General features: G+C 32.8%; 8 protein-coding genes and 1 long non-coding RNA gene across 10 annotated transcripts; 7 read left to right on the top strand and 2 right to left on the bottom strand.

Annotated features, from left to right (window-relative positions):
* Nucleotides 1-2581: 2581 nt before the first annotated feature.
* On the top strand, nt 2582-3987 carry LOC105792817 (NAC domain-containing protein 90). Its single transcript, XM_012621620.2, has 3 exons — nt 2582-2983; nt 3080-3375; nt 3472-3987. The coding sequence occupies exons 1-3, from the start codon at nt 2833-2835 to the stop codon at nt 3763-3765; spliced, it is 741 nt and encodes a 246-aa protein (XP_012477074.1). The 5' UTR covers nt 2582-2832; the 3' UTR covers nt 3766-3987.
* Nucleotides 3988-4032: 45 nt separating this feature from the next.
* Nucleotides 4033-7581, bottom strand: LOC105792828 (uncharacterized). The gene is made up of 3 exons (XR_001133361.2): nt 7358-7581; nt 4975-5049; nt 4033-4076 (listed from the first exon to the last, which is right to left on the bottom strand). It is a non-coding gene; the product is annotated as an uncharacterized LOC105792828 (long non-coding RNA).
* Nucleotides 7582-22408: 14827 nt separating this feature from the next.
* Nucleotides 22409-26239, top strand: LOC105792833 (mitochondrial fission protein ELM1). The gene is made up of 10 exons (XM_012621639.2): nt 22409-22743; nt 22940-23163; nt 23456-23552; nt 24044-24193; nt 24314-24440; nt 24949-25061; nt 25153-25216; nt 25294-25387; nt 25492-25600; nt 25832-26239. The coding sequence occupies exons 1-10, from the start codon at nt 22561-22563 to the stop codon at nt 25931-25933; spliced, it is 1263 nt and encodes a 420-aa protein (XP_012477093.1). The 5' UTR covers nt 22409-22560; the 3' UTR covers nt 25934-26239.
* Nucleotides 26240-30611: 4372 nt separating this feature from the next.
* LOC128042416 (uncharacterized) lies at nt 30612-32389 on the top strand. Its single transcript, XM_052633403.1, has 4 exons — nt 30612-30710; nt 30803-30850; nt 30930-31608; nt 32121-32389. Exons 1-3 carry the CDS (start codon nt 30612-30614, stop codon nt 31215-31217), a joined length of 435 nt encoding a protein of 144 aa, XP_052489363.1. The 3' UTR covers nt 31218-31608; nt 32121-32389.
* Nucleotides 32256-35317, top strand: LOC105762038 (OVARIAN TUMOR DOMAIN-containing deubiquitinating enzyme 6). Its single transcript, XM_052633924.1, has 6 exons — nt 32256-32260; nt 32384-33086; nt 33443-33604; nt 34690-34767; nt 35005-35095; nt 35182-35317. The coding sequence occupies exons 1-6, from the start codon at nt 32256-32258 to the stop codon at nt 35220-35222; spliced, it is 1080 nt and encodes a 359-aa protein (XP_052489884.1). The 3' UTR covers nt 35223-35317.
* A 1369-nt stretch (nt 35318-36686) lies between these two features.
* Nucleotides 36687-38062, top strand: LOC105792841 (F-box protein At2g27310). Its single transcript, XM_012621651.2, has one exon. It carries the CDS (start codon nt 36927-36929, stop codon nt 37950-37952), a length of 1026 nt encoding a protein of 341 aa, XP_012477105.1. The 5' UTR covers nt 36687-36926; the 3' UTR covers nt 37953-38062.
* Nucleotides 38063-40099: 2037 nt separating this feature from the next.
* On the top strand, nt 40100-41673 carry LOC105792848 (photosystem I subunit O). Its single transcript, XM_012621664.2, has 4 exons — nt 40100-40314; nt 40582-40654; nt 40744-40923; nt 41446-41673. The coding sequence occupies exons 1-4, from the start codon at nt 40221-40223 to the stop codon at nt 41534-41536; spliced, it is 438 nt and encodes a 145-aa protein (XP_012477118.1). The 5' UTR covers nt 40100-40220; the 3' UTR covers nt 41537-41673.
* A 16248-nt stretch (nt 41674-57921) lies between these two features.
* Nucleotides 57922-61003, top strand: LOC105792861 (uncharacterized protein At5g41620). 2 transcript variants are annotated; one of them, XM_012621698.2, is made up of 3 exons: nt 57922-58783; nt 58882-59001; nt 59415-61003. In XM_012621698.2, exons 1-3 carry the CDS (start codon nt 58373-58375, stop codon nt 60792-60794), a joined length of 1911 nt encoding a protein of 636 aa, XP_012477152.1. In that variant the 5' UTR covers nt 57922-58372; the 3' UTR covers nt 60795-61003. The 2 variants fall into 2 exon arrangements, with proteins under 2 accessions (XP_012477152.1, XP_012477144.1); XM_012621690.2 differs by having other exon boundaries at nt 57924-58783; nt 58879-59001.
* Nucleotides 61004-61668: 665 nt separating this feature from the next.
* On the bottom strand, nt 61669-65107 carry LOC105792876 (bifunctional nitrilase/nitrile hydratase NIT4A). The gene is made up of 4 exons (XM_012621710.2): nt 64519-65107; nt 64117-64410; nt 63202-63483; nt 61669-62028 (listed from the first exon to the last, which is right to left on the bottom strand). Exons 1-4 carry the CDS (start codon nt 64835-64837, stop codon nt 61871-61873), a joined length of 1053 nt encoding a protein of 350 aa, XP_012477164.1. The 5' UTR covers nt 64838-65107; the 3' UTR covers nt 61669-61870.
* Between the last annotated feature and the right edge of the window lie 5884 nt (nt 65108-70991).

Raw genomic sequence — 70991 nt, 5'->3', positions numbered from 1 at the left:
CTCTTCTCCTAAACTGTTATAAAGTTCATTTTTTTACAATTGAGGGGACTATGACCCCTATTATAAAGTTCATTTTTTTTCACGTGTAAGGCCTAAATCGGCCAGTTCAGGCCGTCACACCCCGTGAGTGTGTGGTCACTTCCGCTGCAGAGAGGTGCTGTCAGGTGTTGCCTATCAAGTTCCCTCCTCTAGCCTTTAAAAATTATTTTTCCCAACTCGTATTTTCCCTATATTTTAACTGATATAAACTACATATAGGTTCCGCCTCTCCTACATCCTCCATCACTTAAATATATATATACATATATGCTTAATGATGGGGTTATGATTGCCAGCAAAAACAATGGTGGTGCCACCACCTTCAAACCATACCATTTTGGTAAACAATGGGGTGAAACATCATTCTTTGGTATTTAAATATTATTTTATTATTATCTAAGTAAAAGAAAAAAGTTATTTTTTAATTAAATTAATGTTATTTTTTAATAAAATAAATATATGCGGCATCCTTTTTTTGTATTTTAATGTTACATTTTTATTTTAAATCATATCAGGTTTACCATGTGATAAATCACATAATTTAGGAAAAGAAAGAAAAAGTTTGGATAAAAGAAGAAATGTCATAATTTGGGAACATCAAGTACAATTTATGGATTTATAAATTATATAGTTGTGTCATTTACACTAAAATATGCTAAGACTTGGTCCTCAACCAACCAACTTAATCCTCTCTTTTCAGCTTAGAAAATGACTCAACACAATGTCTTTTTGGCGCTTTATCTAAACATAAATAGACTGTTTTTAAGTAAATCACAAGTTTATCATATCTTTTTATGTCCTATCATATTTATTTATATTAAAAATAAGTATATCATTTTAAAAATTAAAAAAAATATAAGTGGTAGAGGTAATCTTTGTTTTCTATATTAATTTTTGGTTTTGGATTTTAGACTCATTTTGACAAAATGAACTTTGTTTTTAACTTTTATATATTATTAGACATTATCTCTAAGTCTTTTCATAAATATTTCTAAAAACAATATTTTAAGAACTTTTAAATTATTTCCACTATTTTAAATATAAAAAATTATTTTATATCATAAAAACAAATATAGAATTTGGTTCACTTTTGAGTAATCGCAATTTTTAAACTTGCATTCCCTAAACCATTTAAATACCTCAGTTCGAGTCAATTTTCAATTTTTTTACTCAGCTCTAATGAACAAGTCTAAACAAACTTGAGTTAATTATTTACAAATATAGACGAATTTAGACAAAATCTAAGCTTATACTTTAAGTCAAACTGGGCTTAAGCAGTTATATGTGATAATGATATCATGTATGAATTTAACTTGAACCCTAAATTTTAAACTTACTATCGCCTCAAACAATCAAGTGTTATCTTAAACCATGGGAAATTTCATGTGGAAATCTTTTTATCATGTGGAAATCTTTTTATCATCAAGGTGAAATTAACAATAATCAGTGTTATTTATTTAATCTTCGAATTAAAAGAACTGTTTCATCTTAAAATTATATTTCCCAGGTCTGACAAAAAAAAAACAGGCTGGAGGACTGAATTGAATAATAAAAAAAGTGAGATGCCTAATTCCCTGATTATCCCAGCACAAAGTAAAGCACTGCAGGTTAAGACAAGTTGACTTTGTCGTCCTCTCTAAACTACAATAAATACCGAATAGATGCGTAACAAATCAGATGGATACTGCAGATTCATTACCTCTACGGGAAAATACCACATCATCCGATGATATTTTTATTTTTAATTAGTAGGTACCGATATGATGAAAAGGGTTCATAAAATAATTTTTTTCTCTATAATGATGATTACGTGGTGTAAAAAATTAAGATTTTAAAATTAACGTGCAAATATCGAGTCTTTGACAAGCATTTTACAAATTCGGGTCAACTCAGTCCAACTTAAATTACTATTTAATAATAAAATTATTTTATTTAAATTTAATTATAGCTTTTTATAAAAGTTAACTGGATCAAACTTATTTAAATTATGAGTTGATCCTAAACTTCAAATTATTTTAATTACATCTTTCAACTATTGAGGTTATACCAATTAGATATTTTGTTATTAAAATCGTTAATTTAACTATTAAATGACACATTAAATCTTATATGATGAAGTTTAAAACGGAAAAAACTAAGAAAAATAAATTTGTAAAACTCCTAATTTTGAGGTTTTCAAATTCTTACAAAAGGTTTATCGTTGATTTTTTTCAAATCTACCTTTTGACTTTTAAAATTGATGCGATAATGTTCTATTTATTTAAAATTTTATTTAAAATTTAATTACATAAAAATGTGACATGTAATATTTAACGGTTTTAATAGCGAAAGAAACTAATTAAAATAATATCAATAGTTTAATGATGTAATTAGAAAACTTTAAAGTTGAAGGACTAATTTAAAATGAAGTAATAGTTTTTTTTTGTAAAGGGTAAAGGTGTGAGAGATAAATCCAAAATTAAAGTGAATCATGGGTAATTTAATCAACAATTTAATTAGAATGCGGAAATAAGTAGAGAGAGAGAAGAGGCTGACTGCTTCAACATGAGATTTGATTGGAAGAAAGCAATGAGGGAATCTACAGGGAGAAAAGAACATTATGTTTCATCATATAACCGCGTGGAAGTTTCTACCCAATCCTAAACATAACCCAATTTTCCAATTTCACTCGGCAATCCCTCTCCCTTCATCCATCCCCCCTATTTAACAGCCATTTCCACCCAAAAGAAAAAGCATAGCTCAGCAAAGGACATTATAAAAACAAAAAAACCCCCTAAGAACGACGTACTGCTAATGGAGATCCCAGCTGGTTTTCGGTTTTTTCCTACAGAAGAAGAGTTAGTTTCCTTCTACCTACGCAACCAGTTAGACGGCCGGAGACAAGAGATGCACAGTGTTATTCCTGTTCTCAACATTTACGATGTCGAGCCATGGGACCTTCCTCGTATTGCTTTCTTCACTCCTCATTACATTCTTCAATTTTAAACATGCTTAAAACTGACCGGTTTAGTAAGTTAACATGTTCCTTCTTTTGTCGCAGAGCTTGCGGGGGAGCGTTGTAGACGAGACACTGAGCAATGGTTTTACTTCACACCAAGACAAGAGAGGGAAGCTCGAGGTGGGAGAGCTAACCGAACTACTGCTTCTGGCTACTGGAAGGCAACAGGGTCTCCCAGCTATGTCTACTCCTCCGATGACCGAGTGATCGGAATGAAGAAAACAATGGTTTTCTATAAGGGGAAAGCTCCTTCTGGGAAGAAAACCAAATGGAAGATGAATGAGTATAGAGCTATAGAAGCTGTGCCCAACCCGACTGCTGTTACCACGACTCCGATGGTGAGCATTATATAGTTGCATACTGTTCTTCAGGCTCAAAAGCTCGATATGAACTTCTCCCATTTCTAATCATTTCTTGAACTATTCTTAATGCAGTTGAGACACGAATTCAGTTTGTGTCGAATCTACGTGGTATCAGGCAGCTTTCGAGCATTTGATAGACGCCCACTCGAACCTGTATCAAAAGCAACACAACTTCATGAGAATAGGACTGCAACATTTTCAGAGAGAGCCTCTATGATGGAGGTAACAAGCTCCTCAAGTACTTCACACACTGGAGGAGACCACTCTGATCAACCAGAGGCAAATGAAGATGATATTTGGGAGATGGTTAACGATCTCGAAGAACCTCCCTTAGGATGGGAACAAATGAACTGGACTGGAGTTTAGCAAACATTAATAAGTAACCACTCCTTGATGTGGTAGATAGGATAGTACCAAAAAGCACGAGTAAAATCTAACTTCAGTAAGTAGCAGTTTTTCATCTTCAACATGAAGGTTAATGTAGATGTAATAACAAATAATCAAAGATCTTAAGAGATCATTTTATGTAAAATAGGATTAATTTTTTTTCGAGAAATCGAAGTTAGGGAAAATCCCATTGTTTTTGTAGAGATATCTGTCACTGCTATTTAGGTCTATTCAATTTGAAGATGCACTTGCCGTTACTCTCTGCTGAATCCCATTGTAAAACTCAACACCTGAAGACAAGCAAACAAAATAACTCAAACAAAATGATGAAATAGGACAAGGTTAGAAGAAAGACTACCAGAACAACAGCGGATTCATAAAAGGTAATAACAATCATAAAGGACAAACAAGAAAAATTTGTAGTCAGCCCATCTGCTCGTTGACTCACTAAACATCTAAACCAGAGTTTTGTTGAGTCATAATCATGCATGCCTCTATGTCACCAAGGAGTTGGATTGCTCATAATCTAATATTTATGCAGACCTCGGTGATGGTGTTTTGTAGGGCTATATTACCCTTCATTTTTCTTGAAGTATGCGTGTTTGACACTTATATCCTGTGCGTATCCATAAATTAATGGGTATGGGGATATTGACCTTTCAAAAATCCTCCAAATACATGGAAAACCTTAGAAAAAGTGGGACATATCTGTACCTAACACTTGCACCAAGTTTGAGTAATATAGTTTTAAGCTAAACCGAACAAAGCTTGAGTGCTGACTCAACCAGAAGTATTCATGCTCCATCTTGTAACCAGAAGCCACCTCTACAACATAGTTCTAGTGTATCAATACAATAAAAATGCTTAGCTGGTAATCTTCAATTTTTTATTAGCACAATAGCAAAAGGAAGGCATAAAACAAAAATATAGCCTATTCCAACTCAAGTTTCATGGTTGATTTGTTCTACCAATTATGAGCATAAGATCATAGATAACTCAATCTAAAAATAAAGTCTTACAAAGGATATTACAGGATCAGAAAAGCATTTTGGATCATTCTAGGTTATAGATCTCAACCTTGAAAAATCTTTGCAAGTTCACTTGTCAATATAGAGTGATGACAGCTCATCGCCAACCCCGTTTCAAAAGTTTTAAACAAACCATCTCAAAATATCAATGGTTACTTACCTAACAAGCAATAATGGTCAATGCTGTAGTCAATCTTCGTCGAACTTGATAATGTTCCGTTGCCTATATAATATACTGGAGAGAACCAAAAATGAAATGTAAAAGTAGTTAAATGATTTAATAGATTTATGATGAAATAAAAAGTAAACAAGGAATTTCACTTGGTGAATGCACGTAGACCATGGTTCGTTGTATTGAATTCAACATGTTTGAAAATGGAACCTGCCAAATGTTTTATTCAAATTTTTTGACCTCTGCCCTGCATGGGACAACTACCAGCGTAGAAAGAAGTTTCAATCACAATCTGCCTAAAAATTGGTTATACATCATCATTACGCATTGCTCCTTCCATGGACAAAAAGATTAAATAAATAACTCCTAGGGAGCTTTGAAGAAATTATTGCTGCCTGTCGCCACCTGAGTGGGCTAGTTTTCTTCCCAACAGGACCTTTCCTAGAAATGTTTTTTTGACATCATACATATATTGATGCTATGTGTTCTTGGCACTTCAATTCATTGTAGGATCAAAGTTTTCCTTTAGTCTTTTCTTTTGTCCACAGAATGATTTGTTTTGCAACCAAACTACCGACTTGAACACTACATGTTCGTGCACAGCCCTGACTGATCCCTTTTCTTCTTCTTCGAGCAGCTCATGATCAAAGAATTGAGCAAATGATAGAAACTTAATGACATGTTTTTTGTACCCACCAAGTATGTTCCGAACCAAATAATTTTCACACCTAGGCCTCTCTTCATGCTCTTTTGACCTCATAAAACTCATAGCATTAATTAAGAAATTGTACCTCATTGACAGACTATAGCCAACATCTATAACTGAGGTAAACGTCACAACTTGCATAATTAGCAGACTTGACAATTGCTGCATCTCTATGTCTATACGTATACATCATCAACTCGTTCTCTCCACTTATATATGCTGAACAATCTGGAAAGCTTCTAAAACTACCAGAAAAGTTCTCAATATAACATGAAATCATATGGAAGTCTATCCTCATTTCCTACAAGCTCAGGTTTGAAGAGTCATCAACACTAAATTGGTCTGTCTGAAAAATGCCTAGTGATCTGGCTATAAATTCCAGTAATTGCGTGTTCCTTTAGTCATTACAAGATTCAAATAAGTACATTACATCTAATGCTTTAGCAGTCTATTATTAAAACCTTCGAGCTCATTGCTTCCTGTTTCTACTTTTCTCATGGAGAGCAAATAAGCAATAGTTTTGACTTTGTCCTAAAAACTACAAGCAAAAATAGTTTTTATTTCAGGAGAAAATTAGAGGTCAACTGTGTTCTGGCAGTTCTACTACTGTGTAAAAGTGTGTTGCATAACTTCTCCTAGACGACAGTGAATTAAATCGGAAATATATGAAAGATTGACAGATCCAAACTTTTGTTCTTTTCATTTCTTTTGTCCGAGAAGCTCAAGTGATTTAGCTTTAAACTCTCAACGACCCATTGCAGCTAGAAACTTTAAGACAAGTGATTAGTTCTTGTCTCATATAATTCAGTTTCAACCACAATACACACACTGACATCAGCTTATTGTTCAAAAGCAGTAGCTCCATAGGATGAAACAAATAACTTCCTCTTAGTCAATTAATACTTTAATTAGATATGGTCTTTAAGAAACTAAATACAACTTATTCAAGGGTATTTCCACTAGCCAACCACAGACCCTTAAATCCTTAAGGACTAGATATACTAAACTATTCTAAAAGGTTTAAAATATGTTAAAAGATAACACATGACTGGAAAGTTAACCCAATATGGAACTTTTGTCATCACTGAATTGAGAAAAAGTCAGCATCACATTTCACCGAAGTCCATTGTTTGACAAATTTGTGACATTTAAAACATGATGATGACCACATCAGTGTTCTTTCCCTTTTTTTTGCCATTTGTAAATATGAGAGAGATGGTTTCCCTTACTAACAATAAAGAATTCAAACAAAAAGTCAAAAATTCAAAGAAGAAACAACTATGTTTGCCAATATCCAACAATTAGTCCCCACAATTATCACACGAAGAACATATTCCTGCAATTTCTTTTTTGTCTTAAAATCTCAGCCTGATCAAGGGAAGAGATTATTAGCTTCTCATATACGTTCCTATCGTTCTTCTTCGCAACAATTTTACATTGAAAAGTAGAGCTCGGAGAAGTATGAAACACAAGCAATCAAACACTTAACACTCATTAAAGAACAGAAACCAAATGAGAGTGATATAAATTATAAAGCGCCCAATTTTTAACATTTTTAAACAACAAAGAACTCAGATTTATTCCATTCTAGACAAACCCAAACTATAACCAAAAAATGAAATTTCAGATTCCACTGGTAATGACAAAATTGAGTAAAAATCTCACCTTGGACTTGTTTTTGGTCCCTTTACTTTTGCCACCAACCTTGGTATAGCAGAACCTAAAGGCAATGAAAGGAGAAATATGGGTCATTGGGCAGCAAAGAGACAATTGTCTACTCTTTTTTTACATTGTTGGTTTAGCTAAACATATAAGGTGAGGTGGTTGGCAGCTTTCAGGCTCCTTTGCCCATGGTTAACTTCACGACTTTTGAACAGTCTATCTATTCCGTTCCCATCTAACTTTTGGATTTTTCATTTTGTCTTATTTTATTTATGTCTAAATCAAAAAAGCACGGAGTAAAAAATATAGATTATGCTAGATTAATTATTTTATTATATTTATAAAAATATATTCAAATAAATTGAAATAGGCAATTGAGTCTTAACTCGATTGAGATGTGTATTGTTGCCAATATAGGGAGACGTGAGTTTAAGTGCGCTGAAGTGCATTATCCTCGTATTTATAGGTTGGGAGGGGCTATGGATAGTTCTAAGTATTGTGTCAAAAAGAACAAATAGAATAAGAACCTATATTGAGATTGTTCAAAAATAAAAATAAATTAAGATAGTAAAATATTTTACATTTGTATTTTTGTTTTAAGTTGAAATTTATATTTTATATTAAATATAAAATGATAAAAATATCCTTATAATAATGTTTTTTATTTTGTAAAAGAACTGAGTTGAAACTCGGTTAAAGTGAATCAACCCTTTAAATAACAATATAAGTAAATAAAAAAGGAATAATGTCAAATTTAGTCATTAACGTTTACATGTTTTGTTGACCATCAATATTGAACAATTGTCAACTTCGGAGATTAACTTGGACCATAAAAAGTTTAAGCCCTAATGTGAAAACAATTGTCAATGCAGGAATACTTGCCAAGTTTACCCCAAAAAATATATTCACTCATTGTAAAAAGTCAATCGCGCAACACGGGATCATATTCCTAGTATAATATAAAACCAACTTTTAAGGGAGTTTTAGAAATAAATAGGGACATAATGATCTTTTTATATTTATATTTTTTTCACTTTTTATTATTCATCCAAGTTAAATAGAGGTAATATTGGTATTGTAAATCAATTTTTTTAATTTATAATGTTATGTTTATTTAATTAATAAATTATAGTTATATATAACAACTCGAAAGCTAGTGGTATCGAAAATTGCGATTTTTGAGATATCATTTCCGTAAATTGAGTTTGTAAATATTAAATAGGGATATTATGGAATTATTATATTGATGAATTGAAATTTGGTTAAGTGATTTAGCAAAATTGTGAGTAATTAAGGTTTAGGGATTAAATTGTAAAACTCCAATCGCTATAAATTTTTAATTAAGAAATGGATTGAAGACCTAGATAGCAATTATCCAAGGGATTAAAAGGGTAAATAAACCAATGTAATTTATATAGATGGTGGGACATAATGATGGTATCTATTATGACTAATTTATAATTAAATCAAACTAAACATGTTTTAATAATTAATTAAACTTAATTAAGTTAATTAGTTAACTAATTATATTATATATATGTTAAGAGGGATGAAAGCTTATAATCTCTCTCCCAACCGAAACCACCATTGAAGAAAGGAAGAAAATTTCAAGGTTTTCGTCAAACTTTCGGCTTTATAATAGGTCATGCAATCTAGTCATTTTCTTGTAAATTTTATGGATTTGAGGTCATAAGAGCTTGATTTAGCTAACTCATATACCAATTTTTGAAACTGTTAAAGATTTAGAAAGTTACCATTGTTGATTTCTTGAAGAATTAGGTGTGAATTTGATAGAATTAAATTTAGTTTAAGAAAATGACTAAATTGTTAATTACGTACATTAAAGACCTAATTGAATAAAATGTAAAATTTTTGAGAACTTTTTGTAAGGATAAAAAATAGAGGGTCCCTAATGGGTTTTGGTGAAATTTGATTTTAATCCGAGGCCCTAAATTGAAAGTTATGTTTGTCCTTATTTTAGGGACTAAATTGAATAAATTACAAAATATGTATGAATTTGAAATTGAATGTGATTTAATATGGAATTTTTTTATTGTATTATTATTTAAAAATTATTCGTAGCTAAAGACGATGCAATACCGTTGAGAAGGAAAGGAAAGGCAAGAGTCAACAACGAGTGGCGCGAGCTTTCGGTTTGTGTTTCTATGATTTGGAACCATCTATTTTCTACATGTTCATGTTCATTTGCATTATATAATATTGAGGTGAGTTGCTATTGGATTTTTTTTAATTGAATTTCTTTGGTTGAGATCGAATATTGAGACACAGATTAAATTGAATAGAATAGAAAGTTGAATGACTTAACTGATATAGAAAATTGGTATGAAATTAAGTTGAATTATGTTATAATGTAACACCCCTAACCCGTATCCGACGCCGAAACAGGGTTACAGAGCATTACCGAACTTACAACTTAAACAATTATACATTTCATAATAAATTATCATTCAAATAAAAAACTATTCAAATACATTCATACAGTCCCTAATACGAGCCCTCGAGGCCCCAAATAGACATTAAAAGTGGTTCGGGACTAAACCGAGTACTCAAGAAATTTTTAGAAAAAAACATTAAAACTTTTCAAAGTGCAGGGGACACACGCCCGTGTGGTCAGGCCGTGTGTCTCACACGGCTAAGAGACACGCCCGTGTCTTAGGCCGTGTGGGCATTCGAAATGGGGACACACAGCCGTGTCTCAACCCATGTCTGACCCTATGTAACTCACTAACTTGGGTCGCATGGCCAACCACACGCCCATGTGTCAGGCCGTGCATCATTCGAAATGGCCTCACACGCCCGTGTTCCAGAACGTGTGCTAGGCCGTGTGAAAAATAAAGGGTATACTGACTTGTGCCACACAGTCAAGCCACACGTCTGTGTTCTAGGCCGTGTGAAGCTACCGACTTGATTTCTATAGAAGTATCAAGGGACACACGGTCGTGTCACTTGGCCGTGTGTCACACACGGCTGAGACACACGCTCGTGTCTCTGCCTGTGTGGATAAAAATAGGTCATTTTCTAAGCCATATTCCTCACCCACATTGGTACCAACATATACACATCAATTTGCACATAACCATGGTATAAATAAACACTCAAAACCAACCAATATCAAGATTATATCATGTACTATCCACACATACAACATAATATCCATAAGCACATTTATATGACCACTTTTAAACATGCCAAATATACTTCCAAAGTCTACCTAAATGGTTAATCACATATATGAGACATTGTGCCTAAAACTTAGCATACATACATATCTAAAACACAACCATTTAGTGCCAACACACAATCTCACAAGCAAGGCATTCATATAGCAATTATACACCACATATAAACACATATACCATTTTCAAGCCAAATCAATTGACTAAATATACAACAAAACATATAGGCCACATTAGCTAAAATACCTATACATGCCATTTAACCCAAAATATAAAGTCCAAAGTACTAAGATAAGAGTTTGATAATGTGACGTGATCTCCAACAACTTCCAAATTGAACGAGCTTCTGAATCATTATAAAACAAGGAAATTAAAACAGAGTAAGCAATTAAGCTTAGTAAGTTCGTATAACTAGAAATACAACTTACCATTCATTTACAATCTATATAAGCAAAAATTAAGACATAGATTAACTCCATTTGGCCCAAAGCCTAACACATAATCCACAATCATGTTAGCCATGTATGAATATATCAAAATGAATTACTTCTCGTATTTCACATGAATACCTCTACTAGTTTGTTTCAATCTCGTATAACTTCGTATCTTGATTATGCCCATTGAACCATTTGGAATACTATCGGATATTCGGGTATCTCACACACTAAGTGCCAATATGTGGTCGAAACCACCTCTATCTCATATCTCATATAGATGCTTACTCTCGAGCCATCACTGGGTCTACTCACACAAGTTGTCAGTCAAGACATAGCTACACGGTGCTGCTCATACAAGCTGTAAAGTAACCGTAACACATGTCGAAAACTCAGCCACCGGTAGGACGTACGAGACCAACACCCAAAACACGGTAACCCTTAATGACATGTCATTGGTATCCTATCTATTCCTAAGGTTCAACCAAGATCCAATGCATAAGTCGTCGAATCTTTGTCGAGTATTTCCATAGAGTCATATCATTACAATTATAATAATAAAGCATTTAAAACACGTATAATTTAATGCTTATTAACATACGAACTTACCTCGAATTAGTACGAAAAAAATCGATTGATCAATCTACTACTTTATCTTTTCCTCGATTTAATTCAGAGTGTTGTTTTTCTTGATCTATATATAGCAAATTTAACTAATTTAATTCACATTCTACTCAATTCAATCCCAAAATTCATGTTATGGAAAAAATATCATTTTGCCCTTATACTTTTGACTTCTTTACAATTTAGTTCCTAAGCTCGTAAAATGAAATTCATGCAATTTCATCCACATCTAAGCCTAGCTGAATTTACTATATGCTTATAGCAGCCTACACACTCCACAAATTCACACATTTAACACAAAATTTTCACATTTCACAATTTAACCCCTAATTAGTAATTTTATTAAAATTCCTTTAACAAAAGTTGTTTATTTAACAACAAAGATTCATTTTCTTCCATTAAAATTCAAAACCCTAGCATTTTCATCAATGGAAAATCTCAAAATATTCAATAGTTTTGCATATTAGTCCCCTAGTTAGCTAGGTTAAGTTACAACGATCCCGAAAACATAAAAATCATAAAAAACGGGCTTAAAAACCACTTACATGCAAGGGTTTAAGTTGCTGAAATTTTGAGCTCTCCAATGGCTATTTTCTTGGTGAAAAATAGGTGGAAGATGAAAGAATGAATAATTTTTCTTTTGTTTTATTTAATTTACTATTAGTTACTTAATTACCATTTTACCCTTACCTAACTTTAAAAATTACTCAATTACGAAGCCATGCACATCCACTAACTGATTTAATGGCCTAATTACCATATAAGGACCTCCACTTTAAATTTCTATAGCTATTTAACACATTTAGCTAATAGAACACAACTTTCACACTTTACACGATTTAGTCATTTTTCGCAAATTGAGCATACCAATGATAAAATTTCTTAACGAAATTTTTATACAATAATACTATCATGCTGTAGACCATAAAATAATGTTAAAATAAATTTTACAACTTCAAATTTGTGGTCCCAAAACCATTGCTCCGATTTCACTGAAAACGGGTCGTTATATATAACATATGATGAAATGATGTGGACTTGAGAATGATGGGACGTGAATTGAACTATGTGATAAAATTGGAAATTGGTTACTTTATTAGCTGTACAAGTTTATACTTTGATATATTTCATGATGCACTTACGTGTCATTATATTTACTTCGGTATATCTGATAATGCTATTACGTGCTAGTATGATTATTCCAGTTTATCTAATGATGCACTATGTGTGCCAGTATAATTACTTCAGTTTATCCAATAATGAATTACGTGTGCCAGTATAATTGCTTTGGTTCATCCAATGATGCACTTCGTGTGCCAATATAATTGCTTTGGTTCATTCGATGATGCACCTCGTGTGCCAATACAATTGCTGCGACTTGCTCGATGATGCATTATGTGTGCCATTATCTTTCCTTCGGTTTATTTGATAATACATTGTGATGCCAAATTAAAATGAAGTGTGATGGATCCGTGTATCCGATCTGATTTCGAGTAGGTTAATAGGGTTACAAATGAATGAATTGTATAAATGTTATGTGAACTGATATATGAATTTGAATTGTAATATGCGAAACAAATGGAAAATGAGCCCTAGGGGCCGATTAAGTACAAATGAGTTTATGGACTCAGAAACGGTTGAAAATGGTAACATGAGATTAAGTATAAATATATGTATAAATGAGTTCAAAATGATGAATTTATATTTGAGAATTGAATGGTATGTTTAGATGCTCATGTGATGAATTGAGTTGTAAAAGAGAATGTGTACAAGTTAAGTAGAAATGATAGTTTTGACATGAATAGGTAAATGAATTGGCATGTAAGATTGGTATAAGCATAACTATATGAAATTGAAAGTGTTTGACATAAAAATATGAGATTGGATTAGGAATTGAATATGTGCATTTTGAATAATCTTATTATATTGTCTTGAATCATAGATTTACCATTAGACGTATTTTCTCAACGTACTGTTTGTTTTTCTCTGTGCGTAGGTAAAATAGATTCTGGTAGTTCGAGCAGTTGATCCAACATCCAACAATCAATCCCTGACTCAACAAAGTTCATACAAATTCTATTTTGTTCTAAGTTTGGCATGTACCTAAGTTGATTTATTTTTGGTATAATTATGTTACATGCATTTTGGTTCAAAAAGTTAATGTATGAATTTGGTTAATTGATTATGGCTTGTAAAAAGATTTAAGTTTAGTTTGAAATAGTATGATATCTGAAATATTAATAGCCTTGGTGAAATAGGTATGAATGTATATAAAGCATTTGCATTCTATTGAGTAAGTATTAAAGTACATGAATTGAAGTTAGAGGGTTACATGTGTTATCTAAATATGAATTGATTGTGTTTAGAGATTGGTTGGAAGAAAATTACAGGTTGATGTGTATTAAAAATGCAGAATCAGTATGTGACGTCACATTGTTGTTCGGACATCATCGCGACGAGATCTGAATACCATGGCACGATGCGACACCAGATTTGGTCATTGCAACGAGGTTAGACAATATGTTGCATGGCAACAAGGAATCCCCTGATGTCACGACGTAAACTCAATGTTTTAAATTTGTTACAAATTGGTCATTTTCCGTCTCGGGTTAATTTTAAAGCTTCTGTAAGCTCGTATAAGACCCGAAAATTGTCGTATATTGTATTGTATGCTTAATTGAGTTGAAAATTGAACATTTGATAGTATGAATTGGCTATGATTGTTCATAGTTGCTCCGGCAACGATTGTGTCACCTTGTAACTCGAACTCGGCGATCATGTCAAGTATCAAGGTGTTACACTATAAGTCTTATTGTTACATTTTTAATAATTGTGTTTTAATTAATTTTTAAATATTTTATTTTTATTTAAAACCTTCCTTTTATTTCTTTTGTTTTAATTTTAAATATTTTAACGTTTATTTTAATTCTTTAATTCGATACCTTTTCTAATTGCTTAATTGGTAATTTAATTTTTTTACGGTATTTTTTATATTAATTTTTTAATAAATGTTTCAAGATTTGTTTGTGTATAATTAAACAACATTCTTTGATGTTTTAGAGTGCAAATAGAGGTCAAGCATTTAAAAACCATCATGACTGGCTTTTCTAGGATTAGTGGTTTTTTTTAACCAAGAAAGAGGTTTTCTAAGGATCGAGTCCAGGATCGATGTCAGTTAAAAGACTTCATATAAAGTCATTTGCCACTTCATTCGGGGTTCAGTCAAACAATTTATGCATGTCTATTCTACCATAAAAACAAATTGTATTTACTGACAGTTTATAAAAGAAACACATAATAATTTATTTGATCCATTAATTTTATAAAAAAAATATTTTTGTCATTCATTTAATTTTTCATCTTTTTTAACTCTTAAACTTGCGTTTTTTTGTCAAATCATCTTAAAATGGATGAAAAAATTAACGTTTTTTAACCTTGTTGATGTAGTATACACGTGGATTGCTACGTGGATGACACGTAAGCATTTAATTACTTTTTTAAAATTTAAAAAAATATAAAAATATTTTTCAAAATTAAAGTTCATTAAAATTATTAAAAATATTTTTAATATTTTTAAAAATCGATGGGTCAACTCATATAACGTGGGGAGTTTATCTGGTAGGTTCCTGATGATATGGTACTTGAGGAAATAATGTGTCAGCCAAATCATTTGAAACCCCCTTGGTGGTTATGGTAGCTACTTTGAAGCAATAAATGAAGTCATGAAGAGATTCATTCTCTTTTTGGTAGATAGACATGAGGTATACAGGAGACTGTTGTAGAGTTTTGTTGGCAAGGAAACGACTCATGAAAAGCTTGGCTAGTTAGTCAAAAGTGCAGATGGATTCTTTTGGTAGGGCTAAGTATAATGCTCAAGTGATACGTGTAAGGGTCATTGAGAAGGCACAACACTTCAGCGCATTAGACAGGGGTGTGCAAAATTCGGGTAAAATCAAAAAAATTTGGTTAACCGATCGAATTCAGTTAATCGGTCGGTTGACCGAATTTTTTCGGTCGGGGGTCGGTTAATTATTTTTTGATTTTTCGATTAACGGTTAATTCGGTTCGAAACCAGTCGGTTAACCGAATTTTTTCGATTTAATCGAAAAAATTAATAAATAAAATTACAATATATAAATAGGCCCACTATTCACCTAAACCCAATCCAAACCCAAGCATTCAACCCAACCCAATTACCCAACCCCAATCATAAAAATTACAAATAATTTAATAAATAAAAATAAAATTCTAAAACTAAAACTAAAGTCTAAAAGTCTAAAAATAATTTAATTATGTAGTGATTCAATTTGGTTAATTCGGGTAATTCGGTTAATTCGGGTAATCCGGTTAATTCTGGTAATTGGTTAATTCGGTTAATTTTTAACCAAAAATAAAAAAATATAATTTTTGGTTAATTCGGTTAACCGACCGAATTAACAGAAAAAATTTCGGTTCGGTTAATTTTTTTTGAAAACATTTCGGTTCGGTTAACGGTTAAAAATTTTGAAAGACCGGTTAATTCAGTTAATGTTATTTCGGGTCGGTTAACCGAATGAACACCCCTAGCATTAGAGACCCCCTAGTATATTCATATGATTATTATAATGAGCCAAATGATCTTCTGGGTCTCTCGTACCACCATAGGAGACCTTGGGGAATTTGGAAGATGTTAGGAATAACTACTTTATAGTTACTATTAGTTATTGTTAGTTAGTAAGTTGTTAATAGCTTCAGTTAGTTGGTTTACTTGTATTAAATACTGACATTGGTTTGAGTAATTGATAGATAAGAATTCCTTTCTACTTCTTTATTGTTGAGGTTAACATGGTATCAAGAGCCAAAAAATTTTAACATAACGATTTTTTTTCTTCTATTCATGGCCACGGAGGCAGTACTAGGGGTTGATACACCACGTCACTCTTCCAATATTGGCGAAACAGTCCATTCGCAGGGCCTTGGTAGTGGTGGTTTATCAACAGTTCACTATTTTGCCAAACACGATACGATCAAGCTTGCTGAGCATAATTTTCTATTGTGGAAGCATAAACTTTTGCTGATTCTTGAAGGCTATAGTCTTGAAGAGTTTGTGCTGGGCATGGTTTCTGTCCCTCCTTCTTTTCTTGCAAGGGTTGATGGTCAACTTGTTGAGAATTCTGCTTTTCTTGTTCATAAGAAGCATGATAAATTTCTAACTTCTTGGCTCCTGTCGACCGTTACTGATGAAGTCTTGGTCCATCTCACAGTAGTTAAGACAAGTTTTGACATCTGGACCACTATTGAAAGAAGGTTTGGTACCACGTCTAGTATCAAGATTTTGAGTATGCATCATGCTTTATACTCGATCAAGAAAGCCAACCTCACCATTAAAGAATATTTGACCAAGGTAAAGACTCTCAGCGATAGCTTAACATCAATTGGTATTTAGTCACCGAGAAAAAACAAATCAGTGTCATATTGGCTGGACTCTCTATTGAGTATGAGTCAATCTGAGTTGTAACTCAAATATCCCTAGACTTGCTCACTGACATGCTTCTTGACTGTGAAGCAAGACAACTAGCTCTATTGGAAGAGGTTTCTTTGCAAGCAAATTTGGTTACTAAACATCAAGTTAGCACAGACTGTTTGAAACCTATTTATTCTCAAACTCCTAAGTAAGGGCAAAAGAGGTCAGGTCGAGGTTGGTCTCGTGGGAGAACTAGAGGTACTGGTGGGGGTTGGTCCCGCTCTAGGCTACAGTGTCAGTTATGTGGAAAGATTGGCCATTTTGTTCAAACCTATTATCATAGGTTTGATGAGAATTTCTCTAGTGTTAGTCAAAACTCTTCAGTCAACTATCATCAGGTTCACAATACTGATTTTTCATCTTCTCCTACTGCATGCTCATCTATGGCTCATTGTTGTGGCTCATTTTCTCATTCACCACCTCCCCGAGCTCTTGCTCCCTTCATCTCCGATCAGACCTGGTATCCTGATTCTGGTGCAATGAATCATGTTACACCTGAAGTGTCCAATCTCACAACTGCCTTTCCCTACACAGGTACAAGCCATCTTACTATGGGAAATTGTGAGTTTGTCTCTATAGCTAATGTAGGATCATCTACTTTCTTGGCTGGCTCCAGACTCCTGCGTCTTCAGAATGTTTTACATGTTCCTACAGCTTGTAAGAATCTGATGTTTGTGGGTCTGTTTGCTAAAGATAATGATGTCTATTTTAAATTTCACTCGTTTCTGTGTTTTGTGAAGGACATTCAAATATGGATGACTATGCTAGAGGGCCACATACATAAGGGTTTATACAAGTTTCAAATTTCAAAATCTGCTCCTACCACAGTCAGTTCTACCCCAAAGCCTAGCTCACTTTTGCTGAACAATGCTCAGATTTTCTCCTCTTCTTTATGGCACAACAGGCTTGGCCATCCTTGCCATAACACCTTTGCTCATGTGTTGAAGTCTTGTAGAGTTCCTTTCAAACAAAGTAGTTTGCTTCGAATATGTACAGCTTGTCAGTTAGGCAAGGCTCGCAAGCTCCCTTTTCTTTTTTCACATACAATGTACTCTTCCCCTTTTGAACTTGTGGTATCCAATGTATGAGGACCAGCTCATATACCTTCAAATGGTTTCTCTTATTACGTTTCTCTTGTCGACATGTATAGCAGATACACTTGGATTTATTTTCTCAAAAACAAGTCTAAGATGGTTCAGTGTTTTTTAAATTTTCATCAGATGGTTAAAGTACAATTTGGTCATTCTATTAAAATACTACAAACTGACTAGGGGGAGAATATCGTGTCTTATCAAAGGAGCTCTCTCAACTTGGTATACAGCACAGGGTCACTTGTCCTTACACCATAGAGCAGAATGGGGTTGCTGAAAAAAAGCATAGACAAATAATTGATATGGGCTTGTCTCTTTTAGCTTAGTCTGCTATGCCTTTAAAATTTTGGTTTTATGCATTTGCACATGCAGTTTACTTGACCAACAGACTACCTACTCCTGTTTAGCATCAAGTTAGTTCTTATGAAGCACTTCACAAACTTAAACCTGACTATGGTCTTCTACGGGTGTTTGGTTGTGCTTCTTTTCCTGATCTGAGGCCATTCCAACAACATAAGTTACAATTTCGATCTCAAAGGTGTATGTTTCTTGGTAGTGCTCCTAATAAAAAGTGTTATAGGTGCCTTGCTAAAGATGGTCAGATTTTTTTATCTTGATATGTTCGATTTGATGAGACTCAGTTTCCATTTCATGATGGTTTCTATTCACAGTCTCAAGTCGGTTCTATAAGGGGTCTTCATCAGTAGTTCGTGCTTCCTCTGGTTGTAGCTAATGATTCTCTTGAACACACCTCCACACAGACAGTCACAAGGCCAGCCAAGGTCTCTATTGTGGCACCTTCCCTTGTACAGTCTCCCATTACTCACTCTCATTCCAGTCCTTCTGCTGACTTCCCAGCAGTAGCTGATGTGCCTACACCTTGTGGTCAGACTAAGTGTACTACAGCAGCTTCTTCGAGTGTGAACATTCACCCCATGCAGACTCGCTCCAAAAATGGTATTTTTAAGCCCAAAGTCTTTATTTCTATTCTGACTGAGAAGGAGCTCATGACTATAATCGAAGCCTTTCAGAGTACTATTTGGACAACAGCTACACAAGCTGAATACAGTGCTTTGCTCGCTAATCATACTTGAAACCTTATGCCCTTACCTGAAGGTCGTCGCGCTGTTGGTTACAAATGGATCTTTAAGATCAAGAGACATACAGATGGCTCAATTACTCGATACAAAGGCAGACTAGTTGTTATGGGATACCTGCAGGAAGCTGGCATTGACTTCCAGAAAACTTTCAGCCCTGTGGTTAAGCCAACTACAATCAGAGTGGTCCTTACATTGGCAGTGTCTTTAAACTGTCCACTTAGACAAGTTGACATTAATAATGCTTTTTTGAATGGGGATTTGAGTCAGGAAATTTACATGATGCAGCCACCAAGGTTCGAGCAACAATGGCCAAATAGTGAGCACCTAGTCTGTAAACTAAGTAAGGCTTTGTATGGTCTTAAGCAAGCACCTTGGGATTGGTTTCATAAGTTGAAAGACTTTCTGGTAACCACAAAGTTCGAAGTCTCCAAAGCTAATAATTCTCTCTTCATTCTTCGGTCAGAATCTCAATTGCTTTATGTTTTAGTCTATGTTAATAACATTATCATCATTGGGAATAATTCTCAGGCTATAGACCAGTTTGTTACTCAGTTTAATGATCAGTTTTCTTTAAAAGACTTAGGGAAGTTGAGCTACTTCCTTGGCATCGAAGTCAACTACACTTCAGAAGGTGTGTTCCTTACTCAGAAAAAATATATTCTTGATCTACTTCAAAGAGCCTTCATGGATAGATCAAATGGCTTGCCAACACCAATGGTCACTACATGTCATCTGTCAGCTGATGCAGGCAGTCTTGTTGAGGATGAGCGTCATTACAGGAGCATTGTTGGTGCCTTGCAGTATGTGGTAATTACTAGACCTGACATTACTTACTCCGTAAACAAGGTTTGCCAGTTCATGCATAAACCTTTGGACTTGCATTTCAAGGCTGTGAAAAGGATATTGAGGTATTTACAAGGGACACTAAACTATGGGTTGAGATTCACCCGAGCCTCAAAGTTTTTGCTTGAAGGATACTCCGATGCCAGTTAGGGGTCAGATGTTGATGATCGCAGATCAACCTCAGGCTTCTCTGTGTTTCTTGGAGGGAATGCAATTTCCTGGAGCTCAAGGAAACAACAAGTAGTCTCTGGGTCTACAGCAGAAGCAGAATACAAGAGTGTTGCTCATGTTATTGCAGAAATAGTGTGGATGCAATCCTTATTGATTGAGTTATATGTTCCAGTTTTGAATAAGGCTTTGATATGGTGTGATAGCTCAGCTGCGGTTGCAATAGTAGGGAATCTTGTTATGCACTCTAAGTTCAAGCATGTCGAGTTGGACCTATTCTTTGTTAGAGAAAAGGTTGTAGATGGGATGTTCCAAGTAGGACATGTACCTGGTTCAGATCAAATTGCGGATATATTGACAAAAACACTGTCAGTAGCAATGTTCACCAAGTTTCGAGATCAGCTTCGAGTTGTTGCTATGAATCAGGAGATCTTTGATGGGAAGAAAAGTTGACAACTACGAGGAATGTTAGGAATAACTACTTTACAATTACTATTAGTTATTGTTAGTTAGTAAGTTGTTAATAGCTTCAGTTAGTTGGTTTACTTGTATTAAATACTGACACTAGTTTGAGTAATGTATAGATGAGAATTCCTTTCTACTTCTTTATTGTTGAAGTTAACAGAAGATAGGAAATTATGGGTCAACACTTCTGGAGAAAGGGGTTTATTGGAGTAACTCCAAGAAGTTCTATTGGCTTTGGCCCTTCAAACTTTTTGCCACAATTCCATTCTCAATGCTATCGTATGCTCCTCCATTGATGGTTATTGTTAGTGGGTAGGTCATTCGATTGATGGCGCTCGTGGTCATTGCAGATGGTAGATTGGGCTTCATTGTTAAGGTAGACTAGATTGCCCCTCTTGGGGATCTCATGGGTAGATATGAGCTCAACTATCAATTGCTCATTCAGAGCATTTTTTTTGTTAAGGAGGCGCTAACACTTTTTTTGCTATTGGAAACAGTGCTGTTGCTCAAAAAGTCGCTCCTCTGTACGCTGCATCATCTCTTGCATCTCAATGACTTGATGCTAAGAGCCAGATGGTTGCTGGTGACAAGTTTGATCCAAGGGAGTAGCGGTGGCAACTGCTTGATGGGGTGGAGCGACAAGGTAGGAAGAGAGGGCATATTGCAGGTATTGTGATGGAATTCTCTAGGGACATGGAAGGAGGTGTTAGAGGTTGACTTAGACTTTGAAGAGACATGCTAGTGGTAGTGGGATGATGTGAGTAGTTGGAAAAGTGGTGGAGAGGTTGAGAATGTAATGGAAAGGCAGAAAAATAAAACTCTAGGGAAAAAAGTTGTAATAAATATAATTATAATTTATCATAATTAGTTAACAATTTTTGACTAAATAAAAGTTGGTGCTAATTTTATTGATGTAAAATAAAGTTATTATTTAAATAGAATTTTAAGCATATTAATTATTATTTAATTAATAATATAGTTAATTAAGTAAATTAATTATTATTTTAAATAATGTTACTTTACATTAATGTATCTAAAGTAAAATTATATTGTAAATTGAAAATGTTAAAAAACTTTAATTATTATTTAAAAATTTCTGTTATAATATTTGAATTGGTACTTAATATATTCTAACTATATTCAATAATTCAAATAAAAATATTATTTATATTAATTACTATAATTTAAAATTTAAAATTTAAAATTTAAAATTTAAAAATTAATTAAATATTAAACCAATAAAATCACATGCAATATACAAATTAATTTATTAAAATAATTGCTAAACAATTGACATCCTCGTATATTTGAAAAAATTATCAAAGAGTCCTTTTGTAATAAAAGAATAAACTATAAGAGTAATCATCTAAGTTTGCACTTGATTTAGTCTTAAATTTAAAATTTTAACAAATTTGATCATTGATATCATAAAATTTAAATTTGTTAGGTCAATAAAAATAATCAAGTTAAACTTTTTGTTATTGAATTAATTGCAACTAAAATATGGAAATTTGAGTGATTAAATTGAAAAAAAGTTAATAGTTAGAGGAGTTTAAAAATAAATTTTATTTAAAAGAAAATTAAAAAACAAATTGAAATAAAAGAAAGGAAAGGAAACTACCTGGCGACTTGTAGTTGCCAGTTGCCTGCCTCAGCCAACAACAAAGCCATCTTCGACTTCTTCTTCTTCTTCTTCTTCTTCTTCTTCGTCAATTACTCAATTTCTATTTCATATATTTCTTATTATAATTCATTATTACAATTTTTTACTCCAATTTCTAATGAGACCAATACGCCTTCCCGAACCTCCCAGCCCCACCATAGGAGTGCCGGAGATCTTCGAAGGCGGCGCCTACAGCGTTATCAGACGCGCCGTCATCATCGGCAACGGCTACCCTGGATCCGAGAATCAGAGTATCGGGTTGGTCCGAGCTCTCGGCTTATACGACAAGCATGTTCTTTATGTAACTCCATTTCATTTCACCCCTTATCTGAATCTTTTTAGCTTTGCTCTATTGATTGCTAGGGTTACTCTATTCTTCTTAGTTACTATAAATTTGACAAAACGATTACTGGGGAAAAAAAAAAAGGTTCTTAGTTACTATTGATCTCTAAATTATTACTATTTTATTAATTGATTATCCGTTGTACTGATACCAGCGAGTTACGAGGCCAAGAGGAGGGATAAACGAGTGGCTTCTTTGGCTTCCAGTTAGTCTTCACCAAAAATTGGATTATCTCATCCAGCTCATTCAAATTTACTCCCGAGGGAGGAATTATGTGCCTTTACCTCTAGAAAATGGTGGTGGAAGTGTTGGCTTGGCTTCTGTTTTAGAAGCTGATGTTAAGCAGATCGTAACCATGGCTCGCCAGACTTTTGAAAAGTACTTCAACATCGGTTATCGAATATGCTTATAGTTGTTAAGCCTAGATAGTATGTTTATATAGCATAGTCACCGTCGGGTCGCAGAAAGGTTCAGTATACTTTCTTAGGATTTGGAGGAATTTCATGAAACCTGGTTCACACTTCAATGATTGTAAATGCTAGTGTTTTATTACTTTTCTTGATAATTTGAATCCATGTTTGACTGATTACAGTATAAAATTTGGTATCTTTTGTTGCATGTTGATTATTTCGTCTGGTACTTATGGATGGTTTGATGGTTTTTTTTCTAGGGATGGTCCTTTGCTGGTTGTTGCATCAGGAAGAGATACCATTTCAGTTGCAAGTTCTATAAGACGTTTGGCCTCGGAGAATGTTTTTGTCATTCAGGTTTGTAATGGGCCTTAATTTGGTTTCTACTTTTTATCCTTCCTAGCATGCGTCACCTTTATTTTCTATTTACGGGTATGCTGGAAAAAGAGGAAAAAGTTACCTCCTGCTCCATTATGGTGATATAATCAATGTGTCATGTCTTTATTCACACATTCCTAGGCTTTATGATGAGCTTAGAATGAGTTTACTAGAAATAATGAATTGAAATTTGCATTACTGAAAAGAATCGTGCTCTAGAAAGCCACTTTAAGTGTTTATTTGCAAAGTTCTCTCTCTCAATCTTGCATCTATGTGGTATCTACAATCTATCTTACTCTCTCCTTGTTCTTATGCCATCCTTAGTTGCTTTTGATCTTATATCCTAACATAAATTGGATTTTTTGTTGCATATTGTTATTTAACTTGTTTGGCATGTTTCCAGAGTATGATAGCTTTATTTAGTTGTTGTATATCTAAATATCAGTTTTTGCAATTTCCTTACATTGCAGATACAACATCCTAGGTCACAGTTGAATAGGTTTGATTTGGTGATCACCCCTCGTCATGACTTCTATCCATTAACTCCTCAAGCTCAAGAACAGGTTCCACAGTTTCTTCACAGGTGGATTACTCCGCGTGAACCTCCTGATAGGCATGTGGTATGTATTGTCAATCTATATTACTACTATTTGCGTACTTGTAGGAACTCTAGCTTTTGGTTAAACTTTTAGTTTCTATCTACTGCTGAAGATAGGTTTGTTGTCAACTTTTTACATCAGATACTCACTTTGGGAGCTCTACATCAAATTGATTCAGCTACACTTCGCAGCACAGCTGCTGCATGGCATGATGAGTTTGCACCTCTGCCAAAGCCCTTACTAGTGGTTAACATTGGCTGGCCTACAAGTAACTTTTCATCTTGCTTTGAGACTTGTTTTTACAGCCCGCCCCACCATATTTGGAGCTTGTTTTTCTCTCTTATAGATTTGTACATTTGATTTGTCTGATCATATTTTTATGCATGTTATCTAGAGATACCTTGATGCTGGTTAGGGATCTTTTAGTCTTTATGGTTGCCACTTTGCAAATAATATTCAAACTTGGTCTCTTCATCCTCCTTTTTTTTTGCTTTATATATAAAATTTCATGATGCTGAACATTTTACATGGTGGTAATTCTTCATGAACTTCGCTTAGGTTGTAGTTTTTGGTTATTTTATTTTTCCTTGAAAAGGAAATGAGAATGACTTGGAGCATGGTCACTTTTTTTCTTAATCTCCAATAAATACTTGGATTTTGGTGTAATTAGATACTCAAATGAAGATTCTTTTTTTTTTTCCCCTCTGCTATTTCTTTTAACCCTATGCTTTAATGTTTTTTTTGTATGTTCATCGGCTTTCTGGTTTTCTCTGCAGGCCACTGTCGATATGGTGCAGATCTTGCAAAGCAGCTAACTGCCTATCTTCTCAATATCCTTTCAAGCTGTGGCACTGTCCGAATATCCTTCTCCAGTAGGACGCCCGAAAAGGTTTTAATAAATGACAATTCACTCATAATTTCTTTCTTTTCTTCTATGATGACTAAGATTATGTAGTTTTTACCATCAACTTGGCTGACAGGTATCAAAGATTATTGTGAAAGAATTTGCTGATAATTCAAAAGTTTACATCTGGGATGGTCAAGGTATATTCAGTTGATTAAATTTAGTTTACAAGTGAAGTATAGATTGTATTTAATGAGATTTATATGTCTATCTTCAGAACCAAATCCACATATGGGGCATTTAGCTTGGGCAGATGCTTTTGTCGTCACAGCAGACTCGGTTAGTCTGATAAGCGAGGCTTGCAGTACTGGGTACGATCATTCTTTACTGATATTGTTGAACATGTTGAACCCTCTGGATTATTTATTTTATTGTGTGAAATTCGGAGTTAGAATCCACTTTTGGTTCCTTGCAGGAAACCTGTCTATGTTATGGGGCCTGAGCGTTGTAAATGGAAACTATCAGACTTCCATAAATCTTTAAGGGAACGAGGTGTGGTTCGGCCATTTACAGGTTCTGAAGATGTAAGTAAATATTCAATGGCATCCTTTCATTTACTTTTATTCCATCCCTTTACCGTTAGACACAGTTTCACAAGACTGGATGAAGTTACATTTACACCCAACCACGAGACTGGGCTGAACCTAGTTCCTAACCAATTTTCTGCTCTTTCAACCATTATAACTGGATTATATTGAATAACGAGAGCTCTTCCGGTATTAATTATATGAATAAATTCCCTGGTTGTCTTTTAGATTGCAGAAAGCTGGAGCTATCCTCCCCTCAACGACACGGCAGAAGCAGCAAGTCAGGTGCGTGAAGCACTTGCTGAGCGTGGATGGAGGGTTCGGCCATAACTGAAGGTGTCGATAGTTGTTGTTGTAAGCACACTGTTGATTTCCTTATTTTTGAAACTTGAAGCCTTAAGATTTGGGTTTGTTGAATAGCATATAAAAATACCACCTTCAAATTCATTCTTCCCCATTCAGGGATTTTCAAAATATTGTTACATGTAGAACAAAGGCCTTAGCTATTTAGAGCGGCTTGTAAAGCATGAAGAGGAGGGACAAGCATAAATTTATTTTATTTTTGGAAGAGTTTGATTTACACACCTGAAAAACAGATCTGATGAAATGAAATTTGACAACACGTCATGCCAACAACATCCCTCTGTGGTGCTATAAATGTGTATTTTTCTACTGTCATTTTCAATTTTTAATTTGCACGTGGAAGAGTGTTGTTTTCGTATAGGTTAAGCATGAGGCATTCCATAGATCTACTTCATCACAACATTCTGTTCTTTCCTGGGAAAATCTTAGCATTATTAGTTTTAATAAACGTAGTGCATTTGTTCACAGCTCTGGGCTTGCTTGAACTTCATGCTGATTTTGCTTATGGTAAAGATTATAGGGGTATCATCCAGATACATTACATTACAAGCGACTAGAAAAAATTCAATTTCAATTTAATTATCAAGTTTTTTTTTTAGTATAATTGAGCATTTCAATATTTATTCCAAATTGATTCGCGTAATTTTACAGTGTGAAATTTCATTTTGGAATATAATTATTATTATATTTTGGATTTTAAACATTTTCAAGAGCTGGTAATTTCTTATTTTCAAGCAAAGGTAATCCTATTGGTGTGCCTTTCTTTCTTAATCTTACGTTTCTTACTTTTATTATTATTTTTATCATTTTGTATGTACAAAGAAATGTAACTTCGATTAAAAACGGGATTTCACTTTTAAACACTTTTCTTATACAATATTTGAGGTAGGGATGGGTGGGGATAACACGGTTTGAATTTGTGTTGAATGGGTATCTAACAAAATAAGGATGAGGTAATACGGTTTGAATTTATACTAAATGGGTATCTTGCAAGAGTTTTAATGGCTACTTTCAAGTACCATTTTACCAACATGTTTATTATTAATTATTATATTATTTAAAATAGTATTTTGTTTTTAATAATTTTAAGAGTTAAGTGGTTAGTGATGTAATCACTTTCAATGAATTATTATATTATGAGTTTATAAATTTATTGAAACATCATATATTTACTTATTAATATATAAATTATAATAAATATATTATAAGTTATAATTTACCTATAATAATAATATAAGTTTGGAAGAACTTTTGAACCGACGAGAATATCCTTTATTTTTCATAAGAAATTTAAAAATAATTATAACATGGAAAAAAATTAGACAAGAAGAAGAAATTTATTAAAAAAGGGCAAAGAAAATTGGGAAAACAATTTTGCCATCCCACGTTTTATTATTGGACCTTTATATAAAATAAGGTTTATTTTTGGATGAAACTCACTGCTTTCATTGCTCTTTTCTTTTGCCTTTGCTTCAGTGCTGTTTTTATGAGAATTGTTCATTTGAAGACTATATTATATTATTAATTTAGATTAAATTATAATAATCAATCTAACTAAATTGGTATTTATAAAATATCATCATCTTATTAAATTGATATTTTAGTATAAAATTAAGATAATAAGAGAAATTCATGTATTAGGAATATAATTAATAATTAAACAAATTCATTCAACAATCAAACAAACATAGACACAAAAGAAATTTTATAACTAACAATGATTAATGATTAAACCATAAGTCAACTATATTTTTAAGATGAAATAAAACTCTAACCAAATTTATAAATAATATTTAATCAAGTAGCATTTAAAAAAATTACCGATAAAAAATAGAAATTGTTGATTTAATAATAATAATAATTTAATAAAAATCGTGATAATCACATTTTAATAAAAACAGTGCAAGAAGAAAAAAAAAGATTTAATATCCGCCGGAAGAGAAGGTTTGATGTCACTAGCTCGCCTGACACGGGAAAGAGAAATTACCCTATCATTAGTAGCCACGTCACTCTCGTAATTTTCACACGTGTTCCACGACAGCAGAGTAAGCCAAGTAGGCACGTGTGGAATTCATGAGGGAACATCGTCCGCGTCATCACTTTCCCCAAACGGTGGTGCGTCATCACTTTCCCCAAACGGTGGTCTTACCTTCGATCCCACACCTCCTTAGGGCCAGTTCTTCATTGCTTTTGAAAAGTGCTGTGGAGAAGTGCTTTTGAATATTTGAAGTGTTTGGCATTGCTGTCAAAAAGTACTTTTGAAGAATAAAATGTCCATTTTAGACATAATATTATAAAGTAATAAATATGTATTTAAATAATGTTCAAATTAGTTAATATTATGATATTTTAACAAAAATATAAAAAATAATTTATTATAACTTATTGTTAATATTTTAATATATAATATTAATTTTAAATATTTCTAAGTAATTAATATTAATTATTTGTTAAATTTAATTAGAATATATAAATGATATTTAAATATTTAAATATAATAATTAAATATTTGTAATTAGATATTGACACATTTGTATTATTTTATTTTAAAATGTATTTGAATATATGACTCATATTATATGTTTAATAACAATAATTATCAATAACATCATAAATAGGAAAACAATAAAAAAATATTTAGAATTATTAATGTACCTGGAGCCTACTATCCCACCATTCATCCGATGCATCAACGGTTCTTTTTATAGGATTCCAACCTAAACCAGTATCTTCGGCTTTAAGTTTCTTCCAAGCTTTCCATTCTTTTTTTAGGGCATCCCACCTATTTTTAAGTTGTCTTTGTGAAAAACCCTTGCCCGTTTCTTTCTCAAAGTTGGTCATTATTTTCAACCATCCATCTATTGTGAAATGAGTACCAGGCCTATTGCCTTTCAATATCTCTTTAATACAAATATCACAAAATATTTCTGTCAATCTCTTATCTCACATTGCTTTTACTTTTTCATCACTAACTTCAACCGCCGAAGTACTCATCTATTGTGTATACAAACAGTCAAGAAAATAAAATGTCACATAAGTATATATGTTTAGATGTGTATATAATGATAATAATGAAGTAATCCAAGAAATTGATTAATGATATAACTTAAATGGCGCATATAAAAGTAAGGTTAAATATCAGGAACTAGTTTGAGAAAGAATAAACAAAAGAAAACCCCACATAGAAATGGAAACTTGGGCAGCAAAATTTTCACTAAAACTCAACAATTTAATATACCATATATATTTTGAGAAATAAATAAATTGCCAGTAAAAGAAAGGCTACCCGCGCTTGTTGAAGGTTAAGTTATACAAATACAGAAAGTTAAAGACTCAACAGTCTCTTCAGTTCTCGGTTACTGATTGCAAAGAGATTAGGGGCAGTTTTCTTATTTTTATTTTTATTTGATGATCCAAACGGAAGCCTTTCTTTCAGCCTTTTTCTTCTCAAATGGTCTCTTCTTCTCATTATCTCTCGCTCTTTTCACTCTCCTCATACCTGCCCGTAAAAACTCTTTGACCAAAAATGGATAAAAAGTGAACATGCACACGGAAATCTTTCAAGAAAAACCCAGAAAAACTGAAATTTATTTAAGGAAAGTGAGAAAGGAACCAAAAGGTAATCTTCATATCAGAATTAAGAGAAAAAAAAAAATTCCCCAGATCTTTTTTGTTCTTTTGGTTGTTTAAACTGCGTTTGTCTTTCACTACACTTAGATCCTTTTTCGTTCATAAACCCCTTCAAGGTTAGGTTTTTATTCTCTCTTTTACGACTTTCTTTTAAGGGTTTGATATGTATAAGTTTTTTTACTATGTGTGTCATTTTTACCATTGATTGCATCTATAGAATTGATGTTTCATATTATACATGTTTCCTGGTATTGGATATGATATGTGTGTGTGTGTGTCTAAACTTTGCTTCCTAAAATGTTGGTTCTGTTCTTGTAAGAGATTAGTAATTTAAATCTACTTATGTTCAGATAAGCGTTTAGAGGTAATTGCAAACAGAAGACAGTGGAAGAAATCCAACTGCTGTTCTGCTAAGGTTGATTGATGGTCATTATGGATTTTAAAAGTATAACTTGGGTTGGTCATGTACATCAGAAATTTGAAGCCATGTGCCTAGAGGCAGAAGAAATTATGTACCAGGTATGCTCCATTTCAGTAGAAGATATGTTTCTTAATAATCTTTCTCTTGTATCTTCCCCAACCTTTTTCTGCTAATGTTTTGGATTGTCTATTACTTAGCTTCAGGAGTGGAATTACACTTCTGGGAAATGGAATGGAGATCCTAACGACAAAGGTAACATTCTGGATACTCGTAAAAGGTGTCTTTTAATTTCTTGTTTCTAGTTACTTACTGATGGCTTTGTGTTTCGTATAGGTATTCAAACTAGTGAAGACTACAGGTTCTATGCTATTTCAGCTGAGTTCCCAGAAGTCAACAACAAAGATAAGACTACAGGTTCTATGCTACCTACAGTATCCTTGTTGACAATGTTGAGAAACAAACTGGTAGCTTGTACACTGATTGGGATCTTCTCCCACCTAAGAAAATAAAGGATCCTGAGGCCAAGAAGGTAGTTAACCGTAATTGGTCAAACCTGATCTAAATTAATGTCATTTTGGCTTATTTTGTTCTCATATGAATTTTGAATACAACTTAAGTATATTGCTTCATGGACAGCTTGAAGATTGGGATGACAAGGAATACATCCCTGATCCCGAAGACAAGAAGCCTGAGGTAGTAACCTTGCCCCCTCATTCTCTTATGCTACTTTATATATACTTCCTGAAAGGGCATGGGCAAAATAATCTCGTCTTTGATTACTATAGGGTTATGATGACATTCCAAAAGAAATTCCAGATCCTGATGCTAAGAAGGTAGTCCTTTAATTCGGTTTGGGTTTTGATTCCAGAAACCCTATGCTAACATCATTTGTTTTGTCCATTATCTTAGCAGCCAATACCATCTGTTTCATCATGCATAAAAGTTCAGGCAACAAAACTCATCCTACGAAAAAAAGATAAACTCACCGGTGGTGGAGAAGAGGAACAAAGCACCAGCAGAGGAACAAATAACCAGCAGAGGAACAAAAAACCAGCACCAGCAGAGGAACAAAGAACCAGCACCAGCACTAGCAGAAGAACAAAGAACCAGCACCAGCAGAGGATCAAAGAAGCAGCAGAGAACAAAAAACCAGCAATGAGAGAAGAGATGAGAGCAAAGAACCAATTTGTGTGTGGCTAAAAAAGTAAAACAGCAGCTTAGAAGCACTTTTGGGTGTATTCTTCATTGCTTTTCACCCAAAAGCACTTTTGGGTGTAAAAGTGCTTCTCCACCGGGTTGAAGAACTAGCCCTTACTAATCTTCTATCCCATTTTCTCTCTCTATCTATAAAAGAAGAAACAACATTTTCAATTTCCATTTTTCCTTTGTTTGCTTTCTTCCTCTCTCTTTTCTCTCGCTAAGTACTCTCCTTTGCCTTCAAGTTATCTTCTTTTCGGCCTCGCCTTTATTCAAAAACCCTAACATACGACCTAATACCCCTCCCCCCCCCCCTTTTTATTTTTTTGTATTCATCTCTTGTTTTGCAAATTTCAGCTGGGTCTCCAAACTTCCTCTCCTCCTTCCTTTGCAGGTGATTTTTCCCTTTTCCTTTTATTTCTTGCTCAGTCAAAGTTGGGTTTCTACTTTTTAATGGTTATATTGCATCTCTCTCTCTAAAAAAAATATTATTCGGTTTTTGACTTCTGGGTCTTTCTTGGTCGTTGGTGGGGTATTTGATTATTTTCTGTTTTGGAGTTTATTTTATTATGTTGTTGCCATTTTGCCTGCTTGATTGGTCTAAGAAATGGTAGGAAAATATAAAGAAACGAGAAGCTTTCGAGTATTTTAATTTTAGACAACATTTTGGTTTTAACCAGGAAGTCAAGTTAGTTTATTAGGTCCCTCCCTTTCAATGAACCCTTGTTTTTTTTTTTTTTCTTATTTACTTCAATTATGTGGTATGTAACAAAGGGTTTTTGGTTCATAAGATGATCTTAAAATTTCCTACCTTGTCTTGGAAACCAAACAATGTTCTTGGCTGATAAAGTTTTCAGTCTTTGGTTGATATTTTTCTTGGAAATTTTGGATGGTTGTTGGTTGCAGCTTGGGCTAGTGAAGGTGAAATTTTTGGGAATTTTTCTGGGTACAATATTTTGAGTAATTTGAGGGTTTTATTGTTTAAAGTTCGAGGTCTGGGTCTCATGAGACTTGTTAGGGCAATGCAGAGATTGTTTCGCGATGAGGTGAACGTGCTGGGCTGGAAGAAATCCTTCAGCCAAGGGATTGGCGTTACTGTGCCCAAGGCAAGAACTCGTGACAAACCTATGAGTAGGGTTTTGAATTTCTAAATTTAAGGGGTTTTGAAGGGAAGAATTAGGACAGAGTATCTCACTGAGAATAGTTATCATCAAAAGCTATGACTTGCATTTGGTTCAAAGAGGTTCCACTGGCAGCTCTTCTTTGAATCTGAGCCGCTCTTCTTCCTTGCCCGGACCATCTGCTTTTTCTACTCATCAAGTTCCTTCAGCTGCAAAAGATGGGGAGGTTAATGAGGAAGTGTCAGAACTAGTTGCTTCAGATGAGCATTTAGAGTGTTCCAGGAGTAGTGAGAATAAGGGTGTGAAAGATGATCCTTTGGTAGAAAATTTGCGAAATGATCGGAATGGAACTTCAAGTGATGCAATTGCTGAGGCTGAGAAAGTGAACACTCTTGCTGCCTTGGGTTCATGTGATATGATGAATGATTCAGGTGAAAAAGTTGCTTCTGAAACCGAAGGTTCAAGTGGTGACCCCTCCCCAATTGGCAGCAGAAGTTCTCATCCTCCTCCACCTCCTGCTCCACCACCTAAACCTTCATCAGAAAACTTAAATTCAAGAAGATTTGCCTCAGGAAGCCCAAATCCTGTTCGTGCTGGATCATCTAGAAGAGCTGTTGCCTGGCCCATCGTTTCTACGAGAACCTCACCATCTGAGTCATGGCCTTCTTCTCCTAGATCTCATGGTGAGAATGAGGGTTACAATAGTGCTGATGAGCAAAGCCCATGCTTTGTATCCTCCTATGGTGATGCCGTAAGTTCTTTATTCTGGATAATCAAATCCTGTGTTTCATACTTCATTTTCTTATGGTGGAAAATCATCTAGTATGGAAATTTTCATATAATTGGCATGCAATAAGTATTATCATTTTATGCTATTGTACTGTTTCTTTTTTGAATGATTGCCCTGGTTTACTTTAAGCGGTATTATTTATCCATTTGTATCGTAAGGTTTTTATGCTGAATTTTTAAATTATATTGTTTATCTTGTTTGAAGAATGTTCTGTAGGTTTAGTATTCCTGCTGAAAAAGTTTGACCTGAAGTTAATGCTTGGGGTATTTTTTTTAAACGTCAGATTAACTTCTGCTGGTTTGCTGTATCTGATCCAGGAAAGGGAGCGGCAATTTGAAATTGATATTAGACTAGCAAAAGGTTTAGAAGTCAAACGGATGCTAGAAGATGGGAACTGCCTCTTCCGAGCTGTTGCTGATCAAGTGCATGGGGACTTTGAAGCTTATCATTTGGTTCATCAAATGTGCATTGATTACATGGTATTAATATCTCATACTTGAATCCTGTTTTTGAAACATAATGAACCATAGGATGTTATTGCTGCGTTGTAGGTCCTAGATGGTTGACCTAAGACGCATGTTAATTTTAAACTGAGTGGAACAGTTTGGTGAATGTTCCCTTAAAAAAAGAAAACCTTGAATTATTCCGAGAAAAGAGAACATGTAATTTGGTGATTGCTGTTTCTTTTTGTTTGGAAATAGAGTCCAATGATAGCTGCTGAAGGAGTTTTCTAATAATGTATTTATCTGCATGGGATTATAAGTTTAGTTAACTGCATGGTGAGGAGATACGTATTTCCAAGATGTGGGAGATGAGTAGAAAATCAAAGAAAAAAGATGAGTAGAGAGTTAAGGTTTCATTTATCTGGCATGCCAAAAGTAAAAAAGAAGGCTAAATATTCCCGTTTTACTCCAGTAAATTAAAAAAAAAAAAAAGATCAAAGTACCGTGCCATAAATTCTGTTATATGATTATAGTGTGATTAATTAGCTTAGAGTTTTGAGCATAATTAGAGGATAGAGGTTTGGCTTTCTAGGGAGGTCATAGAACTTTCTTTATATGTTTGGTAATATAGGATTGTCTCTGCCTTCAATCTGTCTGATGAGTACGATCAAAGCTTAGGTTTTGAGGATGTATGAAAGTAACTGGGTTCATTGAAATGCACCTGAGATGAGACATCTTTGGCATACATCCTCTTGTAACATGTTGAATCTTTTGTAACATGTTGAAATGTTCCTTGAGAACATGTTCACCAAACCCCTTATAGGATAGTACTGTTGTTGGCACTAAGATCACGGGATTGTCTTGTCTCTTTGTTTGGGTTGGCATGTTTTCTACTAGTTATTGTCTATAAGCTAAATTGAATATTTGGATGTGGTTAAACATATCCATGCGCTGTTTTGGATCATTGTAATGTTTTTAGTTTGTTTCAAAGGATTATATGATTTCATTTTCTTTTTATGTTTTCCTTTTTTGGGGTGTTCATATATTTAGTTTTGAGGTGCTTGAATGACATAATTTGGAGTATTCTCTGATGTATGCTTTACCTTTATATGTTCATCCAGGAGCGAGAGAGAGATCACTTTTCTCAGTTTATAACAGAAGGCTTTACATCTTATTGTAAGAGGAAAAGAAGAGATAAGGTATAAAGAGGCTATAACTTTTTATACGATCTTTAATGTTCTTATGTGAAACTGGTTTTAGCATCATATGCATATAGATATATTTCAATCTCGGAGTGGATTATTACTCATATTTTGATCTGTGGATTATTGCATAGCCAAGATTACAAGTGTTTCAATTAATCAAATTTGAAAAATACTAACCATGCATTTTTGTATTATGGTTAAAGCATCGATTTCTTGTATCTGGGAATGTAGGTGTATGGGAGCAATGTGGAGATTCAAGCCTTATCAGAAATGTATAACAGACCTATTCATATCTACTCCTACAGCATAGCTGATATCCTTGGTTGATGTTTCTAATATTGATTTAGTTTGTTTTTTTTTCTTTTACCATCTTCTTACCTTGAATGAACCAAAATTTATTTGATGCAGAACCTATCAACATATTTCATGGAAGCTATCAAACTGGTTGAGGTATTTGTTTAGAATTTTTTTATTTTTAATGATTTATTTAATTGAACTGAATGAACGTGGCATGATTAATTTAACCACTTATTCAATTTTAAAATCATTGTTTATAATAAATTATCTTGATACTCTCATATCAAATAATTTTTCCCTCATATTATTACAATGAAAACAAAAATTTAATGCATTTTATTTTCATGATTTGATTTTAACCTATCTCATATTGATCTATTATGTTAGCTAAAGTCAAAATATAAAATAGAGAAATATTGCAACGACTTTTATGAAATGGGAAATGTTGCAAGGAGCTGAATGATTTGAAAAAGGGTGATGTAAATCAAACAACCCCTTTTGAGAGGGTTGATGGTTCCAGCACGGCGGCTGCTTTCATTGTCAACCACTTGAAAACTTAAAGTCTACTCTCAAGTGCATTCGTCGCCTTAATTATCTTCAACCACCCCCCAAGTATCTAATTTCTTCGGAGATTTTGGTTAATTTAATTTAGTTAGTTGTATATATGAACTTTCAAATTAATTCCAGAATACTTTTTTAATAACCAGTTGTTGATGATTCTCCGGAACAAAACCCAATAAAATTCAAAGGTTTAGCTGAACAAAGATAGGGTTCTTTGTCGACTCTAAAGAGGGTTAATTAATCACACCTCTTTTCCACATTTTATATTATTATTTTTTTTATGTCTTTGACAAATTGGTTTGTCTCCCACTAATTAGTTTCATCAAATCTTTATCAATTAATTGCTTAAACCCAAAAAAAAAACATTTTCTTCTTAAATAAATATAATATTATAGAAAATGTTTAATACATAATTTGATATTTGAGTTTGACACTTTTTCTAATAAGGTACTGCGTTATTTTTGTTCTCCTGATCACTTGTACTTAGATAAAAGTTATATATTTTAGTATTTGAATGTCTAATTGAGTTTTAGAGTTGATTTGATGAAAATTCATAATTAGTTCTGAATTTTCATCAAATCTACAATAAATGTAAAATTAAACAGATTCGCAATTCACACTAAATTTATTCTATTAAAAAATTTATGAAAAATTCAAGCTTAATAATATTAGCAATTAACTTTCATAAAATTAATTCTAAAATATAAATTAAAACTAAAGTATTAAATCAAATTTCATATTTCAAAAAAAAAAAAAAAAAAACTCGAATAATAATAAGAAAAAGTAGAAGAAGAGAAGAGGAAATGCAAAAGCGATTGGAATATATATTATATGTGAAAAAGATGGAACCATGTTGATACTGTTTCCCGTTACATCTAATAATTGTGAAATTGGACAAAGCAGCACGCATGGATTGAAAAAGAAGAGTTGGTCAAAAGAAAATGGGAAAATTAAAACCCTTTTACTTTAGTTACAGAACAGTGGTAGTGGAGATATAAATATAAATAACTTTATTTGAATAAAAATGAAAATCCTTCTTTTCAAAAAAAGAATGTAATTTAATTCAGCAGTCGCTCAAGACTTCTTATCCCGTCTTCTACCTCTTGTAGTCAACCCAGCAGGGTTTTGCTTCTGCCACCTGCCTGTCTTATCCTTTGTAAATTTTATTTATTTACCTAAGATATGGAAGACGTTGACATATTCAAAATTTCCATTATTTGAATGGAGAAGAGAAATTTGGGAATTGAATCCCCCTATAAAACCCAATTCCCCTCTCTCTGCCTTAAAACAACAAAATGAATTCCACAACATCCCTGCCCCTTCATCAAGGCGGCATCACCCCAATCTCCGCCCTCCATCCTGACATCTTCCAATCCCACATCCTCGCCCTACTCGACGGCCCTTCCCTCGCCTCCCTCGCCTGCGTTTCCTCTCAATTACACGCCCTCTCCACCCATGATATTCTCTGGTTTAACATTTGTTCTTCCACTTGGCCGTCCCTCAACCATCCACGTCTTCAACAAATCATCTCTACTTTCCCCTCCGGCCACCGCTCCTTCTTCTCCGATTCTTTCCCCTTCCCCGATCTCCAACCGTTGAAGCTGGACGTCAACTCTTGCACTCTGCCAACGGAATTAATCTTCGCCGTTGATGTTTACTATCAAAACCAGATTATTTATTCTAAAGTCGAAGAATTGGACACGTCAAGCAGCTGGTTTTTGTGTTCCCCGTTCCGGGTGGATTTACTTGACCCGAAAGATTCGGCTTCGACGCCGGTAAGGTATCTCGGTGGCAGTCAAGATGAAGCCTGGCTGCAACATTTGGAAGAGAACTTGAGTTTAAGCTGGATCGTTATTAACCCGACCCGGAAGAAGGCGGTGAATGTGTCGAGTAGGAGAGCGGTTTCGGTGCAGCGGCACTGGTTGACAGGTGATGTGCAGGTGCGGTTTGGGACAGTGACAGCAGGAGATGAAGGGCGAGGATCATCCAGAGAGTTGGTAGAGTGTGGGGTAGTGGTCACGTGCTGCGGAAAAGAAGGAGGGGAAATGCACGTGAGGGAAGTGTGCATGGTAATGGAGGACATGGAAGGGAAAGGGTTGAATGGGAAGGACAGTTTAGTCATTTTGGAAGGGGTGATAGAGCAGGGGAGGAGGAAAGGAGGGGAGGGAAATGAAGGGAAGGGAAAATTCGAGGAATTCCAAGAGAGGAAAAGGGAGAGGAAAGAAGAGAATCAAAGGAAAGAGAGGGTATTGGATTTGGTGTGCATTACGGTTGGCGTCGTGGGTTTTGTTTCCTTTTGGTCGGCTATATTGTTCAAGTGAAAACAACACCAATATTTACTGTATAGTAAAATATGAAATTCAAATTTGACAGTCAAATGTATAAATTTTTACCATATCCAAAGTTCATGAAATTAATTATTTATGATTAATTTGACCGACTGCAATTCAAAATGGATGTTGCTCTCAATGAGTTTTGTGCATTTAATAATCGGGCTTACTTGGACTGCTCGCTCCTCGCTGCACCACAATATTTCTTCCTTAGATTCTAAGGGTTTGGTACCAATATTTCGTTTTGACGCCAAATGGATGTTTCTGATTAAATTTATAATCATGTTCACGTTTCATTCTACCTTGTATTACAAATATTATATATATATTGGTATCAGCATGCTCGAAACTCATTGGAGATTCTTTAAAAGTACAAACCGTATTTAAATCTCCAGTAGCCATTTTCGCCAAGTAATTCGCAATCTTATTTTGATCCCTTGAAATATGTTGGAATCTAACTTGCTGTCCATTCATAAGTAGAGAGTGGATGAGTCGTACCTCTGAAAGGCTATTATCCACTACATAACCGTTGGTAATAATATCAATCAGAATGATATTGTCACTTTCCACTTCATTCTATTCAATAGAAAGTCCCTCATAGATCGCCCTTGCCTCGGTTTGAAAATTTCCTGATTTGCCAACTATCATTGTAAAGCCAAAATAACTAGGTTCCATCTTGATTTCAAAACACCCCTTTATTGCAGTATAGGATTTTTGAGGAGAGAAACCTCTTTCAGTGTTAAGTTTCACCAAACCTGTTGATGGTAAGTTATGGATAATTCTAAGTATTATACATTTAAAAAAAGAATGGCATAGAATAGTCACTTAAAATAAAATATTTATGATATGATGTTAGTTTCTTTCTTGTAACATTAAAAAAGTTACAAATTTGGAATTTAAATACTTCAAATTACCATATTTAGTGCAATATTTTTAGTTCATAGATAAAATAAATGATTTATTAAATATTTGTTATTATATAGCATACATGCATATACCATTTATAAAGCAAGTAACATGAGTATTTTAAGAAACTTTTAGTTCTAGGTTAATTCCTTAAGTTGCAAATGTTTCCTTAATTATTACCCCTATAATTATGAGCCACACTATTAACTTAATTTAATTATAATATATAACATGTTAATTTAATTGCCATGTCATTACCCCACTATCATATAAATTGATTTAGGAATCAAATCTAACTAATTTTATTTTAATTTTTGTTTATTATATATATATATACACAAATCTTATAATATTTACATATACCGAAAGATAAAAACTATATATGTTTACGTTTAGGTAAAAGTTAAAAAAAAGTAAATATATTTGCACCAAAATTGAAATTAAAATTAATTACCGGCACCAGCCGGATAATAATAAACCCCGTCTGAGTTGTCAAAATTAGCATGTAATTGATTTTAACTACACATCAATTTTACTCCTTCAAAGCTACTGCCTCCTTTTTAAAAAAAAAAAAAAAATTCATTTACTCAAAATGTATTTGTTGCTTGCTAAGAAAGTTATTATCTGTAAGAACACAATTCAACTACCAAAAATTGATGGTTAAATAAATGAGTATGAACCTAATTAAATTTATGGCCGAAATAGAATTTTTTTCTTCTTTCCTAATTTTCATTCACAATAAAACACCAAAAGTTACTAAAACTTTCCTTTTAATTACTGTAGCTCAATTAAAAAAAATGTTTTCCTCTGCTTTTTGTTCTTCATGGTAAAAACGGTTAATTCATATAGAGCCGTCGCATTACATGAATACAAAACAAACAATCGATAGTATGAACATAATACCAAAACCGCAACTATTTTTTCATGTTAATGCATTTAAATAGTTAATTGTAGGTGGATTGAGAATATTAAATGTTCATATCCTACCAAAATATAAATTTGTTTAATTTCAAAAATATATTTAAAACATTAATTTACTTGTTGATTTGAAATCTTATCTAATCTTAAATAATTATAATACATTTAATTTTTCTAATAAAAGATCTAAAATAATCATAATTTAATTAAATTTATTTTAAAATTAATTTTTAGTGTTAATAAAATAAAAATTGTAAAATATAATACTAGTATATATAAAAGCATAATCCAATTGGTGTATAGGATTATCAGTCAACAAGGTAAAGGACAGCCCACTTTATCCACTCAAATCTTACGATCATACAATCCCACAAGCTTCCCAATATTCATAATCAATCCGTCACCACTTGCACTCAAAAGCCATACCCCCCAATAATGGCAGCTACATTTTCAAGCCCATCAACCGTCGTGCGCCTCGGCAGCGCCACCTCCTTCTCATCCCCACCGAACAACACCTGCCTCTCTTCAGGTACACTTTTTTTATTTTATCATGAACAGTGAGACCCAAATTCGTAAAATACCGTAAAACAATGGCATACATTTTGTCTCACTTTTCGACTCAATGGTAAATTTGAGATTTTCAAGAATTCTGAGCTCTCAAATATGAGTTTCACCTGTGTAAAACATGCGTGGGTGAGTTTAAATTTAACTTAATGCTACCAATAATTGGTTGATATAATTGTAAACTGTATTTTTAGTTGTGTTGAGTTTTAAGTGAGTGAATGTATGATTGCAGGGTTTTTGAAATCAAGTGTGAGGGGTAGGAACCCTTTGAGGCTGGCCGGTGCTTGCGGGGGAAAGTTCACATGGTAAGTTGTGACAGTAAAATGTTGATTTGTGAGTATTAATATGATGCTTCGAGGGATTAAATTGTTAGTTGTGATTGGATAATGGGAAGCTTTGAGAGGGACTGGCTGCGTAGGGACTTCAACGTAATAGGATTTGGGCTGATCGGATGGATTGCTCCGTCAAGCATACCGGCAATCAATGGCAAGAGCTTGACGGGGCTTTTGTTTGAGAGCATTGGAACCGAGCTTGCTCACTTCCCTACTCCTCCTCCTCCTACTTCTCAGTTTTGGTAAGTATATTTTACACTCTTTCTTTTGCTATAGATTTTTCAATGCCATTTGTACTTTGGGTTCATAATTTGTAGACAAGTTTAGCCCATTTTTCAGTAGGGGCCTGACCATTAGACCATGGAACCAAAATTTTTTTGGAGACATAACCCAAACCAATTGAATTTGAATTTTTTTCATTAATTTTTTTATCATATATTTTCTTTTAGATATAATGTCTAAAATTAATTATAGCTTCTCGTCAACCTTTAAATAGGATGATAATACGCTTCAACGCACTCGAACCCACGTCCTCCTACACTAACAACAATACCAATACCAATACCAATTGAATCAATAATCAATTAACTTTTAAAGTTAAACTTTGAATCTAATATTCACTTTTGTCAGTGACCCAACATCTTAATTGGAAAGATTTATCATCCCTATAAAGGCATGGAGAAGGAGAAGTTTGATTTATTTTCTTAATATTGGTTTCAATAAAAACAAAAAAATCAATTACATTAACCTTGATAAATGAGCAGGTTGTGGTTGGTATTATGGCACTTGGGACTGTTCATCACTCTTACACTTGGACAAATTGGGTTCAAGGGAAGGACTGAGGACTACTTTTAATTATTATTATTTTATTTATGAAATATGATATTACTTTGGTACTCTCTCTATCTTCCATCATTTCCCTATAATTGCTATGCACTTTGTTTCTTTTATGTCCCTTTCAATGCAAAAAAGACGGATTCTCTTCACTAAAATTAATTCCCATTTCTTTTGACTTTAGGGCTACACCAAAAAGTTAGTCCTTTTTTTTTTTTAATTATTGGTAAATATACTATGGAAGTCTTTGTATTAGGAGTTTAATTGCATTTTACCTCCTCTACTAAAAAATAGGTAAATTAGTCCTTATATGTTAGATCAAAGAGCAAACTAGTTCTTCTATTAAAGATTTCATCTATTTTTACTGTTAAAAACTGGTCTTCATACATCAGCATGAGGTACACATGGCATGCCACATGTCATTATTTAGTTATTCTATTAGCTACATCAATTTTTAACAGTACAAATGAATAAAAATTTTAACATAAATGACCAATTTGCTCTTCAATCTAACGTACAATGACTAATTTACCTATTTTTGATAGAGAGACAAACCCCTAATATAGAACCTTCATGGCACTTTTACCGAAAATTGTTATATTAATTTTTTTTTTCATGTAGAACACTGTTGACTAATAAAACAAGCATTTTATTAAAAAAACCAAGCATTTTAATTCAATGATAATTGCATATATTTTCCTCAGAAAACTTAGTAGAATTAGGATTTAAATCAAATTCTTTGATTAAATCTGTAAAAAAAAACAGTTGATATTTCCAGCATCTTGGTCTAAGTGGTAGTGAAACAACACCAAATAGTAAAAACATTAAAAGATTGGTTACACAATTTAATTTCCATTTATATTTGTGAGGTATGATTGAGAGAATTGATGGAGTAACTTCAAACACATATAAATGATGATTTAAAACCTACAACTAATGATGTATATCAATCTCCATTAAGATTATCCAATTGACGAAAAGTGTTGTGTATCAATGTTGCCAATATAAACAAATGTGTGATATAAATAGAGTAAGAGTAAAGTAATATAAGCAAGATTAAGTTGATGCCTCATCAAAATTTTTATCAACCCAAAATCCTCCATTCCTCCATTTCTTCCTTTTAAGATTAAAGTGATTACAAGTATGACAATTATGTCCCATATTTCCACATTATGAACAAGTCTTATTTTGTTTCTTATGTTGTTGTTTTGGAAAAATTCAGTTAAGAACAGTGGAATTCGATTTATGATATTTATAGCAATGAATTTTTTTCTTCGAAAAGTACATCTACCTTGTGCAAGGCGGATTTGTATTGTTCTTGGCTTTCAACCGAATGACCTTCGCCACTATGTTTATAGCTCGAATTGCGTTGAGTGTGGGCTCGAGTAACACGAACTAAACACAAAACATTAAATAGTTTAATTACTTCCTGTAGGAAAGTAATTCTCTTAATAGAAACCAGTAGAAATTGTACTTTTCAGAAATTATAATTTATTCTTAGAAAATAAATTCTCACTACTTGGCAAAATAACAATATATGAAACTCAAGTGTAAAAACTTATGTAAAAATCTCTACCAATGTTATTTATTTATAGAAAGAGATAACAAAATCCTGATTGAATAAAAATAACATAAATAGCATTTATTAATAAAAAACACATTCTAATCCAACCAAGAGCGAGGGGAGGGGCACACCCTATATAATTTATATATAGAAAGGGATAAGAGAATCCCAATCGAATAAGGGTGGGTTTGGATGGGCGATTGGGTGCGGTGCGGTGCGGTGCGTTTAGCTTACTTTTTGTCTCACGCTACAATATTGAATCTCACCGCCACCGCTGTTTTTACACTAACCGCAGGTAAACTCACCTTAAAACTTTATTCAAGAACGATAATAATTTGTTTGAGAACATTTTTCCCCATAATGAGAGTATGCTTCATTTCTTTCATTGATATCAAAGTTGACGTTAAAGAGAAAATCACTATTGCTTACGAAAAGTGATGCTTGTCTTCATCCAAAATGGGTATCTACTGATTGAAGCAATTAAGAAGTTAAAAGACTTTCACAAGGTGGCATCATTAATAGTTGAGGAGCACTTTGGTTCACACAATTTACATAGAAAGTGTTCGCACCATGGCCAACACCAAAAACACAGTAACAACTACCATGTAAAAAAAAAATCCTTTTTCTATTACAAAATTTCACAAACACCCTATCGTCTTGGTCGAATATCGACTAGCGGTTGATGGCTTTCCAAATAATTTTGTCCTCCGTCTCCTCTCTTCGCTACAATTCTATTTTATTCTTTTTAAAAAAAAAAGTTTGCTAAATTTAAGTGGGCAAGATTTCTGTCCTTCACAGCTTTCAATATTTGCTTGAAACTGAAAATAGGGTTGCAAAGTTTGGTAAAGAGTTGAAGAGTTGGTTGCTTCTTTTATGTTGATTTGGACAAATCAATGAGCCTCCAACTTTTTAAGTAATTTATCTAAATTATATTTTAGCCTTAAATCATCATTTCCCCTTTTGAGTTTTTTGGTTCAGATTGGTACATTTTGTTACCATTTCATTCCACTACCGTTTTTAAAAAAAACTGATTGAAATGTAGCCCAATTAGATTGTGCCACATTGCACTTCAATCCATATGTGTTCACAATAAAAAAATTTATAAGGTCAACAGCCAATCAACGACCGACCAACAGTTAAGGGTTAAATTTAACTCTTTACATTTACAAATTCTATCAATTTGATCTTCAAACTTCCTAAAAAGGTTAAATTTATTGAATTATTTAGAATTAAGATCAAATTGATAGAATATGTAAGTGTTGAGGACTAAATGTGTTATTATACCAGTTAGAAAAAAGCTTTCTATTATCAAATTAACCGTGTATAACCAAAACAAGAACGAATCCAAACGTTAGTGCCTAAATTAAAAAAAATTCAAGTTAAATGACCAAAACAAGCTGATGACCATTTATATAGTTTTTTTATGATTAATATTTTACAAATCAATCATTAGATTTAGTAATATAATTATTTATTATGCATCTAAAGTTTCAAATCATTATGATATCATTAACATCTATATCTATATTATTATTATTTAAAATTTTGATTGAGTTGATGTCACTCTCAATCGGGTCTCAGCTAAAACGTAATTTTAAGGGTATTTTATGTACAATTTAGAAAAACACATGCATATATGATGAGATTTGAACTCAAGATCTTAAAACCTTCCTTTTCTCAACTTTACCATTTCAACCAAAATCACATTTGTTTCTTATATAAATTTTTTATAAATTTGTTACATAATTTTTTCTACCCACGTATGTCATAATTGATAAAAAAATGCTTTTTCAATATAATTTAATCTTTGATTTTTTAAAAATAAATACATTTTAAAAAACATTATTCAAAAAGTTGACTTGTACAAAGGTTATATTTTGTTATTAGTACCTCTACTATGTATAAGTTGTGGATTTAGTCTATTTATGTTAATTTGATTATTTTTAGTTCCTATATTTTTACAATTTTAAAATTTTAGTCTTAACCAAATGGTAGCTATTGAATTCAATAAGTTATGATATTTTCAAAAGTTCGTTCTTTGCAAACATATTATCGCATGTGCAATGTCATGTCAACTTACTATTTCCATATAATACTCACAAAAAGCCAATTAATAAATTATACAGATGTTGTTTACATTAAGAATGAAAATTTGAAATTTAAAAATAAAATGATCCAGTCATAGAATGTGGGCTAAATCTACTATTTGGTTAGGATTAAAATTTTAAAATTAAAAAATACAAAGACTAAAAATTGACCAATTTGAAAAACAAAAGATTAAAATTAATTAAATCAAAGTAGGTAACTAAACCCAATATGAATGGAGAAAGAAATTTTAAAAGAAGAAGAAGCATTAAACGTGTTAAAGATTATGAATTTTGATAAATTCTTGACCCTAGATACGAGATCTCAAAACTCCCGTAACAATGTACTAAATGTTATTTCTTGTATGAATATATTTATAGCTTTTGTATGACCATGTTGAGTTTGAAATTTTGAATGATGGGTCGATAAATTGGAACTAATGATAGAAGGTGTAGATGAAAGTTTAATTAAAGTGGACTTGGACCTAAATGTTATGAATAAGAGATTAATTGGTAAAAGTTTACTGGTTTTACATAATATCAAGTAGGTGAAGTTACTGAAATTTTAATGATCATAGGGATCTGGAAGCTTCATCAAACTTAATTCATTCAACATTACAAGGAAATTTTAATTTAATGGTTTTAATATTAAAAATAGTAAAATTTGTTTCATCCTCAATTTTGTCTCCAAATAAATTTTCATTTTAAATGAATATATTTAAATTATTTCTTTTATCTAAATAATATAAATTATTATAATATTAAGATTAAAATTATGAACTTATTGTAAAATAAAGAATAAATAGAGTACAACCTAAGATAAAGTACAAATGTCTATAATACGCATGACATGTTGCTTCATTAAAAACCTTATCTGGAAAGCTCAGTGGGATAAAATCCCAATTAAGAGAAAAAGAGTACAACACATATTTACTCCCACTTATGACAACATCGCATAATATCTTATATCCTACTTATCCCAATATTGGATATTAGTTTTTCAAATGATTTTATAAACATTTATATCATCATTCTTCTAAAAGTCATGAGTGGGGAATAATTTTGGGAAAATATATTTTGGTCTCTTCTAGAGTTCCAACAATAATCATAATCAACTTTGATCATCATCCTTGTATGATAATACATATGTTCCAATCAAATCTTTAAATATTTAGGCAAATATATTTAACAATTTCACGTTAATTTCTATATGCTTCTACCATTCTAAATATAAACTTCACTATGTAGTGTTTTATATAAAATATTGTAACAATAAACATTAGACGCATGTCAAATCTTTCATGAACTGCTATATCAATAAGATACCTAAAGTTTATTGCATCCACCACAAAAGGATATTATATCTATCTTTGAGACTTAGCAAAAAAATTTAATTTTTTCCTTATTTTGTTTTCACAAAACTACTCATTTGTACCCCAAACCTTTAGATGTTTGAACTATTAGTCAAAAACTTCACAAATTTAATTTTATTTGAATTGCGTTTTTCTATTTTGGTCAATCTACTTCATATCTATATTTCTCAACAAAGTTATTCAATATCCTCATTTTTTTTTCATTACTTCAACATTGCAAAATCATTGTTGACAAGTTTTCATGTTCATGGTTCCATAGTTTTTCGTATTGACGTAACTTATCAAGATTTCTTTATTTTCACAATTTTCATCTTTAGGTACCTGAATCTCTTCTAGAGTTCTAATGATTAATTATGTCTTGGGCCTGATCAGGAGCTAATTCCACTATATAACCATTTAGATTTTTTTATTTTGTTTTACAAGAATTTTCATCTTTGGAACCAATTGATTTTCTATGCTTCAGGCATGCAATACTTTCATTTGTTCTAATAGATTGTCCTATTGAGACTTCAAAACATCATTTGGTATATAACACTTGGTTGTTCTCATTTGGTCAGTAAATGCATCTAGCAATTAACTTGCAATAAAGTGAATTATCTTTTGAACTTTTGGTTCAAATTTCTTTCTATGAGGATCTAGATAATGATAATTCATTCTAAGGAATTATTTCATCCAATTGTTATTTATATCCCCTAATATTGGGAAAACTATCAAATAAAAATAGTAATAAATCACATCATATTTGAATCTCCGATTCAATCAAAATATTTAATAATAAAAAGATATCCATAATTAATATATATACCCAACTTTCTTTAAATACCCATTTTGTGCATTGTGATGGGGCAACATGAACTTAAATTGCACATTCGAAAAATTCTAAAATAGGTTGCATTTAGCTCTTAACCAAAATCCAATTGTAATAGGGAGTATTTATCATAACTTATTGGCATGATGCGAATAAGTGTCGATTCATGTAAAATATCCTATCATTATACATATACAAAAGCTTTGTTCTCAAAAGATATGGTTTAACTGTTAACCGGAGGCATTTAATAATTAATTCTACTAAACCATTTTATATGTATAAATAACAAGCTTTTCTAATACTCACATTGATAATTTAGCACACAGAAGCATTAAAAACCTGAAAAATAAACTCACCAAAATTAGAAAGAATTGTCTAAAATCCATATAAAAGTTTTCTTCTTAAACTAATTATTTAAAAGAGTAATCTCACAAACTACAAGTGATGATTTGATAGCTCACATGGGATTATTTTGTAGATGCATCTATTAAAAGAATAAAAAATCTACTTTCGGATAAATAACTTGTATTTGTTTTGGAAATGCAAGAGATTCAATCTCAATTTCTATAAGCAAGGTTCTAATAAATTGTTGACAACCTTGATTGTTAATTGTCGATAGTCTAAAATGTTGACTACAAAGATTCTTTCTATTATTGTTAATTAAGGATTAGATAGACATGATATTATGGATTGTATATTATTTCTTTCCTTAGATAAGGTTTTTCTCTTTATATAAATAACCTAAGTAATCATCCTTTTCATAAATGAGTGAGATTATTCAAATCCCTATAAAATTAATCCCTCAAATATCTAATTTCATCATGGTACCAAAGGTTTTATCCTAATTTACGGACCACTTTTTCGATTTTCTTTGAAATAGCATAAACCTTAGAAAAATCCCCAAATTGGTGCTCAACCCCTTAAGGTTGTTATTTTTTCTCACCATTGGTCTTAAAGGAGTTGGAACTCCATCGCCAACAAAACCCTAGAAGCCGGTGTCTAAAAGAGATTTGCATGAGCCTCATGCAACTCTGTTAGCCGCTGTTGTTCCTCTACGCGTCGGCACGTGACGCTAACTTCGGCGGAGTTTGTTCATTTCGCCATTGTTGTCGATCTTGAAGCTATATTCTGACCTTTCTCTTTAAAAATTTCTTGATTTGGTGAGGTTGAAATTTTTGAGATTTTTTATTTCTTGGTTTTTCTCTTGTTGGTTGTTGTCTTTTTTGGAGTTTTTTTCATTTTCATTTCTTAAAAATGATATCAACAGATGAAAAAAGTCATAAGTTTCGACAACCCGTCTCTACAAATTAGCCACATCAAACTTGAAGGAAACAACTATCTTGCTTAGTCTCGATCATGTTTATTGTTCATCAAGGCTAGAGGCCTCCAAGGCTATATTAGGGGTGCTAATAAGAAGCATGTTGTTGGCGAATCTACATCCAAATTGTGGGATTCAGAAAAGTCACTTGTCATGTCTTGGCTAACCAACTCGATGCAAACACACATCTCTAAAACATATTTATTGTTTGACATCACGACAAAAATATGGAGTGCAACTACTCTCATTTATTCACAAGTGGGAAATGACGCTCAAATATTTGAGTTACGAAATAAGATCCATAATACAAAGTAAGGTGATATGTCAATTTCTCAGTATTATGCTAATCTTAATGGGTTGTGGCAAGAGTTGGATTACTATCAAGACTTTCAAGCAGATTATGCTTAAGATGCTATTAAGTTCCAAATACTTGTTGAAAAGGAATGAGTCTATGATTTTTTAGCTGGACTCAACCATGAGTATGATCAACTTGCCTACAACGGTATTGAGGACCCCTTGCATCGTATCCACATTAACACTAAGGGTCTCTACCACTTGTTCCTTGATCTAATCTTGCCTCGATTCCAACCCTATGGTATGCCCATCAACTTCCTCAGGGATCTCCCTTATATCACTTATGGAGCCCTCAAGTTTGGCAACTCTGCTTTCCAAAGTTGACAATATGTCCCCCAAACTACTAGCTTTTTTGCCCCCACCACGGGTCTCTTTAGGCTCAATCTGCTCATCTACTCATTTCATTATCTCAACCGACGCCTTCGGACCTTAGCTTTGATACCAACTGTCATAGAGCTAAAACTTAAGTCTGGCAAATCGTACAGCCTTAGGCGATTTCTTAGCTTCAAATCCTCCTAAATTAGCCTAACTCTCGAAAGCACATGTCACAACCTGTTACACGACCCAACGACATGACCATGTGAAAATTTTTGATTAATTGCACTTTTGACCCACACGACTACAGTAAGTTACACGGTTTGCTCTCACGTCCGTATGACTTTAGCTCAAGACAACTTCAGCATTTTACACGGTCGGGGGACACAGTTGTGTGACCTGTAACACCCCTATGCCCGGTTCGACCCAAGGAACCTGATATAGGAATATTACATTTGGTGCCAAAGTGATTTTGGCTAATCACTAATATATTTGAACCTAAAAAAAATAAATTTTTATAACTTACATTTTAGTCCCTACTACTTGGAACACACTTGACCTTTCTAATGTACATGCCATTCTATTCAAAATTTTGAAACATACCCTCTTGGCACTTAAAGATGTGATGAGATGGATGCTCACAACCTCAATTACAACTCTTCAAAATCACTGTACCTAATCTGCGCACGGAAAACAAAACCGTACGCTGAGTAAAAACTCAGTGGTATTTCTATAATCTGAATATTTAAAGATAAGATAATATAATAGGCACAATTAAATTATAATGACATATTAATGCCTAGTATCATAACTATTATTTTTCATTTGTTAAACAATATCCTAATTCGCATAATTGCTATATAAATGGTTATTCACATATAAAACTATATTTCGTACAATGGCATCAGTCATGCAATACTCAATTCATGAATACATTATTTCATACCATACTCAATTCTCATCATTTGCTATATAATAACTTTTCACAATATGATACACATATAATTTAAACAACAATATTGTTCATTCCATATCCAATTCATGAATACACAATTCATGTGTCTCAATCCATATTTCAAATCACTATCTCATTTTCATTCCACATACAATATCATCCAATATCAATTATAGTGTCATTTCAATTAATTTCCCTATTAAAGCCCTTCGTCTCCTTCTTTCTTTCCCTTTTCTTTTCTTTCTTTTCCTTTCTGTTTCGTTTTGCTTGTATTTCTTTTTTTTTTTTATTATAATATATATATACTTAATAATTAAGTAAGTATAATTTAATATATATATATATATAATAATATATATTAAATTTGTCGCCTCATTAATAAAAAATAGTATAATTGCTTCTTTAGTCCTTTTAATTTTTCTTTAATCTATAATTCAACTTTCATCCTATATGCAATTTAGTCTTTTTACCTAATTACTCTTAATTCAAGCAAATTCTCTTAACCAAGACCTAATTAACTACACAACTAGCTTTGTAAATATTTTTAATAAATATTTACTAGTTTGATTTACGGAAACGGAGTTTTGAGAATACACTTTCCGACACCCCTGACTATCGGGTTGTTACATGACCCCTGTTTACAAAATATTCCATCTTTTTTGTATTTGCTTCAAATTGATCCATGATTGATACCAGGTTAATCCAAAACTTTCGTAGGCTCGACTTAAACCCGAATTCGGTTGTATTGCATGTTATATCTGTTCATATGTGACAACTTAATATTGAACTGAAATTTTGAGTTTTGAATTGCGTATAAATATTTCGTAATTTTCTGTAACACTCTATTACTCGGGTTTGACAATTGGACTAGGTAAGGAGTATTTCAATTTTCTCACAAAAATTCTTGTAAGGCACCAAAATATAGTAAAAGCAAACTCAAAAGGCAAAGGAGTTCAGAAGAATTGAAAAGCCAAAAGAAAACAATGCACACCAAGTATTTGAGTAAATGCTCTCAAATATTTTTTAACTTAAGAATAAAGAACCATGAGATTATTACAAATGAAGGGGAAGACCTCTATTTTATAGTTGAGCTCCCCCAGATCCAACAATATAAATTGAATTACATCAACTATTGAGATTAGTGCTTATCTACAAGATGAGAGTCAAGAGTCTTAAGAGATTTAAACTCTATACATTCTTATCCTTTAGGATTTACAATAATTACTCTGGTAACTTTAGTTTTATCGGAATGTTTCACTGGACTACCAAGACTTCAAGTAGATGAGCTTTTTCATATATTTCATAAATCGAGCCAATATAAGTGAGTCAAATAAGTCTCATTTAATCAATTAATCTCCATGAAACGCTCTATGTACATTCGTCATGAATTTTAATCTGCGACCCGTGATATAAGCACTCATTTAGAGAAGACAACAACAATGCAAAAATTATGGCTGATTTGGATAGTGGCTATTTTAGTCCTCCGATCAGAGAGATCTTCAATTTCGATTCTTTTTGTGTTTGTAATAGTGTTGCTGGCTAACTGTATGGGATGTTTTCTTCACCTACTGTTTGATGTTTTAATTAATGAACCTTCTAAATAAAAGAGCTTAATGAAACAATATAATGCGGTGATGATCAAAGGATAAAGGACCACTGTATCAGTTATGACGACAAGATGACTCTGCTCCTTCAGAAACAACATCTGATGTTCATAAACACTAGGGTTTTCGTGGACCACCAACTTCATTTTTACCCCCAACAAATTTTGACATATTTCAAAATATAATTCCAAATTATCTCATGTTTACTTTAATTGATTTTGAAAATTTTAAAATATTTTATTTATTTATTTTGCTTTGTGAATTTTTTCGATTTATTCTTTTTTTGTAAGTATGAATTTTAGATATTGAAAATTAATTGTTTTAGCTTCACAAGAAATTTTAAAATTTGACTTATGCTTTATTATTTTAAATACAAGTGATCTCATGCTTGATTATTAGAGATTTTAGATTCTACAACAAAAATTTAAAAAGATAATACAATTTGGTTTCCTTTTTTTTTTTTTTGTAAATTACAAGAAGAGGGTAAAGTCTTAATAGCAGCGCGATTAGCGTAATTTGAACCGAAGCTACACCTCAAGCAGTAAATACTCTAACCATCAAGCCAACACAAAGGGCTCAATCAACTAAGGATTTTATATAATCTTTCGTCACTCCATTAATGGTTCAATCAATAATAATACATAAAGGTTAAAATAAAAAAATAAAAGAATTTAAAATATGCTGTTAGTCATTGTATTTTTATAGAATTTATGATTTAATTTATCTGTTGTAAAAGTTAAAATTTCAATCTTACTATTTTTTCAATTTAAAAATCTTAGTTCAATCATTATCGTTATTGGTAGTTTTCATTAAAATTTGTCAACTTAACATGTTTATTTTCCGTCAAACATATGACACGTCACATGAGAGTAGCCTAATCAACATGCCAAATTGACAAAATTTAAGAGAAAATACTTACGATTTTTATGGTTGAAATAGGACTTTTAGATAAAAAAAAGTAGGACTTAATTGTTAATTTTTAAGTATTGAATCTCAAAATTTATCAAAGTACAAATATTAACAATATATTTTAAACATATGAAAATCTAGTTTTATTTGAGAAATTTAGAATTTCACAACTAATGTAACAAAAAAATATTTTAATATCTTAAATGTGTATCTTACTTAGTAGTGTTTGAATCGAATTGAATCGGTTGGAGCGAAAATGATCGAGGCATCAATTTAATGAGATGTATAAAATTGATTGACCTATGGACTAAAATATTATATAATTAATAATTTATTTATTTTAAATTTTCGGACCAACTCATAATATGATTGATTAGGCGATTATTGTTCCAAAAATGTTTATCTTAGCATGTTAACTCACTTGGAAAAAAATTAAAAATTTTAATTATTAAGTTAGTTTGTTTCTTTTATTTGTTTTTGGAGGAGAAAGAGATAAGAAAATGGAAAATCCGAAGATAAAATTCCAAAGAAATAGAGCCGTTGGTGATAGTGGGTCCCTTCCTCATGGCCTCGGCTTTCCTTCGCAATCAATGTTTTCCTTTCTTTTTGTTTGCTTGCGGGAAGATACTGATTAATCCATTGATTGATCGTTAAAGTTAGGGATTTATGGGTGGCTCACATTTCCACAATTATTACTTTGTACTTTCCCCCTAATTTCTTTATTTGTAATCTACCCCTTGTCTTATGTGCAATTTTTCTTATCAGTCCCTATTTATGTCTTTCTTTTTAGTTGGTTGGGTGATCATGCATTATGGAATTTGGAAGAGTAACGTTATATGCATGTCCCCTTTTGCATGAGGTCCTTCAATCATGTATGCTTCTCACGATGCCTACTATCTAGGAGATAGTAGGTTTGATGAATCATGGTCAGCTTTAGAAATGCCCTCTCAATCATCCTTCGTAGGTCGATTCAATATTACCTAAAATATGAATCGGTTTGGTACGAGGAATAAAAATGGTTAGTTATCCAAAACTTAATTCAATAGCATTAATTTACTAATAAATATCGATTACAGTCAATATAGTTGTCTCCATGGGAGGTATCTATGGGTGAAGTCATGGCAAGGTATTGCTCGCTCAAAGTGGTTGACTTGCCCAAGTTTGCTTAGGGAAATTCAAATGTATAACAATTGCCCTTCTAGTCAAAGGGAAGTGATATTCCCTTGAGACAAAAAGTGTGGGCGAGGTCTTCTTTACTTTGGTGAGCTTATAATTTTTTTCAATTACACAAAAACTTGGGTGGAGCATGCTAGATAATTTAAGTGTTAGTGGAGGCATGATTTTGGGGAACATGCTTTGATCACATTATTAGTAGTTGAAGGCGTGACTCTTTCGAGAGACATGAGTATTTAGTGTAAATTTTTATTCTCATTTTTGTATTTTCTTGTGTTTATTTGTTTAGTGTAAGAGAATCGGGTTTGTACGAGGGGTGATGTTTACCTTGCTTTAGTTAAGAACTTTTTTTTCCTTTGCTAGTTTTGTAGTTGGATTCTTGAATACAACATAGGATGTCTAAGTAGGGGGGGAGGGGGAAAGGAAAGGGCATGGCAAAAGTGCCTAAGAAGAATTATAGTTCAGGGATCAAATTAGTAATTAACCATTTAAATTAATATACCACATTATCCTCTTAACAGTAGTTAGTGTTAGTGGCTTTTATGTGATTTTTGAAAATTGAGCTATTGAAATTTAATTTTAAATAAAATTTAGGGTCAATTAGTGTTGTTTACCCTTATAATTATTATATTTACTCCAATGATTTATTTATTAGTATATTAATTATGTTTATGATTATAATTATGGGTTAAAATACAATCACTTTTCATGAATTATTAGAATTATGATTTGTAAATTTTTTCAAGATTATATATTTACTTATTGTAATAAAATAAAAATTATAATAATTTATCATAAATTTATGAAAATTGAGATTAAAAATTATTAAAGGAACTAAACTTTTTAAAAATAACAAATTCTATAGCAATGGCAGTTAGTAAAATATGTTACATTACATCAACCAAACACTTAAATTTTACATTCAGACCAAATTAATCAAACAAGATAATTCTAATCTTACATTCCTATATTCCTTGAACCAAAACCCCTAAATAGTTGGATTGATGGGTCACAACCAACTTTGGAGACGTGGTTGAAGTGGCTGTGGGAAGTCTCATATTTGTAAGTTAGCTTGAGTAGACCACCTTTATGAGACCAAGTAAGGCCGAGGTGCAACATAAAAGTATCTAGGCGAGGTATCTTTAAGCGGAGTATCTCAGCGAGTAGCAAGGTCTTAGTTGGCCAAAGTGGTTGGCTTGCCGTGGTGTAGATGTGTAACACGATCTGATAACTTTTTGGTACATTGAGATGGCAATAACAGAAATTGAAACTTGCTCTTTAGGTGCCAACAAGTTGTTGACCAATTTAGTAAATTAAGACTTTACAAATAAATGTTATATTAAGATATTGTTAATGGATTTATAATCATTTTATTTGATACATTATAATTATTAAATTTTACTAAAATTATTAACAAATCTATATAATGAATTTTACAATTTTTCCTAATTTGATATTTAATTTTTTAGTCTAATTTGATACTTGAATTTGACATTTTTTTAATTTGGTACATAAGATTTTTTTGTTCAATTTGGTACTTGAACTTGTCAAATGTTATACAAATGACCTCAATATACCAAAAGTGTTATTTCGAGTATAACCGACATGTGGAAGGAGACATGGATTTTTTATTTTGTATTTTAAATGTTCAATTACTTTTAGTTTAATTTATTTTAACTTAACATAATAAATTCCTTTTATTTTGGGTTTTAAAACTCTTGTTTTCTTATTCAATATCTATTTGTTAAGCGTAGCTCAAAGCACAATTTTAGAACATAGATTTCCTTTGACACTGCCTTTTTGTGAAGAACAAGCCATACTTTAAGCATGCAATCCCTCTTGAATCAGTCCTTCCATTAACAATCAAAGTAATCTCAACCCTTGTGAAAAATAAAATTTGAGCATATTATTTAGTGAAACAGATGAAACTCCAAATAAATATAATCATTCCTGCCATTAAATTTCATGTCATCTGTCATATGTAGATCATACATTATCTATTTATTTCCCATCTTTTTAAACTAACGTCGTTGGTGTTTTGGGGGCAATTTGTATAACATTTGACAAGTTTAAGTACCAAATGTAAAAAAAGTGTCAAGTTCAGATGTCAAATTAAAAAAAATTTCAAATTTAGATATTAAATACTATATTAATGAATGTTTTAATTCTTTTGGGTAAAATTATGGATATGTAATTTTTTTTTTAAAAAAGCATTAGGGGTTATTTGCGCAAATAAGCTATTTTTACTAACTAAACTACTGGTGAGGCAAAAACACGTTTGAAAAGCACTTTTCCAAACGTGATTTGCTTATAACATTATTTGCCATTTATCCTAGTGGTTAAATGTAAGTGAAAAATATTTAACACAAAAATACTTTTTATAATATTCAATTTATTCTACTCACAATATAAGTGAAAATAAATATTTGACACATAAAATTATATATAAGAAATTGGTATATATGTAAGATAATGATATATAAAATATATTTTTTATTATTTAATTAGATATTTTTTATTTTGTTCATATAAATAAAAAGGTTATTAGTTAAAAACATAAACTAAAAAAATGCTTGAGAAAAGATTTCAACTCAACTCATCCAAATAAATTAACCAATTTCTTTTAGGTAAGCTCAAACAACTAACACAACTAGTGCGACTTGAATTCAGGCCACATCTAGAGCGATGAACACCCTTAACCATTAGATCATCACATAGGGCTCAATTAACCAAAATTTTAACCACCAAATTAGGTATATAAAAAGGTGGTTTTGGGTCATCTTAAATTTGGCATTCTTTCTGTCATGATTTTCCTGTTCTGATAGCATTTAGTATACTTTTTAAGATCATATGATCATTCTTATTAGGAAAATAATTTTACTATTATGGAATCTTATTATTCATGATTTTTGCTGATGTGCTCATTATTATTTCTACAAAACTAAAGATTCCACTTACCCATTTCATTTAAAATCTATCAAATTATTTTTTTAATTTTTTAAACTTACATATAGTTTCATAAATAAACTAGTTTTATGATATAGAATTTCTCAATAAATTATTTAAATTTCATATGTCATATATAAATTATGTTGTAAGCATGAGAGTTTGAGTTTAATCTCAAGCAATCCGTTCCCTACCTCCAATTATAAAAATAAAAAATTAAAACAAAGTTAATAGAAAGTAATTAATATATATTATTCTTTATGATACATTTATTATATGGTTGAAAAATAAAATAATATAAAAATAATTCGATTAAAAATTAATGCAATAAGAAAATAATAAAATATAATTTGTTGAGATTTAATATAGAATACTATGAATTTAAGTATGTTGACATTCTTATTTAAGAGCTAGATAACAGTTAATTTTAAAAAAAAATTGGAGAAGTGAATGGTTTTTCTTTTCATGAATAACTTATTAAATTACCTTCAATATTGTATTATCTAAACTTTTGTTTTTACATTTGATTAATTGAGTGAAAAAAATTTAGGAGGGAATTCAAATGTATATTTTTATGAGAGTTAAAATATAATTTTACAATTTTAATAGCTTATATCTTTATAAAATTTATAATATTAAATAAAAAATTTCATTTTGGGGAGCGGTAAAGTGTAATTTTATCTTTTACTAAATTAAAATCTTATAAGACTTAAAGGGCTAAAGTGAAATTTTACATTTTCTTCCTAGTCTATGATTTTTATATCCTACTCTTAAATAGCTCACAATGCGGATGTGAATTGAGTTAAAAGACTGAATCCACAAATAATATATAAAATTAATTTAGTAAAAGAATTGCATAATATTATAATAAAACATGTTGTATCCATAAAACACTAAAATCTGATATTGAGACGATGACTCCTTTCTTCTTTCTATTTTATTATTTTTCCTAATCAAATCTTTTGACATTATATTTGTTGTTGACAGCTGCCCACTTCTTGAAAACGCTTTTTGTGATTTTTTTTATATATAAAAAAAGCTATTCCTTTCTTTCTGTAAAATCCAGAAGAAGAAGAAGAATCCTTGATTCATAATTTCATTGTCACTGTCTTTGCTTCTTCTTCTTCTTTTTTCCAATTGATGAATTCAAGGCAACAAGTTCTTTGAGGGTCAGGGACTTGCCTAAAAAGTAAACATGCCTTTTCTTTAATCTGTTTTCTTCCATCATCTTTTCCCTCACTTTTGCCTCTTCTGATATTCCATTTTTAAAAACTTCCCATTCCTTGAAACAATAAATAAATAAAACCTTCATTTTTTGGTTTCTTTCTCGAATCTTCAATGAGATCTTGAGTGGTATCCCAAAATACTTCAAAATTTTGAAATTGGGTCATCGAATTTGAGACCAAAATCTTGTCAAAATAAAAAATAATCAAATATATATAACCTATAATGTCATGGCAACAACACCATGTAAGATAAGAAAACGAGATTGTTCATCTTCTTCTCCATCGTCGTCGTCATCATCTTTCATCCAAAAATACAGATTCAAGCGTGCAGTTTTGGTGGGAAAAAAGGCAGGATCAACGACCCCTGTTCCTACATGGATAACGGCTACAACGAAGTCGCCGTCATTAGCAATGCCAAGCGCTGAATTTCCATCAAAGATTGTTGCCCAAACCAAAGAAGCCTCAGTTTCTGCTAGAAAACTTGCTGCCACTTTGTGGGAGATTAATACAATCCCTTCCCCACAACCTAAGGAAGTATTGGCGAAGAAAGATAAGAGGAGAAAAGCTTGTAGAGTTGCAAAAATGGCTCATACTTTGGCCCAAAATTTGTCTGATCCGTCCTATAGTCCTTTTTCAGAGGTTGGGTTTTTAATTTGTTCATGCTTTATATCAGTTTGAAGTTCTGGAAAATATTTCTTCTGAAAATCTTATTGGCTGCATTTTTTTTTTCGTAGAAGATGGATGGAGGCAGAGTCCAATCTCATAGGAGAAGAGCTTCAATTGTTTCTCAAAAGCTTCAAGTAACTGATTATAAGTTGGGGAGCTTGGGCCCTGTTGGCAGTGGTAGTTTCATGGAGGTGATAACTTTCTTTTCTTTTTTCTTTCTAACTTTTGGCTTTAATTCTTAAGTTTTTCTCTTTCAACCAGAGCACTTTTTTGGTGTCATTATCTGCAAATCTTGGCAAATGCATGTTCTACTGTTGTTTTCTTCAAAATGGCTCTTTCTCTTACGGTTTTGCAATGGGGAAATTATCATATTTTTGCAATTGTTTTTTAGAATTAAAATTTCACTTTTTGTTGAAAATAGAAGTGGGGAACATTGATAATGACATCTGCCCAGATTTATCCACCACAATCTGCAATTTTAAATTTATTGCAGATCAAATATTTTCAATTGTGTGAGCTTTTTTAGATATCTATGTTCGTTTTTGTTTGTATATTTGGGTAATTTTATTTATTTTGGGTACTGATGATATGCCTTGCAATGCAGATTGAAACTCATTCTAAAGGCAAAAATCATGGCGGATGCATAATTGGAGTTAGAGCTCGTTTAAAGGATGTGAGTAATGGCTTAGCCACTTCTAAAGAACTACTTAAAGTTTTGAATCGAATTTGTGGTCTCGAAGAGCAACATACGACGAGCATGTCTTTGGTCTCAGCATTACGTGTTGAAATTGATCGAGCTCGAATCCATGTTGATCAATTGGTTCGAGAGCAACGATCCAACCGCAATGAAATCGAGCACCTCATGAGGCATTTTGCGGAGGAAAAGGCCACTTGGAAGAGGAAAGAGCGCGAGAGAATCCACAATGCCGTTTCGTGCATTGCCCAAGAGCTTGAGGTGGAGAAGAAACTCAGGAGGCAAACTGAGAGATTGAACAAGAAACTTGGAAAGGAATTGGCTGATACCGCAGCATCACTGTCCAAGGCAATGAAGGACCTCGAGAGTGAGAAGAGGGCGAAAGAGATACTGGAGCAAGTCTGCGACGAGTTGGCTCGAGGCATTGGAGAAGATCGAGCCACAGTCGAAGAACTGAAACGAGAGTCAGCTAAAGTGAAGGAAGAAATTGACAAGGAAAGGGAAATGCTTCAGTTTGCTGATGTATTACGAGAGGAGCGAGTCCAGATGAAGCTCTCTGAAGCTAAATATCATTTCGAGGAGAAGAATGCAGTCGTCGAAAAGTTGAGAAATGAACTTGAGACCTACCTAGGAAACAAACTAGACGAAGAAAATGGTGATGGTTCACCGAATCTGCAGAGAATCAAAGAGCTCGAAGCTTATTTGAAGGAGATTGATTTTGGATCCTGTCAAATAGTCGAGAAAGATGTAGATAAAATCAATGTTACGAACGAGGAAGAGTGCCAAGGAGATGATTCAGCTGATAGTGATCTTCACTCCATTGAATTAAACATGGACAACAATGACATGAGCTACAAATGGAGCTATGCTTACAGAGATTATGTCGAAGATGGATCGAAGAAAACTTGGGTCGAAAAAGAAAGCAAGGGAAGGAAATCACTTTCTGAGATGATTTCATGGGGAAGTATTTGCTTAGAAAGAGGAAACTCAAACTCTAAAGATTGGGATTTTGAACTCGAAATCCCAGAAAAGTTCGAGAGGGATGGGACATACAATCCACCGTCGCAAGTCCAGGCACAGGATTACGAAGACGAGATTAAAAGATATAGATCAGTTAAGAGTCTAAGAGATCATATATTACATAGTAATAAAATAGCTCCCATCCAAAGTTTTCCTAGTCCGACCAGGCAATGGAGCCATTTCGAGACAGGCTCGCCGGTGTCAAAGGGGGGTGTTTCGAAGCCCAAGCTCATCGGTACAATAAGTGAAGGCCGAACTTCAACAAGCTAAGATAGAAGAAACTTGTTATTTGTTTGTTTGTTTTTTTTCTTTAGCTCTCATTACCGATGGCTTTGTTGCATTTTCTTGAAATTCAAAAGCTGGTTTTTGCTGCTTATGTTTTTAATCATTTGCCAAACTTGGGAAAAGCTGAAACTGTAAATTAACCTTGTGAATTTATGGATATTTATAAAGCATAAAACAATTATGGGGTTCATAAATTCTTGTCTCTAATCTGGGAGTAGTGACACTTGTCAACAGCCGGATGATTGGGAATCATACTCTGACACTATGAAAAAAGAGAAATGGGGAAAGGGGTTCCTTTGTCTTGTTTCTCCATGTTCTTTGAACATGGTTTTATCCCTTGTCCACAACTCAATTATTCAGCTCCAATGTAGAATAAGGAAATGTCGGGGTCGAGGATTAAGAAATTAAAAATAATTAATTAACGAGACACTTTTATTAATATTATTATTCTGAATTATTTCCAACATGTTACTTGGTATCTTATGTATTCTTTTTTACACAAGTCACCATCATCCATGTGACATTATCCTACCAAATCGTGTGGAATGAAATTTGTCTCAAAAACATACATTTGACAAAACTCCAGACACCTCACATGCCTTTGTAATTTGTATGATTAACTGACACCACCTCTGTATCTTTCATTCTCCACCCCAGGCCCCAATGGTCTTCCCTCCTTCAATTATTTGACCAGTGAGGGTGAAAATGTTATATACTGGACATTTTTATTATTGATGCACCATGGTTTTTAAATAATGAAAACACCAAAATTGAGCAGCATTAATTTTATTTACACTTGTTAATGGCATGCACAACATAATAGCTAATGAATCCCACCACAACTTTCAAACCAAGAAAATGGACAGTAAAAAGTAGCGGCATAAAATGAAGGGAAATTCGCAGAATCAAGGTTCTGTATCATTAGTTACAGAGGGGATGGATGAACACGAGCACAAAGGGGTCATCTGTTGAAAGAGAGATGCATTCCAATACCCTACAATTGGTGGCTATACAACTTTTATTCATCTGATTACGAGGGACCCAATGCGTATAACTTAAGATCACAGCAACTTATAAGCGTCTTCAGTTTTTTCAGATGCCGATGTAAAAGTAACTGGCTTTGCTGGATGGTCTCTCACAATCAAGCTAAGCACTTCTGGTCTTGAATAATGGCCCACCACATCGAAATCGAATTTCGCCCGTGCAATTTCTCCCATATCTGCTTGTCATTTAATCATATATACATATATATCATCCATTTCAGTCGGTGATCAATAAAGAAAGTTAATATCAAAGTTTGCAGAACCAGTGGAGTTGAAACATGCAAGGGACATAGTAGTCGGAAACAGGAATCCTGCCTACAAGAACTTGGACAAGCAAACAAAGAGAAATAGACAAGCACATGCAGATTCAAAAACTGAGACATGGTATTATGGTCCACTCCAACCTGAAAGGTTCAATCATTTTAAGTTTCAAGATTTTGTCCACAAAATACACATGTTAAAGATAGTATGGCTACTTGTATCCCAAGTCAAGCTTTAGTTTACAATCGATGTTGGTTTCATGGTTTCTTTCTAGGACCACGACACAAATGTTACAATTCACACGAACTTGCAAGCTATTGTTTAGTTTGGCCCACTGAACCTTATGGTTTTGTCCTCGAAGGCACTTCACAAGTTAAAGATGATTTAAGCACTTAAATTCCTGATCAAACTCTACACAATCGATGCACACCACATTTCATATCAAAATCAAACAAATACACACAGAAACAAGTGTTTAAATCATGGTTTTCAGAACTGGACAGACCGGTCAGACTGGTTGGACTGGGAACCGATTGAGGTATCGGTCCAGAACAAGAAGTTGACCTGCAAACTGACACAGACTGGTTGAACAGGGTTAAAAAAACCAGTTGACCGGTGGTTGAACCAGTTTTTTTCTATTTTTTTATTTTTAGTGATTTTTTAATCGAACTGGTCAGACCGGTGAACCGGTGGTCTGACCAGTTCAACCACCGGTCTGGTTTTGAAAGCCTTGGTTTAAGTCATCATTGCATTGAAAACCCATTCTCAACATTGCTTTGAAGGTCAGCTCCCCATGGACCCTCTGACACAAACAAGTGTCTCAAGAATTTTAAAGAAACACGGGATCATCCATAGTCCAAGTCCAAGAGAAAGAGCATCTTGAACTATTAATATTACTTCTCATCAACATCTTGATGAGAAAAAAACCATATGCTGAATGGTTATTCATAACTTTTAAGGCATTCTCTCTAGATTCTAAATCTAATACATTCTCCCTGAAACAACCAATTGCATGCAATCCAGCAATGATTTGGTCAAGTTAGAAAGAGAAGTTGAGTAGATATTAAATCATGGATTACTGTACAAACCTAGATCTGCTGATATAAGTGCCTCCCCATCGTAATTGGGTCCAGCCAGAATAGCTCCAGATGGTGATATAATGACACTTCCACCGGCACAGACGACAGAATCTGGATTGAGTTCGTCTTCTGTCCCGGAAAACAGATATTCTGGAGGAGGTGGGTAGTCTTTCCTCCGACAGAACTGGTTGGCTGACAACACAAAACACCCGCCTTCAAGAGCTATATGGGTCATTGATGCTTGCCACACATCCCTGGAATCAGCGGTTGGTGCACAATATATTTCAATGCCTGCAATCCAATGTGTACATTCAAAGCCTTGCAAAAATAAAAAAGCTTTTGGTAGATAAAACTTTTGCAGGTAGATAATTCTTCGGTGTTGAATGACTGATTTTGGGCTAATTTGGGCCTAAATAACATGATCAAGTATCTACCACCCTCACACTGTAACTCATGCATTCTACAAGAGTTATGGCTGCTTACCGACCATATTCGATAATGTTAAACACTAAACAACTATATCACATAAAAGGAAGTAAAACAAGATATAAGAAATACAAGAAACACAACAAAAATAAAATACATTTATGTTACTAAGAAAATACACAAATTTCCCTATTGCTAGCATATACCAAGGAGAATAGACTAAGCACTAAGCGCACAGGAAGTATTTGGCCCCAATGGTGTTCCACAATTTCAAGTTAATCCAACCCGTATCACTAATTCAATATCCATGCTTTTTTTTTTGGAATCACTGTTTATATTTGAATAAAATATAAAATAATTCTTTAGATAATGAAATGGGTTTTCAACTTTCAAGCAAAAATACTTCTTTTTCTAGTCTAACCAGGTCCCTACTTGCAATCAAAATCAAATTATGTACTTTGAGCGTCTAAATGTAGGTGAAGGGTCAAATAATCGAACCTTTTGCATACATTGCTGTTCTTAAAAGTGGCATTTTATTTTCCCAACAAATGGCAGCCCCTATTTTCCCGATGGGAGTCTCGAAAACCGGAATTGTGGATCCATCTCCAAACCCCCAAATTATGCGCTCCAATGCCGTCGGCATGATCTTGCGGTGCTTCCCCAGGAACCGACCTTGAGAATCGAAAAACACCACCGTACAATATAGAGTGTATCCATCTCTCTCTATCACACCCATCACCAAGTAAACCTTATACTTTCCAGCCATGGCCGCCAAACGCTCGATTTCAGGACCTGCAGCAAACATTAATGGAAAGTGGCATTATTAACCCAAAATTTATTATCCAAAATCTGACAGAAATGATCAGAAACAAAATTTTAAAAAGCATGATAAATACAAACCAGGAACATCAATGGCCGAAGCGTGATATTTCCGGAAGTCTTCCTTCCCTTTAGCAGTGCGGTTCCCAATGGTAACGCCGAAGTTGGAGCCGCGTGGATATCCGCCGATAAACGCTTCAGGGAACACCACTAGCTGAGACCCATATCCGGCGGCTTCAGCCAACAACCTCTCCGCTTTGTCTAAAGTAGCGGGGGTGTCATAGAAAATGGTAGAAGCTTGGACCACGGTAGCTCGGACGGTGGGGGCGGAAGCGTCGCCACCCATGTCGACCTCGGCGAAGAGAGGTCCGTCGGGTTGTGGGGCGGGGACTATTGACATAGTGGGATTGGGATTTGAGAATGTGTGGTAGTGGAGAAGGTTGCATGTATGGTATGTGGAAGTAAATTAGAGTTTTAGTTTGAACAGGTTTTTAGGCGTTTTGGGTTAACCAGAGATTTCTAGACTGTTGTTCTACTTTAATCAAATTTGCTCCTGCTTTCAACAATTTCATGCTTTTCAACTAAATTGTTTATTGATATATTGATACATTTTAGGGCAGTTTAGTGAGTTTGAGAGAATTTCAAATTTATTTATCATTATTTTTACTTATTTTTTATTTAATATCAAAATCGATGGGTTTACGTAATCTGGCTGCGGATAAACCCAAAGCAAGATTGAGTGGTGACGAAAGAAATGGAAACCTCAGCCTGACATTATCAATATCTAAATAAACAAAGGTTTTTTTGATGAATTCTAAGTTTGCCTACAATCCTAATTATACAGTAAAAGAAGATACTGTAGATAAACAAAGGTTTATTTTTACTTATTTTTTAGTCTTTTTTCTTTCTTTCTTTCTTTTTTGTGTTTTTTTTTTTGTTTAGGTGGGATGGAAGAAGGAAACAAAGAAAAATATGGTTTTTTTTCTACTTTGAATTATTTTTTATATAATGTACAAAATTATTTATAATTTTTAAACCCTCTCAATAAAAAGAAAAACCCATATTTTCTCACCTTCTATCCACAACCGTATCCGTCGCCGAAGTAGGGTTATGAGGCATTTCTGAACAAACACAACCATTTTTAAAATCAAACTGATCACAAATATGAAAATTAAATTACTTTTGCATAGCTATTTATAATTTACAATCAAAATATAATCAACATCGTACTCAAACCTATACATGCCATAAGATTGAGTTCAAATATTTAACAAAATACCAAAAGTAGTCGATAGTGTGATAGACTATGCTGATGATCCCCGAGCTCGTAACGCGACTCTAAAATCTATAAAAACAAATGGGCAAAAACAAACAAAGTAAACTTTTATAGCTTAGTAAGTCTATAGCATACCTAAAATACATATAAAAGAATCATATAATTCTTTAAGAAAATTTATTGAAATCACAATTAACAATTATAATTACTAATCAAACATTTGTTTAAATTTTAAAAGGATGTGTATTTATCTAATACACCCAAACAGACAAATGTATATACATTTTATGCATATAATCTACAACCATGAATCGCCGAATGCATATATACATATATGCATGACAAATATTAGAACCAAATGTATATACACTTTAAACATATTAGCCGAGTGCATATATACATAAGCTTAAAAATATTATAACTAAATGTGTACATGTATTTACCATATACATTTATCCAAAGTCATATATGTACTTATCATGCACATACAATCGAATATATATATAACTTTATCAATCACATTTCATATCTCATTATACATGTATATATATATATATATATATATATATATATATATATATATATATATATATATATATATCATAAACTTTTAACCTAACTCATATTTATGCCTATAACCGAATACATTCGCATTCAACTTTTACTTATAAACAAATATTTACACATATATGTATTAGCAATTGCACATAAGATTACTCATCAGTTTCTTATACCAAATGCACCCATAAATATATATATATATATATATATATATCAACCACCTATGTCGAGTTTATGCACAACATCTTCAAACACATAAATCTGAACAATTCACACAATTTCAACAGATTCACCGGCACTTAGCCTGCTAGGCTTAAAACCTGATTCAATACACTGGCAATTAGCCTGCTAGACGTAAAGTCCGAAATATTTCACCGGCGTCAAGCCTGCTAGACGTATAGTCTGAAACATTTCACCGGTATCAAGCCTGTTAGACGTAAAGTCTGAATTATCTCATTGACAATAATCATTTTAGGCCCCAAGCTCAAACACTCAATTCACCCAAATATTACTCATTTTCGAACTATATAAGTATATAAATTCCATGCTTAAATATTCAGCTCGAAACTCAAAATTTATATCATAGAAACACATGAATATATATATAAAACTCAACCACCAAATCCAATTTGACAATTCAATAAATCAACTGAACATATTTATGCATAACCTTATACTTCAAATCCTACTACAAATATAATACTATTTAACTAAAAATATTCTTGAATAATATACACTTTACATTCCAACATATTAAAATTTTACACACATATATATACATGATCAAAACTAACATATGCAAATATCATCTAATAACAAATTTCAAAACTAAATCTTATACATGCATACATATACACTCAAACCGTATATACTTTTATAATGACACATCTTAATTGATTCAAAAGTGTATATATACATGTATATTTACATGTTTAATAATAAAACTCTTATATCTATGTATATTTACGAATCTCTAAGTACACATATATACATATACATATACATATCTTTGATTAAATCAATAATTTATACATGTATATACGTGTATGAATTCGAACCCTGTATATATATAAAACTCTTATACTTCAACTAGATTCATTAACATTTATGTATATACTTATTTACCTTTGCACTTTAGCTAAATTCAATTACCTATATAAGTATAAACCTCTAGGTTCGAATATAAAAGAAAATACATATAAGCCAATCATACTTTTAATTTATTCAACCGATATACTTTAAATTATAATTCATCAAAAATAAATACATATACATACTTATATATTGTTTTTATGACATTAAATAGCTAATAGACTTACCTCGGAAGATGGAAAATCGAAGTCGGACGATTATTCGACTAATTTGGCTTTTCCCCGATCTAACTCCGATTTCTTTGGTTCTCGATCTAAATATATTCAAAATAAGATAATTTATTTATTAACACATTCAATTTAATCCAAAACACATAATTTGGCAAATTACTATTTTGCCCTAATATTTACACTTTTTGCTATTTAGTCCTTTTTGCACAAAACACAAAATACACAAAATTTTCCCTCACTAAGCTAGGGCCGAATGTTCCTTGTCTTCATACTAGTCCACACATTTCATTTATTTCACATTTTAGTCCCCCAAAATTTTAATTTCACAATTTAGCCCTATTTACTCAATTTCACTAAAAATCCCAATACAAAACATATTAATCTATCACATATCTTTCATTTTTCATCATCAACTATCACAAAGTCCAAGCATTCATCAATGGCACATTTCAAAATCATCAACAATTCACAAAATTAAAACATGGGTTTTGAAGAACACAAAGCAACGATCTCAAAAACGTAAAAATTATTAAAAATTAAAACCTAAACATACCTTAATCAAGCAAAATAAGTGTCGAACCTAGCTTGCTATTTTTTTCTTCTTTTTCTTTTGTATATTCGGCAATGAGAAAGATAACTTTGTTTATTTTAAGTTTTATTACTTTCAATATATTATACCATTATTATTTTACTTTTATATTTAATATAATATATATATATATATATAATAGCCATCATTGCCGTCCACTACCATTAATATTGGCTAAATTTCAACATGAAACCTCCAAATTATAAAGACAAAAATAATTAAGCACTTTCATATTTAGCCATCAAATTTTTATTTTATGCGATTTAGCCATTTTCTCAAATTAAGCACACAACAATAAAATTAATTCATGAAACTTTCACACAAGTAAATTCACACATAATAAACACGTAAAATAATATTAAAATATTTTTCAGACTCGGATTTGTGGTCCCGAAACCACTGTTCCGATTAGGGTCAAAACCGGGTTGTTACAACTCTCCCCCCTTTAGGGACTTTCGTCCCCGAAAATTCTTACCGGTGAATAGGTTTGGATAACGCTCTTTCATCGTATCTTCTGACTCCCAAGTTGCTTCTTCAACTCTGTGTTTATGCCACAATACTTTAACTAACGGAATTTTCTTGTTCCGTAATTCTTTGATCTCACGAGCTAGAATGCTAATCGGTTCTTCTTCATATGACATATCAGAGTTAATTTCAATCTCTGTCGGACTAATTACATGTGAAGGATCAGATCGGTATCTCCTGAGCATCGAAACATGAAATACATTGTGAATCTTTTCTAGTTCAGGTGGTAACATCAATCTATAAGCAACCGGTCCGACACACTCTATAATCTCATACGGTCTAATGAATCTTGGACTCAATTTGCCTTTACGACCGAATCTGAGTATTTTCTTCCACGGTGATACTTTCAAAAACACTTTGTCCCCGATCTGAAATTCTATATCCTTTCTTTTCAAATCCGCATAAGATTTCTGACGGTCCGATGCTGATTTCAGACTATCCCGAATCACTTTCACTTTCTGTTCGGTCTCTTTAATCAAATTAACCCCGTGTATCTTATTTTCACTGGGCTCGGTCCAATACAATGGTGTACGACATTTACGACCGTACAAAGCTCCAAATTATAAAGACAAAAATAATTAAGCACTTTCATATTTAGCCATCAAATTTTTATTTTATGCGATTTAGCCATTTTCTCAAATTAAGCACACAACAATAAAATTAATTCATGAAACTTTCACACAAGTAAATTCACACATAATAAACACGTAAAATAATATTAAAATATTTTTCAGACTCGGATTTGTGGTCCCGAAACCACTTCCGATTAGGGTCAAAACCGGGTTGTTACACAAGTTGTGAGTTGAAATTTTACAATTATTTATATTACTTTTTCATTTAAGTTTTTCTTCGTCCATTTGTTAAGTACAATGTTTTCAGAAAGAAAAAAATTGCTTAGAACGTTCGAAAAAAGATTAAAACTTTGGCTTACGTATTGTAATACATCTTACTTCAATAATGAATATTAACTTACACTTTTACAGAAAAATCAATGAATAAACGAATAAGTTAGTGTTTTCACTGCAAGAGTTAGTGTTTTAATTAGTTTTTCTACACTTTAATAATTAATGTTAACTTTGGCATGCGATTTCTACATTTTCCTCGATCAAGTTTATCTTGGGAATCCCGAGTTGCAGGAGCTTAGAAGTAATCAAGTTTGGTGGTTGAAACGTCTAGAGAGAAAATGCTCCTTGCAAGAGGTGTTTTCATCTGACATGGTAGTGAAAATGCCTCTCGCAGGACGTGTTTTCCATTGACTATGGCTTGAAAACGCATCATGCAGGAAGCGTTTTCATAGCCATGCCAGATGAAAATGCCCCCTGCAAGGAGCGTTTTCTCTCTTGGTGTTTCAACCACCAAACTTGATTGCTTTTGAGCCCTACAACCTGAGATTCTCGGGATAATTTTTTCCCCTTTATACCTCACCCCATCCCCTATATAAATGCTCTTTCCTCATCCCTTACTCACATCTCAATCTTCTCTAAATTGTTTTTTTTTGTTGAAAATTTCAGGTTTAAAGATTTATTTCTCTCTCGCTTTGAGGGAGATGTAGTCATAGTTTTAAGTTGTGTTTAGGTTCACGATGATGTCATAGAGCTCGGTAACCTACAAATTTCACCTATTGTGTGAGTATGGATTCATCACCTAAGAAATCGGAATCATTTTGCAACTTAAGGTCCAAGTTGGCAGTGATTATACTATCTCAAGTTAAAGTGTAACTAAGGGTTCAAGTTTACAAAGGTTATGTTGTCAAAGGATGGAGCATAACTGAGACCGTAGTTGACAGTGCTAATGCAGGCAGCACAACGAGTTTCTCCGCATTAGAGGAGCATGCTTCATAAAACTTAAACATAAGAACGAGGAAGGAAAATGCAAAGGGCCTTCCAGTATAATCAAGTAATTCGTGTTGTCCATATCCACCAATGGTGGTGACCTTGTTAGTATAATTTGTTACACCTCAATACTGTCACAGGTTATAATAACGGGGCCATCGCCTTTGGTGGTGATGGATAAGATGCATTACTTGATTATATTGAAACGCCACTGCGTTTTCTTCCTCGTACTTATGTTTGAGTTTTATAAAGCATTCTCTTCTGATAAGAAGAACTCATTCTCGTGCCCGTATAACCACTGTCAACTACAGCACCATTTATGGTCCATCCCTTAACAGTATAACATTTGTAAATTTGAAGCTCTAGTTACACTTGAACCCCAAATTGTATAATCACCGTCAACTGAGACCTTGAGTTGCAACGCAGTCTAGCTTCCCGGGTGATGGCTC

Source organism: Gossypium raimondii, chromosome 7 (assembly GCF_025698545.1).
Source record: "Gossypium raimondii isolate GPD5lz chromosome 7, ASM2569854v1, whole genome shotgun sequence".
NCBI classification, from domain to species: domain Eukaryota; kingdom Viridiplantae; phylum Streptophyta; class Magnoliopsida; order Malvales; family Malvaceae; genus Gossypium; species Gossypium raimondii.
Note: the sequence above shows the minus strand (reverse complement) of the source record. Positions and strands in the feature narration are given on the sequence as shown.

What these genes read in the sequence shown, in the direction of transcription:
- LOC105792817 (XM_012621620.2), top strand. Translation starts at nt 2,833, where the DNA reads ATGGAGATCCCAGCTGGTTTTCGGTTTTTTCCTACAGAAGAAGAGTTA. An exon ending in CGAGCCATGGGACCTTCCTC is followed by an intron (nt 2,984 to 3,079) that starts GTATTGCTTTCT and finishes CTTTTGTCGCAG; the next exon opens with AGCTTGCGGGGGAGCGTTGT. An exon ending in CTGTTACCACGACTCCGATG is followed by an intron (nt 3,376 to 3,471) that starts GTGAGCATTATA and finishes TTCTTAATGCAG; the next exon opens with TTGAGACACGAATTCAGTTT.
- LOC105792833 (XM_012621639.2), top strand. Translation starts at nt 22,561, where the DNA reads ATGAGACCAATACGCCTTCCCGAACCTCCCAGCCCCACCATAGGAGTG. An exon ending in GCTCGCCAGACTTTTGAAAA is followed by an intron (nt 23,164 to 23,455) that starts GTACTTCAACAT and finishes TTTTTTTTCTAG; the next exon opens with GGATGGTCCTTTGCTGGTTG. An exon ending in TAACATTGGCTGGCCTACAA is followed by an intron (nt 24,441 to 24,948) that starts GTAACTTTTCAT and finishes TTTTCTCTGCAG; the next exon opens with GCCACTGTCGATATGGTGCA.
- LOC128042416 (XM_052633403.1), top strand. Translation starts at nt 30,612, where the DNA reads ATGAATTTTGAATACAACTTAAGTATATTGCTTCATGGACAGCTTGAA. An exon ending in CCGAAGACAAGAAGCCTGAG is followed by an intron (nt 30,711 to 30,802) that starts GTAGTAACCTTG and finishes TGATTACTATAG; the next exon opens with GGTTATGATGACATTCCAAA. An exon ending in CAGATCCTGATGCTAAGAAG is followed by an intron (nt 30,851 to 30,929) that starts GTAGTCCTTTAA and finishes TTATCTTAGCAG; the next exon opens with CCAATACCATCTGTTTCATC.
- LOC105762038 (XM_052633924.1), top strand. An exon ending in AAATGTGCATTGATTACATG is followed by an intron (nt 33,605 to 34,689) that starts GTATTAATATCT and finishes ATGTTCATCCAG; the next exon opens with GAGCGAGAGAGAGATCACTT. An exon ending in CAGCATAGCTGATATCCTTG is followed by an intron (nt 35,096 to 35,181) that starts GTTGATGTTTCT and finishes TATTTGATGCAG; the next exon opens with AACCTATCAACATATTTCAT.
- LOC105792841 (XM_012621651.2), top strand. Translation starts at nt 36,927, where the DNA reads ATGAATTCCACAACATCCCTGCCCCTTCATCAAGGCGGCATCACCCCA.
- LOC105792848 (XM_012621664.2), top strand. Translation starts at nt 40,221, where the DNA reads ATGGCAGCTACATTTTCAAGCCCATCAACCGTCGTGCGCCTCGGCAGC. An exon ending in TGCGGGGGAAAGTTCACATG is followed by an intron (nt 40,655 to 40,743) that starts GTAAGTTGTGAC and finishes GATAATGGGAAG; the next exon opens with CTTTGAGAGGGACTGGCTGC. An exon ending in CCTCCTACTTCTCAGTTTTG is followed by an intron (nt 40,924 to 41,445) that starts GTAAGTATATTT and finishes ATAAATGAGCAG; the next exon opens with GTTGTGGTTGGTATTATGGC.
- LOC105792861 (XM_012621690.2), top strand. Translation starts at nt 58,373, where the DNA reads ATGGCAACAACACCATGTAAGATAAGAAAACGAGATTGTTCATCTTCT. An exon ending in CCTATAGTCCTTTTTCAGAG is followed by an intron (nt 58,784 to 58,878) that starts GTTGGGTTTTTA and finishes TTTTTTTCGTAG; the next exon opens with AAGATGGATGGAGGCAGAGT. An exon ending in GCAGTGGTAGTTTCATGGAG is followed by an intron (nt 59,002 to 59,414) that starts GTGATAACTTTC and finishes CTTGCAATGCAG; the next exon opens with ATTGAAACTCATTCTAAAGG.
- LOC105792876 (XM_012621710.2), bottom strand. Translation starts at nt 64,837, where the DNA reads ATGTCAATAGTCCCCGCCCCACAACCCGACGGACCTCTCTTCGCCGAG. An exon ending in AACAGCAATGTATGCAAAAG is followed by an intron (nt 63,484 to 64,116) that starts GTTCGATTATTT and finishes ATTGGATTGCAG; the next exon opens with GCATTGAAATATATTGTGCA. An exon ending in ACTTATATCAGCAGATCTAG is followed by an intron (nt 62,029 to 63,201) that starts GTTTGTACAGTA and finishes AATGACAAGCAG; the next exon opens with ATATGGGAGAAATTGCACGG.